General features: G+C 43.4%; 1 protein-coding gene across 1 annotated transcript; it reads left to right on the top strand.

The window, feature by feature from the left end:
* The first annotated feature begins 46,225 nt into the window (after nucleotides 1-46,225).
* LOC122946721 (myosin-4-like) lies at nucleotides 46,226-58,052 on the top strand. The gene is made up of 40 exons (XM_044306507.1): nucleotides 46,226-46,253; nucleotides 47,549-47,761; nucleotides 47,853-47,996; nucleotides 48,309-48,465; nucleotides 48,551-48,578; nucleotides 48,677-48,791; nucleotides 48,946-49,038; nucleotides 49,119-49,182; nucleotides 49,268-49,366; nucleotides 49,477-49,580; nucleotides 49,671-49,809; nucleotides 49,903-50,021; nucleotides 50,108-50,257; nucleotides 50,346-50,516; nucleotides 50,607-50,913; nucleotides 51,008-51,081; nucleotides 51,206-51,293; nucleotides 51,397-51,514; nucleotides 51,711-51,834; nucleotides 51,921-52,057; nucleotides 52,151-52,406; nucleotides 52,495-52,737; nucleotides 52,822-52,998; nucleotides 53,077-53,222; nucleotides 53,317-53,407; nucleotides 53,488-53,877; nucleotides 53,962-54,088; nucleotides 54,331-54,449; nucleotides 54,544-54,740; nucleotides 54,832-55,015; nucleotides 55,105-55,270; nucleotides 55,438-55,562; nucleotides 55,655-55,963; nucleotides 56,555-56,758; nucleotides 56,842-56,967; nucleotides 57,052-57,222; nucleotides 57,312-57,416; nucleotides 57,542-57,637; nucleotides 57,735-57,869; nucleotides 57,951-58,052. Exons 2-40 carry the CDS (start codon nucleotides 47,561-47,563, stop codon nucleotides 57,966-57,968), a joined length of 5,817 nt encoding a protein of 1,938 aa, XP_044162442.1. The 5' UTR covers nucleotides 46,226-46,253; nucleotides 47,549-47,560; the 3' UTR covers nucleotides 57,969-58,052.
* Nucleotides 58,053-72,089: the final 14,037 nt, after the last annotated feature.

Below are 72,089 nucleotides of genomic sequence, written 5' to 3'. Positions count from 1 at the left end.
GCCAGAGCCTGCTGTAGTTCTCGAGATGACACTTTAGGGTTTTTGGAGACCTCTTTTAGCATCTTGCGGTCTGCTCTTGGGGTGAACTTGCTGGGGCGACCAGTCCTGGGCATGTTGGCAGTTGTTTTGAAAGCCCTCCACTTGTAGACTATCTTCCGGACAGTGGAATGGCTGATTTCAAAATCTTTTGAGATCTTTTTAAATCCCTTCCCAGACTCATAGGCTGCTACAATCTTTTTTCTGAAGTCCTCTGACAGCTCTTTTGCTCTCACCATGGTGCTCACTCTCACTTCAACAGTCAGGAGCACACCAAACTAAATGTCTGAGGTTTAAATAGGGCAAGCCTCATTCAACATGCAGAGTAACGATCTACTAATTATGTGCACCTGGTGTGATATACCTGTGTGAGATCTGAGCCAATTTAAGAGGGAATACATGTGAGGGTGTCCTATCTTTTTCCTCAGTTAGAATAGGCATTTTTGTAGAATGACATTTACAGAAGATCTTGAAAAGACTTTTCTTCAGTTTTCTTTGTTTAGTTGGATTACTTTAATCTCTCTGTATTGTTGAAACGGAGATGAAATAACCTTTTATTAAAAATGTTACAAAAAACCACATGCTTTCAAAGGGTGTCCTAATTTTTTCACATGACTGTATCTGGATAGAAGAAAATTAGTACCTGGAATTTTTATTTCCTTGAGTCCGAAGGCAGCACAGAATGGGTTAAATGTTGGCCTCATCAGTCTGTAGGACCGCCCACCTAGATTAAACAATTAACAACTAGCTGATTAACATGGCTATAAATAGGTACTGAATGCAATTGCTCCTTGTATTAAAAAAATAGATTCACACAGTTGCAGCAAATAATGAAAAGTTTTATTAGGGAGGGTAAGCCTGTGCTGCCTTCGGACTCAAGGAAAGAAGGATTCCAGGTACTAATTTTCTTCTTTCCCTTATCGTCCTCGGCAGCACAGAATGGGATTTTTATAGATTCCAAAGGGGGGGTGATTTAGACCAGTACCGAATTCAGAACGCCTGTGCCAAAGGCTGAGCCCCTGGAGTCGATGTCCAGACGATAATGTTTTGCAAAGGTCAAAGGAGTTGACTATGACGCTGTGTTGCAGATTTCTTGTATGGATACTTGAGCGTATTCTGCCCAGGAGGCTGCTGCAGATCTCGTGGAATGAGCCTTGATGGACAGGGGTGGAGTTTCTCCTTCTAGCAAGTAGGTTTCCATGATTGTAGTTTTTATCCATCGGGCAAGTGAATCCTTGGATGGTGTTTGACCCTTTCTTGGTCCAGAATATGTCAGGAAAAGATTCTCGGCTACTCGGAATTCCTCTGTTCTTTGCAAATAGGTTTCTACCGCTCTTTTCACATCAAGTGTATGAAACTGGTCTTCCTCTTCATTCGTCGGATTCGGAAAGAACACCGGAAGAAAAGTTTCCTTATTGATGTTTGTAGTGGAAGGGACCTTTGGCAGAAAGGGTGGCATGGTCCTAATCAGTATTCCATCGGGAAGCATCTGTAAATATGGATATCTGGATGAGAGGGCCTGCAGCTCTCCTAACCTTTTTGCTGAGGTTATTGCCACCAGGAATAAGACTTTGCAGGAAAGGAACCTGATGTCCACTTGCTCCAATGGTTCAAAGGGCGGCTTGGTAAGCCCTTTCAGCACTAAGGATATATCACGATCGGCGTGACTATCACATACGTGACACAGAGGGAGGGAAAGAGGAAGGCCCTGCCCAAGTGAGAGGGAAGGTGGTGACCCCTGACTCACCTTGCGGCTGGCACCTGGCTGCCCTGACGTCCCTAGACGGGTTCCTCACCCGTACGCCGATCACGTGCCTAAAACCCTGGCTTTCCCTAAGATGAGCCCTAGATAGTGAACAGGGCGGTGGGAACACTAGTCCGCACCACTAGCTCTAAAGGAAAACACCAAGGGGAGGACAGACAATACAGACTAAACATATAATCCCAGGTGGGCGACAACAGGAGACAACAAAAAGCCCAACAGGGATCCGGAGGGTAGCACTCTGGAACAACAACCAGGATTCACAGCTCCAGTGGGTCAGTATAGATGTCCAGGCAGGAAGCTCTATAACTGGCAACTAGAGAAGTGTGAGAGGAGAATATAAGGAGGTTGGGAGTGGCTGACAAGAAACAGCTGAGGAGGAGAAGCTACGGATCCCTGAGTGAGACAAAAAGGATTGCAAGGCAAACACAGAAAACAATCACTAAGAAACAACGTGATCTTTAGACATAGAGCGCGCAGCCACCCGCTGCGACTTCCTGACCCCGGGTATAACGGAGTCAGACGTGGCTCTTGACACCCTCGTGACAGTACCCCCCCTTTCACGAGGGGCCTCCGGACACTCAGGACCAGGTCTCTCAGGATGAGAGGCATGGAAAGCCTGAATTAACCTGTTGGCGTTTACCTCTGACGCTGGAACCCACATTCTTTCCTCCTAACCCCTCCAATGCACCAGATACTGAAGAGAGCGGCGGACCCGACGAGAATCAACAATTCTGGATATTTGAAACTCCAGATTACCATCCACAATAACAGGAGGAGGTGGCAGCGGTGATGGTTCTAGAGGTGGAACATACTTCTTGAGTAACGACTTATGGAAGACGTTATGGATCTTAAAAGTCTGAGGTAGCTCTAGGCGAAAAGCCACAGGGTTAATGACGGCTACTATTTTATAAGGACCAATGAACCTAGGACCCAGTTTCCAAGAGGGAACCTTCAACTTAATATTCCTAGTAGACAACCACACATAGTCATTCACTCCTAGGTCCAGACCTGGCGACCGTTTCTTATCGGCCATGCATTTATATTTACCACTCATATTTTTCAAGTTAGCTTGCACCTTCTGCCATACCGATGAAAGAGATGAAGAAAACCGTTCCTCTTCGGGAACCCCAGAAACCTCTTTGAAAGTACAAAATTGGGGATGAAAACCGTATGCACCAAGAAATGGTGACTTGCCAGTGGATTCCTGACAGCGATTATTTATGGCAAACTCGGCTAACGGTAAATATGATGACCACACCTCTTGGTTTTCAGACACAAAACACCTTAAATATGTTTCTAGGTTTTGGTTGGTACGCTCAGTCTGTCCATTCGACTGAGGATGGAAAGCTGAGGAAAAGGACAAGTTTACCCCCAAACGGGAACAAAAAGCTTTCCAAAACTTAGAAATAAACTGGGTTCCCCGATCCGAAACCACATCGGAAGGGACCCCGTGAAGCTTCACGATTTCACTGATAAACACCTGAGCAAGAGTCTTAGCATTAGGAAGTGCGGGTAGCGCAATAAAGTGTACCATCTTGCTAAACCTGTCTACTACTACCAAGATAACTGTTTTACCCGCAGACAAAGGTAAGTCAGTGATGAAATCCATTGATAGATGTGTCCATGGCCTATTGGGGATGAAAAGTGGCAATAAAGACCCTGCTGGATGTGTATGAGAGACTTTCGCGCGTGCACAAGTAGAACAAGTAGACACAAAATCCATTACATCCTGACGCAACCTTGGCCACCAAAAACGACGAGACAATAGCTCCAAGGTTGCTTTACTACCCGGGTGCCCAGCAAGTGCCAAATTATGATGTTCCTTTAATAGTTCAAGACGCAGGTTTAACGGTACAAACAATTTCTCTGAGGGGCAAGAGGCCGGGGCGTCCCCCTGGGCCTCTAACACCTTTCCCTCTAGAACAGAGTGTACAGCAGAGACAACCACTCCTCTTTGTAAAATAGGTACCGGATCACTAACATTACCCCCTCTAGGGAAACTACGAGATAATGCGTCTGCCTTGGTATTTTTTGCCCCAGGACGATAGGTGATTACAAATTTAAATCTGGTAAAGAATAGCGACCACCTAGCTTGTCTAGGGGTGAGACGCTTAGCCGATTCTAGGTACAGAAGGTTTTTGTGATCCGTAATCACCGTGACGGGGTGGATTGCTCCCTAAGATCAAGTTTGGAGAACCACCTAGCACCCGCAATCTGATTAAAAAGGTCAGGAATGAGAGGAAGAGGGTATGGGTCTCGGATGGTTATCCGGTTTAGCTCACGGAAATCTAGGCAAGGACGCAGGCCCCCATCTTTCTTTTTAACAAAGAAAAACCCTGCAGCGACGGGTGAAGAAGAGGGTCTGATGTGTCCCTTAGCCAGACTCTCGGAGATATAATCTTTCATGGCTTGTCTCTCGGGACCCGAAAGATTATACAACCTGGACTTGGGTAATTTTGCACCGGGAATCAGGTTAACCGGGCAATCATAAGGACGATGAGGTGGTAGCTTCTGACAACCCTTTTCAGAAAAAACGTCCTCAAAGTCCGAAATAAATGTAGGTAGGGAAGCTATGGAGGCGATTAAGCAATTGTTATTTAAGCAATTCTTTCTGCAATGCTCACTCCACTCCAATATCTCCCTGGCCTGCCAATCCACCACTGGATTGTGCGCTACCAACCAGGGAAGACCCAATACCACAGGAGAGGGAAGGCCCTCCAGAACGTAACATGAAAGACACTCATTATGGTGGTCCCCTACCCGAAGGTGTAAGTTATGGACAATGTGAGTGAGGTTTCTCTGAGACAGAGGAGCAGAATCAATAGCGAATATGGGAATAGGTCTCTGCAGCGTACAGAGAGACAAACCCATAGTGCGGGCAAAATGGGCATCTATCAAATTTACCCCTGCTCCACTGTCTAGAAAAAAAGAAATAGACTCCGTCTTAACACCAAAAACAATAACCGCTGGCAACACAAATTGAGATGTTCGTATGGAGGAAACGTATACCCCCCGGCTGACATCCTCCGCACAGCCTGGGGTTAGTAGTTTTCCGACGGTCTTTTGTTTTTGAGAAAGGAGGGACAGACATTAATGAAATGACCCCTCCCCCCACAGAAAAAACAAGCCCCCCACCTACGGCGAACCTCAGGAGGACGGACCTGACGAGAAGTTCCTCCTAGCTGCATAGGCTCATCTAAGTCAGTACAGACTAACTGCTGCTTGGGAGAGGTTACCGATTACTCAGGAATTTTCGATCTCTCCCTAAGACGTCTATCTATTCTGATTGAGAGGGACATAACAGCATCAAGGGAAAGGGGGCTCTCATACAGCGCCAGCGCATCCTTAACCCTTTCAGATAACCCAGAGCAGAACTGACTCCTGAGAGCCGGGTCGTTCCACTGAGTATCCGTAGCCCACCTACGGAACTCTGAGCAATATTCCTCTGCTGGCCGATCTCCCTGTAGGAGTCTCCGTAACTTCGACTCAGCCAGGTCGACTCGGTCAGGGTCATCATATATGAGACCCAAAGCCCCAAAAATCTCTCCACTGACCGGAGAGCCTGGGAACCAGGGGGTAACGAGAACGCCCAGGATTGCGGGTCCCCCTGAAGCAGGGAAATAACAATCCCCACCCGCTGTTCTTCATTACCTGAGGAGTAAGGGCGCAGCTTAAAATATAATTTGCAGGCCTCACGGAACGTCACAAATTTGTCCCTTCCCCCAGAAAATCTGTCAGGAAGAACAACCTTGGGTTCTGTAACAACCTGGTTACCCATAGCAACCGCTGGGCTTGCGGTCTGCTGCATTTGCTGCTGTTGTTGGAGGACAGACGCCTTCAATCCTGCCACCTCCAAAGACAGGCCTTGAAGCTGTTTTGCCAAAGCAGCAATAGGATCCATATTGGATTCTAAGTAGAGAAAATTATTATTTTTAATTTTTTTTTTCTCAAAAAATAAGGGCCAGTTATAATATCACGATCGGCGTGACTATCACATACGTGACACAGAGGGAGGGAAAGAGGAAGGCCCTGCCCAAGTGAGAGGGAAGGTGGTGACCCCTGACTCACCTTGCGGCTGGCACCTGGCTGCCCTGACGTCCCTAGATGGGTTCCTCACCCGTACGCCGATCACGTGCCTAAAACCCTGGCTTTCCCTAAGATGAGCCCTAGATAGTGAACAGGGCGGTGGGAACACTAGTCCGCACCACTAGCTCTAAAGGAAAACACCAAGGGGAGGACAGACAATACAGACTAAACATATAATCCCAGGTGGGCGACAACAGGAGACAACAAAAAGCCCAACAGGGATCCGGAGGGTAGCACTCTGGAACAACAACCAGGATTCACAGCTCCAGTGGGTCAGTATAGATGTCCAGGCAGGAAGCTCTATAACTGGCAACTAGAGAAGTGTGAGAGGAGAATATAAGGAGGTTGGGAGTGGCAGACAAGAAACAGCTGAGGAGGAGAAGCTACGGATCCCTGAGTGAGACAAAAAGGATTGCAAGGCAAACACAGAAAACAATCACTAAGAAACAACGTGATCTTTAGACATAGAGCGCGCAGCCACCCGCTGCGACTTCCTGACCCCGGGTATAACGGAGTCAGACGTGGCTCTTGACACCCTCGTGACAGGATAAATCCCACACTGGAAATGGTTCGTGTACCACAGGTCTTAGGGCTGTTTCACACGAACGGATGCCGTGCGTGGCATCCGCTCTCTGACTGACAGCCAAGACCCGATGTGGACTGCAGAAGCACAGAGAATTAACATGATTGATAATGCTCCGTGCCTCTCTGTGACCTCTTTACTACGAAATCACAGTGACAACTTTATCTCACTGTGATTTCATAGTAAAGAGATCACAGAGAGGCACGGAGCATTATGAATCATGTTAATGCTCCGTGCTTCTGCTGTCCGCATCGGGTCTTGGCTGTCAGTCACGGAGCGGATGCCACGCACGGCATCTCCTCGTGCGAAACAGCCCTTAATCTTCATTAGGCTTTGAAGAACCTAGATATCAGGGGATGAGAGATGAATTTGTTCTCTGTCATGATATTGATGGCAGTCATCTGGAATTTCAAGGTATTTGGATTCAAGCCCTTGTCAAATCCTTCCTGAAGGAACTGAAGAATTAAAGATATATTGACTTTATAATTATTTTCAGACAACCACGCTCTAAATTTCTTTAAAATTTTGGCATATCTCAAATTGGTCGAATGCTTACGGGAATTCAGTAGCGTATCAATAACTGCATCTGGAAAACCCCTTGCTTCTAATCTGGTTCTCTCAACATCCAGGTCGTGAGATGAAGCCTGTCCAGATTCTGATGGTATAGTCCCCGTTGGAGGAACAAATCGGGGGCTTTCGGAAGTTTTCCAAAAATTCCCTCTGGATAGCTGAAGAAGAAGAGGAAACCATGACCTTGTCATGGTCTTACCTTCTTACTGTTCTCCTTCGTTTGACATGTGCTGGCGGCCATCTTGGTTTCTGGGTTTCTTGTAGCCTCCCACCCTGCGGCTTCTCCTTCCCACTGGGAGGAGCTGGATGCCTAGCTCATATATATAGGAGGTCTGTGGCTTCAGTTCCTTGCTTGGTCCTCCTGTGTTCACATGCTTCTAAGACTGCTGCTGCTTCTGGTTCCTGATCCTGGCCTCGTCTGACTACCCCGTTGGTTCCTGATCCTGGCTTCGTCTGACTACCCCGTTGGTTCCTGATCCTGGCTTCGTCTGACTACCCTGCTGGTTCCTGATCCAGGCTTCGTCTGACCACCCTTCTGGTTCCTGACCTCTGTCTACGCAAGACCCTGCTTCGGTTTAGCCATCCGTTTGGACTTTCGCTTACAGCTTGATTTTCAATAAAGCCTTCTTATTCCCACTTATCTCTTGTTGTACGTCTGGTTCATGGTTCCATGACATTAGGACCAACCCATGAATTTTGACGGTACAGGGCCATCCTCGCTACCTACGCTGGTTGCCAGACTTGATCAGCAGGATCACCTGTTGGGTCGGTTCGCTGTGGCGTTGCAAACCCTGCTTGAACGCACGGCTCATTTCGCTTCCGTTGCCGACAGGGCTGTGGAGTCGGAGTCGGAGTCGAGGAGTCGGAGTCAATTTTGGGTACCTGGAGTCGGAGTCGGCAAAAAATGAACCGACTCCGACTCCTACTAAATTTAAATTGGAATAAAAAAATAAAAAAGCAAGTTTAAATGTCCGAATTCATAAACAGTTATAATTAATGACTTCTCTACTGTAAGAATAAAGGTCAATGCATGCAGTGCCTCACGTAACCGCAAAACAAACGCGTTCAGTGATGTGAAGAAGCATGCTTTTCATATGCTTCACTATATGGTACGCAATGCACAATTAGGAGTGGCAATACATATACTTTGCATTGTGTTGTGTTCTGATGTTACAGGGAACACAATGCCCATGGTTTACCTAGCCTCTCACTGATAAGGGATTAAGTAAATATGTGTTTTGCAGGACTAGAGACACTTGTATAAGTGAAGGGAATGGAGGGTCAATAGTTCAAGACTGAAGCTGTAAACCATGGATGTCAAACTCATGGCCCTCCAGATGTTGCAAAACTACAACTCCTATCATTCCCTGATAGCTGTAGTATGCCCAGGCATGATGGGAGTTGTAGTTTTGCAACAGCTGGAGGGCCACGAGTTTGACATCCCTGCTGTAAACCATTGGAAAAACTGCTGTCATTCAGCTAAGGCTATAAAACGTGTAAACTCAGAATGTTATCTTAAACTTTAAACATGACTATGGGATTCTTCTAGGGAAATCATGTTTTAAAATAAATGTCCCTTCTTGGATCCTCCCACTGCCCTGTCTTCAGCAGAAGATCAGCACACAAAGGAGAAGGCAGCAGCTTCTGCCCAACTACCTCTCTGTGATAGAAGAGCTTAGAAGAACTTCTTTCTTTCCATCAAGGAATGTATAAAATACATTTGCATATTAAATACAGAGGAGTCGGGGAGTCGGAGTCGGAGTCGGAAGTACAAAAAACTGAGGAGTCGGAGCATTTATCTACCGACTCCACAGCCCTGGTTGCCGATGGGTCGGTTGTCGCTCCTGGGCCCGCTCCTACTGCCGCTCCGGTTGTTGCGCCAGAGTCTACCCCGACACCTGTTGCTGCGCCTGCGGTGTCTCGGGGTATGACCGGTTCTGCCCCCCTTCCACAGCGCTTTGGGGGAGAGCCAACTCAGTGCCGAGGTTTCCTTAACCAGGTGGGCATTTATTTCGAGTTGCTGCCACATGCCTTTCCTACTGAGAGATCAAAGGTGGGCTTCTTGATCTCGCTGCTCTCGGACAAGGCCTTGGCCTGGGCCAGCCCTTTATGGGAGAACAATCCGGTGGTTGCCGAGTTTTCCGGTTTTGTTGCTTCTCTTCGGAGGGTATTCGATGTGCCGGCTCGTGCTGCCTCTGCTGCGAAGCTCCTTATGTCCATCAGACAGGGTTCACGATCCGTAGCTGAATACGCCATTGAGTTTCGTACCCTGGCAGCAGAGGTGGGCTGGAATAATGAGGCTCTGGTCGCTGCTTTCTCTCATGGTCTCTCGGATGCCTTGAAGGATGAGGTTGCAGCTAAGGACCTACCAGTGGAGCTCGAGTCTCTTATTTCTTTCCTGATTTTGATTGACACCAGACTCAGGGAGAGACCTTCCTTTAAGGAGAGCCTGCGGAGGTCTTCTAACAGATTGGCGCCTACGTTTGCTGTCCCACCCGTGCCTCCCTCTCCTCCCACGCCTCCTGGGGATGACTTGTCTGGGGGTGAACCCATGCAGCTGGGGTTTGCTCGCCTGTCCGAGGGGGAGAGGGTACTCCGGAGACGCGAGGGCCGATGCATGTACTGTGGTCTCGGTGGGCATTTTCGGTTGGCATGTCCGAACCGTCCGGGAAACGCTCGCACCTGAGATCCTGTCGGGGGCAGATCTTGGGTGGAGTCTCCTCGTCCCCGGTTTCCCGTGTTGACAAACCACTGATCACTGTTGTCCTCTCCTGGGTCGGGGGCTCGGTGACGACCCAGGCGTTGGTGGACTCTGGTGCTGGTGGTTTGTTCATTGATAGTGTGTTCGCTGCCGCCAATTCCATTCCTATGCAGCCTCGAGGTTCCCCACTGGCTCTTGAGGCGATAGACGGCAGACCCCTTCTGCCGCCACACGTGACTCATGAGACCCTTCCAGTGGGGATAGCCATTGGTGCCGTTCACAGAGAGTCGGTCTGTCTCCAGGTGATTTCGTCTCCACACTACTCGGTGGTCTTGGGGTACCCCTGGCTCCAGAAGCATAATCCGACTTTCGATTGGAGATCGGCCGAGATCCTCTCGTGGTCACCGCAGTGTGGGGCTAGTTGCATCCATGGGCCTGTCAAGTTGCTGTGTACTTCCTCGGACTCTCTGTTGCCTCCTGAATATGAAGAGTACCGGGATGTATTCGATAAGGTGCGCGCGGTTGCCCTACCTCCGCACCGTCCATACGATTGTGCCATAGAGTTACAATCTGGTGCCGTTCCTCCTCGTGGCAAAGTCTATCCACTGTCGGTAGCGGAGAATGAGGCCATGGAGGAGTACGTGAGGGAGGCGCTTTCACGCGGACACATTCGCAAATCCTCGTCCCCGGCAGGGGCTGGATTTTTCTTTGTGAAAAAGAAGGGCGGTGAGTTGAGGCCTTGCATCGATTACAGGGGTCTCAATCGCATCACGATCAAGAACGCTTACCCGATACCCTTGATTTCCGAGCTGTTCGATCGCCTCAAAGGGGCCACGGTCTTTACCAAACTCGACCTGAGGGCGGCATATAACCTGGTAAGGATCAAGGCGGGCGATGAGTGGAAGACCGCGTTTAACACCAGGACCGGTCATTATGAATCCTTGGTTATGCCCTTTGGGTTGTGCAATGCGCCCGCAGTCTTCCAGGAATTCATCAACGATGTTTTCCGTGACCTGTTGCAGCAGTGTGTGGTGGTCTATTTGGATGACATCTTGGTATATTCTGAATCCATGGAGGCCCACATTATGGATGTCAGACGAGTGTTGCAACGGTTACGAGAGAACAGGCTGTTCGGTAAGCTTGAGAAATGCGAATTTCACCGATCCCAGGTAACCTTCTTAGGTTACATCATTTCCGCTGAGGGGTTCTCCATGGATCCTGAGAAGGTTTCGGCTGTCTTACAGTGGCCCCAGCCCAGTGGTCTCCGTGCCCTGCAGCGCTTTTTGGGCTTCGCCAATTATTATCGGAAGTTCATCAGGGACTTTTCTATGCTAGCCAAGCCTCTCACGGATCTGACCAGGAGGGGCAGTAATTTCCAGGTCTGGCCGCTCGAGGCCATCCGAGCTTTTGAGGCTCTAAAGTCCGCCTTTGTGTCGGCTCCGATTCTGTCGCATCCCAACCCTGGGTTGCCCTTTGTCCTCGAGGTGGACGCGTCTGAGACCGGAGTAGGCGCCCTTCTGTCTCAGCGTAGAACACCAGAGGGTCCTCTGCTTCCTTGTGGGTTTTACTCCCGGAAACTGTCTTCCGCGGAGTGCAACTATCAGATTGGTGACAGGGAGTTATTGGCCATCGTGCAGGCCCTTAAAGAATGGAGGCACTTGCTCGAGGGTTCGGTGGTTCCGGTTCTCATCCTGACGGACCACAAGAATCTGACCTACCTTTCTGAGGCCAAGAGATTGACACCACGTCAGGCCAGATGGGCTCTGTTCTTGTCACGTTTTAATTACGTGGTCTCCTACCTACCCGGTTCCAAGAACATCAGAGCGGATGCCTTATCACGGCAGTACTCCGAGCTGTCCGGGGAGGAGTCGATTCCGACTTCGGTCATACCTCCGAATCAGATCCTGGCCGCCATTCGCACCAGCCTGACCTCTCCCCTGGGTGAGCAGATTTTGGCGGCTCAATCTGGTGCTCCCTCTGGGAGACCCAACGGCAGGTGTTTTGTGCCTGAGGAGTTGCGCACTCGGTTGTTGCGAACCTACCATAACTCCAAGGCCGCGGGGCATCCTGGAAAGAATCAGCTGTCCTGGGCTGTTTCACGTCTGTTCTGGTGGCCTTCTCTACGTTCCGACATCGCCGCATATGTAGCGGCATGCTCCGTTTGTGCCCAGAGTAAGTCCCCTCGGCACCTTCCGTTGGGCCTTTTGCAACCCATAGCCACCGGGGAGCGCCCATGGTCACACCTGGGGATGGATTTCATTGTGGACCTCCCTGCATCCCGAGGCCATACGGTCATTCTCATGATTGTGGATCGGTTTTCCAAAATGTGCCACTGTGTTCCTCTCAAGAAGTTACCCTCTGCACAAGAGTTGGCCACGATTTTCGCCAGGGAGGTTTTCCGGTTGCATGGTTTGCCCAAGGAGATTGTGTCGGATCGGGGGAGTCAGTTTGTGTCCAGGTTCTGGCGCGCCTTTTGCTCCCAGTTGGGGATTCATCTCTCTTTCTCCTCGGCCTACCACCCTCAGTCCAATGGGGCCGCAGAACGATCCAATCAGGCCTTGGAGCAATTCCTTCGTTGCTATGTCTCCGATCACCAAGACAATTGGGTTGACCTCCTGCCTTGGGCTGAGTTTGCCAGGAACACGGCGGTGAACTCTTCCTCTGGGACGTCTCCCTTCATGGCCAATTATGGGTTCCAACCTGCCGTGTTACCGGAGGTATTCTCTCCCCAGGATATTCCGGCTGTGGAGGGTCACCTTTCCGTCCTACGTGCTTCTTGGGTACAGATCCAGAGGTCCCTTGAGGTCTCTGCGCAGCGCCAGAGACTCCAGGCTGATCGCAGACGAGCGCCCGCTCCTTCCTACCAGGTCGGAGACCGTGTATGGTTGTCCACCCGCAACCTCAACCTTCGAGTGCCCACTCCCAAGCTGGCGCCTCGCTTTGTTGGTCCCTTCCGAGTGCTTCGCAGGGTAAACCCGGTAGCCTATGCCCTTGCGCTTCCTCCTGGCATGCGGATCTCCAACGTGTTTCATGTCTCCCTGTTGAAGCCATTGGTGTGTAATCGTTTCACTTCCTCGGTTCCTCGGCCCCGTCCGGTCCAAGTGGGCAATCGTGAGGAATATGAGGTGAGCAATATCCTGGACTCACGCCTGGTCCGCGGTCGGTTGCAGTTTTTGGTCCATTGGCGTGGTTATGGTCCAGAGGAGCGTTCCTGGGTTCCCTCCGCAGATGTCCATGCTCCTGCTTTGCTCCGAGCCTTCCACGCACGCTTCCCTCAGAAACCGTTCCTTACTCCGCGGAGGAGGGGCCCTTGAGGGGGAGGTACTGTCATGGTCTTACCTTCTTACTGTTCTCCTTCGTTTGACATGTGCTGGCGGCCATCTTGGTTTCTGGGTTTCTTGTAGCCTCCCACCCTGCGGCTTCTCCTTCCCACTGGGAGGAGCTGGATGCCTAGCTCATATATATAGGAGGTCTGTGGCTTCAGTTCCTTGCTTGGTCCTCCTGTGTTCACATGCTTCTAAGACTGCTGCTGCTTCTGGTTCCTGATCCTGGCCTCGTCTGACTACCCCGTTGGTTCCTGATCCTGGCTTCGTCTGACTACCCCGTTGGTTCCTGATCCTGGCTTCGTCTGACTACCCTGCTGGTTCCTGATCCAGGCTTCGTCTGACCACCCTTCTGGTTCCTGACCTCTGTCTACGCAAGACCCTGCTTCGGTTTAGCCATCCGTTTGGACTTTCGCTTACAGCTTGATTTTCAATAAAGCCTTCTTATTCCCACTTATCTCTTGTTGTACGTCTGGTTCATGGTTCCATGACAGACCTCCAGGGCCAGAAGGGTGCGATCAGTATTGCTCTCGGCTTCTCTACTACAATCTTTTGTAGGACCTTCAGGATGAAAGGAACTGGTGGAAATATGTACACAAACTGATGACTCCAAGACATCGAAAACGCATCCACCACTGTCGGACGGTCGCACCTGTTCAGGGAACAGAACTTCTGCAGCTTCCTGTTTTGTCTGGATGCCATCAAATCCCAGGTTGGAGAGCCCCATTTGGTTATTACTTGATTGAAGTAGAGTGGATTCAGTTCCCATTCTGCTGGATTCATCGTTGTCCGACTCAGAAGATCCGCTTGTGTATTGCAACAGCCTCTTATATGAATCGCTCTTAACTCCAGAAGATGTGATTCGGCCCAGATTAATATCTGCTTGCATAATTTTATCAAGGATAGGCTCCGCATTCCTCCTTGTTTGTTTAGATAAAACACAGTGGTGATATTGTCTGACCGGATCAATACAGATCTCCCCTCCAGGAGAGGTTGAATATGGCACAGCGACTTTAGTACTGTATTCATTTTCTTGAAGTTTGAAGACTGCTGCAGATCCTGGTGCGACCACTTTCCTTGGATCCATTTGTTCTGCACATAGGCCCCCCAGCCTTTGGCTGACGCATCGGTTGTGATCATTATCGGGGGAACATATTGAAATGACCTTCCTTTGGTCAAAATTTTGGTTTGTAACCACCAATTCAGACTGAGGATTACTGCCGGTTTCAAGCTGAATCTTCCCTCCAGGTTGTGATGATTGGCACGCTTTGCTTGGATCATACTTAACTGGAGATCTCGCATGCAGTTTTTCGCCCATGGCACTGCATCTATAGTAGAAGTCAGATGGCCCACGGTTTTCATTACTCTGCGGACAGATGGCTTGTGTATGGACATTAAAGTCCTTACTTCCTGTCTCAGAGTCTGAATCTTCTCCGGTGGAAGAAAAATTTTCATGCAACGGGTAACATAGTACATAAGGCCGAAAAAAGACATTTGTCCATCCAGTTCGGCCTGTCATCCTGCAAGTTGATCCAGAGGAAGGCAAAAAAAAAAACTGTGAGGTCGAAGCCAATTTTCCTCACTTTAGGGGAAAAAAATTCCTTCCCGACTCCAATCAGGCAATCAGAATAACTCCCTGGATCAACGACCCCTCTTTAGTAGCTATATCCTGTAATATTATTACACTCCAGAAATAGATCTAGGCCCCTCTTGAATTCCTTTATTGTACTCACCATCACCACCTGCTCAGGCAGAGAGTTCCATAGTCTCACTGCTCTTACCGTAAAGAATCCTCTTCTATGTTTGTGTACAAACCTTTCCTCTAGACGCAGAGGATGTCCCCTCGTCACAGTCACAGTCCTGGGGATAAACAGATGATGGGATAGATCTCTGTACTGACTGCTGATATATTTATACATAGTAATTAGATCTCCCCTCAGTCGTCTTTTTTCTAAAGTGAATAACCCTAATTTTGATAATCTTTCAGGGTACTGTAGTTGCCCCATTCCAGTTATTACTTTAGTTGCCCTTCTCTGGACCCTCTCCAGCTCTGCTATGTCTGCCTTGTTCACTGGAGCCCAGAACTGTACACAGTACTCCATGTCTGGTCTGACTAATGATTTGTAAAGTGGTAGGACTATGTTCTCATCACGGGCATCTATGCCCCCTTTGATGCAACCCATTATCTTATTGGCCTTGGCAGCAGCAACCTGACACTTGTTTTTGCAGCTTAGTTTGCTGTTTATTAAAATTCCTAGATCCTTTTCCATGTAAGTGTTACCGAGTGTTTTACCATTTAGTATGTACGGGTGACTTGCATTATTCCTTCCCATGTGCATAACTTTACATTTGTCAGTGTTAAACCTCATCTGCCACTTATCTGCCCAAGCCTGCAATCTATCCAGATCCCTCTGTAGTAGTATACTGTCCTCTTCAGTGTTAATTACTTTACACAGTTTAGTGTCATCTGCGAAAACTAATATTTTACTATGCAAGCCTTCTACAAGATCATTAATAAATATATTGAAGAGAATAGGGCCCAATACTGACCCCTGAGGTACTCCACTAGTGACAGTGACCCAATCTGAGTATGTATCGTTAATGACCACCCTCTGTTTTCTATCATTGAGCCAGTTACTTACCCACTTACAGATGTTTTCTCCCAGTCCGAGCATTCTCATTTTATATACTAACCTTTTATGTGGTACAGTGTCAAACGCTTTGGAGAAGTCCGGATACACGACATCCATTGATTCGCCGCTGTCAAGTCTAGAACTTACCTCCTCATAGAAACTGATTAAATTAGTTTGACATGACCGATCCCTCACAAAGCCATGCTGATATGGCTTTATTTGCTTATTTCCGTTAAGATGCTCTAACATAGCATCCCTCAGAAAACCTTCAAACAGTTTACCCACAACAGATGTTAAACTTACCGGCCTATAGTTTCCAGGCTCTGTTTTTGGACCCTTTTTGAATATTGGCACCACATTTGCCATGCGCCAATCCTGTGGGACATTCCCTGTCAGTATAGAATCTGCAAATATCAGAAATAAGGGCCTGGCTATGACATTACTTAATTACCTTAGGACACGGGGGTGTATGCCATCCGGTCCTGGCGATTTGTCTATTTTAAATTTTTTAAGTCGCTGTTGTACTTCTTCCTGGGTCAGACAGGACACTTTTAATGGGGAATTTATTTCAACATTCAGCATTTCATCTGACAGTTTATTTTCCTCAGTGAATACATTGGAGAAAAAAATATTTAACAGCTTTGCTTTCTCCTCGTCGCTCTCTGCGACTCCCCCCTCATTACTCTTTAAAGGGTCGACACCTTCAGATTTATACTTTTTAACATTTATATAATTGAAGAACATTTTAGGGTTAGTTTTACTCTCTTTGGCAATTAATCTCTCGATCTCTAGTTTGGCCGCTTTTATTTGTTTTTTACATGTTCTATTTTTTTCCTTATAGTTTTTCAGTGCTTCCGTGCTACCCTCCTGTTTTAGTGTTTTATATGCTTTCTTTTTGTCATTTATTGCTTTCTTTATAGTTCTGTTTATCCACATTGGTTTCTTTTTGTTCCTTAACCTTTTATTCCCATACGGTATGTACCTCTCACAATGGGATTTTAGGATGCTTTTAAAGATATCCCATTCTGTGGCTGTATTTTTATTTGTGAGGACTTTATCCCATTTAGTTAGGCCTATGGCCTCTCTTAGTTGGCTAAATTGAGCTTTTTTGAAGTTTGGTATTTTTGTTCCTCCCTGTAGAAACGCTCTTTTGAATGATAATGGGAAGGTTATTACTTTATGGTCACTATTTCCCAGGTGTCCCCCAACCTGCACGTCTGTTGTTCTGTCAGGTCTATTGGTTAATACTAAGTCCAGTATGGCCGTCCATCTAGTCGGGTCCTGAACCATTTGGGAGAGGTAATTGTCTTTGGTTATTGCCAAGAACCTGTTTCCTTTATGAGATATACAAGTTTCAGTTTCCCAGTCTATATCTGGGTGTCTATTAATAACCCCAGGAACTTCTTTGACGTCGTCGGAGAGAGCTGGGATTTTCCCCAATTCACCAGGAAACCGAGGGACTGGAGAAGAGCTATGACTGTGTGGAGATGAGCTTCCAACTGTTTCTGCGAGGCTGCCACAATTAGCCAGTCATCCAAATACGGATATACTTGAATGGGTTGTAGACGTAGATTCACTGCTGCCACCACAGAAATCTTGGTAAATATCCGGGGTGCGGATGTTAGCCCGAAAGGCAATGCTTTGAATTGTAGGTGCATAATCCTTCCTGCTTTGCTGACTGCCACCCTCAGGAACTGTCTTGAGGTAGCTTTTATGGGCACATACAGGTAGGCATCTTCTAAATCCACGGAGGCCATAACCTGGTTTTGTTGGAGTGCAGATGTGACGGATCTTATGGACTCCATCTTGAAATGGATCTTCTTTAGATAGTGGTTTAGGTATCTGAGGTCTATAATAAGGCGCCACCTTCCGTCTGCTTTTGGGACCGGAAACAATTGGGAGTAGACTCCTTGTTTCTCCTGACCTCTTGGTACTAGTTCCAAGGCTCCTTTTTTCAGGAACTGTTCCACAAGATGACTGATTCGAGGATTTTTTTTTTTTTATAAAGAAATCTGTCTCTTGGGTAATTTTGGAACTCTAGAGAATATCTGTCTCTTATTACGTCCAGGGTCCACTTGTCCGTGGTGATTTTTTCCCAGTTCGCATAGAAGTGAGACAGATGTCCTCCGACTGACTGACTTCTGGCGTCAGAAACCTGATTTGGGGTTCTTATTGATGTCTCCTTTCCCCCTTGTTCTTTCAGATGAACCAGGACAGACTTTTCTATCTGTTCTGCCTCTGCCAGATCATCCGCGAAAATTTCCTCTATGATAGGATTGTCTTCTAAAGGGGCGAAAATTTTTAGCACGATCCTTAGTCTTGAACTGAGGAAAATTCAAGGCTTTTTCTTCCGAATTTGTTTCCAACAGCTTGTCTAGTTGTGAACCGAACAGCTTCCCTGGTTCAAAGGGTAAAGAGCAGAGATTACTCTTTGATGTGGCATCTCCTGCCTATAATTTTAGCCACAAGGTTCTTCATATAGAATTTGAGAGCGCCATGTCTTTAGCCAGGAGTCTCAGCGAGTCCACCGGGAAGTCACACAAAAACTTAGCTGCCAACTTGAGGGATGGTAGCTGCTGAAGTAAGTCCTCTCTGGAGACTCCTTCTTCCTAGGCGGCTAGGTAAGTATGAAGTCTTTTTATAGCAGATTATCAGCTTTTTTATCCATCGGATCTTTCAGCAGCGTGGAGTCATCCACAGGAAAAAAGGACCTCTTAGCTAACCTAGTTACAGCAGGATCAACCCTAGCAGGGGATTCCCAGCTTGAAGACTCGGTGGGATCAATTCTATAGACGGAACGGAATCTGGAACCCAGGTCCATTTTCTTCAGAGGATATTTGCATTCTTTTTGGAATATGGATTCCAGGACTGGGTGGCTTAGGAGTACACAGGCTCTTTTCTTTGGAAAATAAAAAAGACTCTCTTTGTCTTGCTCGGCAACCGGGTCTTTTTTTAGTTTCCATCACACCTTTGACGTCCTTGATTAGGCGGTTAGCATCTCTTTTATCAAAAAGTAAATTCTCTTCTATATTAGAAACTTCCCAATCAGACTCTGATGACAGTTCTCCTTCAGATCGTAGTGAGTCGTCAGAAGTGGACAAGGGAGAGACGGATCCCGCCTTCTTTTTGACGTTTTCTCTTTTCTTTTTGTCTGTTTCATAATAGACTTAAAAAGTCGCATTAACCTCTTAGTTTCTGCGTCAGATACATCTTCAGGCTGAGTACAGGAGACACAGACATTAGATTGCGAGTCGTCTGGCAAAGGCTGAATACAGGAAATGCAGAGGGATTGTTTCCTTTTTTTTCTTTTTAGATCCTGCAGAAGACCTCTGAGAATGGATAGAACCCGCAGCATTACAGATCTCACACTGGTCATCTGGATGATTATCGGACAGGGGCTGTTCACAGGATAGGCAGAATTAAAAAACCTGGATTTGCCGGAGTGGCAAGGAGAAGGATCCGGCTTGTGGGCGCATGAAGATGACGTCAGACGCTCCGGCGTCTGCCTTCTACTTGTGTGTCACCTTCGGAATCCGGCCCCCATGCCTGCCCGCACACCGAGGATGCAGGATAGTGTCAGCGCCAAGGACACACCACATGGCACCGCTGAACACTTGGCCTTGAGCCTGGGAAACCCCACGGCATATGTGGCCATCCACTTGATAAGGTGGGCAACTTCCTCAGAATGAGGACAAATAAAAAATACAAGGAGCAGTTCCATTCAGTACCTATTTATAGCCATGTAAATCAGCTAGTTGTTAATTGTTTAATCTAGGTGGGCGGTCCTACAGACTGATGAGGCCAACATTTAACCCATTCTGTGCTGCCGAGGACGATAAGGGAAGTAACTACTGTGAGGGGGCACATATCTGGGTATAACTACTGTGTGGTGGCATAAAGGGGGCATAATTACTATGTGGGGGAATTTAGGGGACTGGGTGGGATTGGGTTAGTTTTGTTTTGGGCATATTACTTTAAAGGAGCAAAATTCTGGATATATTACTGTGAAGGAGGCACAATGCTGGACAAATTACTGTGAGAGGGAACAATCCTGGGCATATTACTGTGAGGGGGCACAATGCTGGGCATATTACTGTGAGAGGGCACAATCCTGGGCATATTACTGTGAGGGGGCACAATGCTGGGCATATTACTATGAGGGGGAACAATGCTGGGCATATTACTGTCAGGGAGCACAATCCTGATAATATTAATGTGAGGGACACATAACAGGGCATATTACTGTCAGGGGGCACAATCCTGGGCATATTACTGCCAGGGGGCACAACTGGGCATATTACTGTGGGTGGGCACAATGCTGGGCATATTACTGTGAGGGGCACAATCCTGGGCATATTACTGTGAGGGGGTACATATCAGGGCATAGTACTGTGAGGGGGCACATATCTGGGCATAACTGCTATAAAGAGGCACATATCTTAACATAACGACTGTAAGGGGCCACAACTGGGCATATTACTGTAAGGGGGCACAATCCTGGGAATATTACTGTAAAGGAGCACAATTCTGGATATATTACTGTGAAGAGGGCACAATGCTGGGCATATTACGGTGAGGGGGCACAATGCTGGGCATATTACTGTGAGGGGGCAAAATGCTGGGCATATTACTGTGAGGGGGCAAAATGCTGGAATATTACTGTCAGGGGGCACAATCCTGGGCATATTATTGTGATGGGACACAACTGGGCATAGTACTGTGAGGGGGCACATATCTGGGCATAACTGCTATAAAGAGGCACATATCTTAACATAACTACTGTAAGGGGCCACAACTGGGCATATTACCGTGAGGGGGCACAATCCTGGGAATATTACTGTAAAGGAGCACAATTCTGGATATATTACTGTGAAGGGGGCACAATGCTGGGCATATTACTGTGAGGGGCACAATGCTGGGCATAATACTGTGAGGGCATACTCCTGGTCATATTACTGTGAGGGGGCACAATCCTGGGCATATTAATGTGAGGGGCACATATCAGGGTACATTACTGTCAGGGGGCACATATCTGGGCATATTACCGTCAGGAGGCGCAATCCTGGGCATATTACTGTCAGGGGCACAACTGGGCATATTGTGAGGGGGCACATATCAGGGAATATTATTGTGAGGGGGCACATATCTGGGCATAACTACTGTGAAGAGGCACATATCTTGGAATAACTACTGTGAGGGGGCACAACTGGGCATATTACTGTGAGGGGGCACAACTGGGCATATTACTGTGAGGGGGCACAATCCTGGGCATATTACTGTAAAGAAGCACAATTCTGGATATATTACTGTGAAGGGGGCACAATGCTGGGCATATTACTGTGAGGGGCACGATGCTGGGCATATTACTGTGAGGGGCACAATGCTGGGAATATTACAGTCAGGGGGCACAATCCTGGGCATATTACTGAGAGGGGGCACAATCCTGGGCATATTACTGTGAGGGGGCACATATCTGGACATAACTATTGTGAGGAGGCACATATCTGGGTATAACTACTGTGTGGTGGCATAAATGGGGAATAAGTACTATGTGGGGGCATTTAGGGGACTGTGCGGGATTGGGTTAGTTATGTTTTGGGTGGAGTTAGAGGCGTGGCCTAGTGCAGAAAAGATTTGCCGAGGCGTGCATAATGTCCCTCTTCCTTCTTTTCACTAGTTGGGAGGTATGGTGTTGACCCAGCCTTCTGTCAGTTTGGACCCAACTACAACATGGGACCACTTTTAGTTTTTTAAAGGGTCGCTTTAGATTACCAGTCCTTCATTGTCTGCATTTTTTGGTTTGGACTTACCAATGAGTTTTTTGCCAGTTCCGTCAGCCAGGCATATGAACACTTGACACTACAGAAATAAATATAATACATTGATGTTGATGGAGGGACACACGTGTTGCCTTTGCCTTGACTTTGTAAATCATTGTTTACTTTTGCTTCTTTTAAATTAAGTTAAATTAAGTTTATTACATTACGGACTTGAGTGGCTCCTTTCGCATAGAAGAAAAAGTTGCAGTCGCTGACATTCAGAGGTCAAGTATCACCAGGAAGCTGTGCCCTCTGAGTCCATAATTAGATGTTTTCCCAGGACACTGAGGACCCTGCTCCCCTGTCTAATGTCAGCTGTTCGGTGGGTGACAAATAAGTGAACTACAGTGGAATGAAGCAGCAGGAGGCTCTACAAAAATGGACCTTTCAAGATGTGAGAAACTTGAAGGAACAATGTCAAAATTACCTATGTAAAGTATACAATATGAGATTGGACTGATATCAGCAGTAGTGTAGAGCAGTGTTCCTCACCTCCAATCCTCAGGGACTACCCGCCGGTCACGTTTCAGGATTTCCTTAGCATTGAGCAGGTGATATAATCAGTGTCAATGCATGAGGACTTACCTCAGGTATTCATTCTGTGGGATATTCTAAAATCATGACTGGCAGATGGGCCCTGAAGAATGGAGTTGAGGAACACTGGTGTAGACCATCCCTACAGAACCTGTACATATCAGCCCCATGAGTTTTTCTCTTCTGTGAAGTCTTTCATGTCCTATTCAGCTGTTTTCGGATATCTTGGTGTCCTGTAAGATGTGTTGGATCTCAACTAACATTGGATGCTGTGCCAGGGGTTGTCACTAAGCTTTCTGCATATGCTGACCAATATTATTCCAGAAGTGTATCATTAGGACTGCAGGCACTTTTCATCGCCCCTTTGTTCTAGGGTTAAGCTAGACCCTCACCAATTAGACACAGGCTCCACAGATATCTCAAAGCTGACAAACGAGCGGAGGGCAACCAGCCTAAGAATTGGGTAGGAAAGGAAGGCTTCCAGCCTGTACAAAGATGGAGGAGCGCGGTGGCATTAAAGGGGTTTTCTGAGAGTTTAATATTGATGACCAAATATCTGATTGGTCAGGGTCCAACTCCTGGCACCCCTGCTGATCAGCTGTATGAAGAAGCTGCAGCGCTCCCGCCTGTTCCTAGGCCACTGATGTTACGTTTATCGGTCACATTGCCATATCCATAGAGCAATGCGTCTCCATGGTACCAGACAACACACAACCACTTTGTTCTTCTATTTTTCTTTCTGCCTCTTTCCTTATGTCCGTAGAGCAGTGAGAGGACAAAGGTAGTGAAGTAACTAGAGATGAGTGAATCGAAGCTGCCGAAAATTCAATTCTGAACGAATAAAAATTTTCTCACGCTTCGTGGTACCGAATCACAATTTTTCCTAACATGGCGGCTACAATGGCGACTACACGTGTGAGGACATGGGGCAAGGAACTCTGGATAGGCGGGATAACCCATAATGCCATGCATGCAGCCAATCAGCAGCCAGCCCGGTGATGTCACAGCCCTATAAATACGGCGGCCATCTTAAATTCTGCCATTCACCATCGTACTTTGTTCAGGGACAGACGTTTATGCAGGTGCTAGGGAGAATGAAAGAAAACCTCATTGTTAAAAAAAAGAAAAGCCTTTTTTTTAAGTGCACGATAAGGATAGGGAGGAATCATTTCACAGCATCTTAGTGCAGGGACAGACAATGCAGGGGCTAGAGAGAGTCATACAGAAAACATCATTTGGAAAAAAATACGATTTACAAGTGCAGAGAAAATTATTTGGGGATCCAAATAGCCATTATACAGCTCTGTCATTCCAGCAATTTGTTTTAGTGGTGCAAGTGTTATGCTGAAAAGCCTTTAGTGGCTTATATCTGTGGAAAAAGAGAAATATATATTCTGTTCACTTTTGCAGCTATATATGGTGAAAGCGTTTAGTGCCCTAATATAGTACAATACGAGAAAAATAGACGCTGTTCACATTTGGTGCTATTTGCGCTAAAAGCGTTTCTTGTCATACTTCTAGAGAAAAATACACACCGTTCACATTTGGTGTTATTTGCGGTAAAACCATTTATTGTCACAATCCTAGAGAAAATTAGAAAAATAGACGCTGTTCACATTTGGTGTTAATTGCGGTAAAAACAATTATTGTCAGTTCAGTACAATACGAGAAAAATAGACGCTGTTCACATTTGGTGTTATTTGCGGTAAAACCATTTATTGTCACATTTCTAGAGAAAAAGAGAAAAATAGACGCTGTTCACATTTGGTGTTATTTGCGCTATAAGCATTTCTTGTCATATCTCTAGAAAAAAAATACACGCCGTTCCCATTTAGTGTTATTTGCGCTAAAACATTTATTGTCAGTTCAGTACGAGAAAAATAGACGCTGTTCACATTTGGTGTTATTTGCGCTAAAGCGTTTCTTGTCATACTTCTAGAGAAAAAGAGAATAATAGACGCTATTCACATTTGGTTTTATTTGCGCTAAAAACATTTATTGTCAGTTCAGTACAATACGAGAAAAATAGACGATGTTCACATTTGGTGCTATTTGCGCTAAAAGCATTTCTTGTCATATTTCTAGAGAAAAATACACACAGTTCACATTTGGTGTTATTTGAGCAGAAATAATGTAGTGGCCTATTTCAGTACAATACGAGAAATATATACTCTGTTCACGTTTGCTGGTATTTGCACAAAAATAATTTAGTGGCCTATTTCAGTACAAAAATAAAAATATATTCGTCGCTTTTAGGGGTGTTTTAATTTCCGTTTAATTTATTTAGTTCAGCTACAAGTATGTGAGGCAGAGAAGTGCCAGGCCATGCACAGGGGAGTGGCAGAGACCTGAATGTTTCTGGCACAGGCACTGGTCGCAGCAGAGTAAGGGGGCGTGACAGCAGGAGTCGCAGCGAGAGGCCTGAGCTCCCGGTGTCATCTAGCGGTTGTGTCTTGACCATCAACCCAGCCGTTCTTGATTGGTTAACTCGGTCATAAACGTCATCCCAAGTGACATCAGACACCGCCAGCCAAGAGTTTCGGTGGATTCGTCAGACACAACCCTTAGTTGGCATGGCCCGGGAGCAGGCACTGTGCCCTCATCTGTCCTCAACCTGCTTCTGTCCTTTTCAGTTCCCTCACCGTGAGAAGTATTATATCCTGTAGACTCGGCTCCACTTTTCAGCGAGGAAGAGCTACTAGAGGACAGTCAGCAGCTACTTCCCAGCCAAGTGTGTACAAGCCCTCACACTGCAGATTTATCATGGAGACACCGGATTTTACAATATTACATTATTATTTTGTGCTTTAGAAATACTGATGGATTATTAAGCAAATGCTGACCGAGTGAAGGCGGATGCTCCACAGACTGGATCCGTTTTTTGGGGGTTATTGTTCTGACGGATCAGAGGAAGGGGAAAATAATCAGTGACATCAACACAAACTTACTGCTGACACCCTCTCCACTCTGTCGGGGATCTCTACTTGTATAAGCGTTTAATAGAACAGGTTCTGTAGACATCTATGTGGAATCAGCCGACGACAGTGTAAAAGGAGTGCGCTTCTTCTTGATGTTAACATCGACCTGTAAGGCTGAGTTCATACTTGAGTTATTTGGTCAATTTTGGCCCCGTGGCTGCCCTAATAAGTGAAGTGTGCAGTGATTCTAATAGTGACGCCTGTCATCTACAGTACAGACCAAAAGTTTGGACACACCTTCTCATTCAAAGAGCTTTCTTTATTTTCATGACTATGAAAATTGTAGATTCACACTGAAGGCATCAAAACTATGAATTAACACATGTGGAATTATATACATAACAAAAAAGTGTGAAACAACTGAAAATATGTCATATTCTAGGTTCTTCAAAGTAGCCACCTTTTGCTTTAATTACTGCTTTGCACACTCTTGGCATTCTCTTGATGAGCTTCAAGAGGTAGTCACCTGAAATGGTTTTCACTTCACAGGTGTGCCCTGTCAGGTTTAATAAGTGGGATTTCTTGCCTTATAAATGGGGTTGGGACCATCAGTTGCGTTGTGGAGAAGTCAGGTGGATACACAGCTGATAGTCCTACTGAATAGACTGTTAGAATTTGTATTATGGCAAGAAAAAAGCAGCTAAGTAAAGAAAAACGAGTGGCCATCATTACTTTAAGAAATGAAGGTCAGTCAGTCCGAAAAATTGGGAAAACTTTGAAAGTGTCCCCAAGTGCAGTCACAAAAACCATCAAGCGCTACAAAGAAACTGGCTCACATGCGGACCGCCCCAGGAAAGGAAGACCAAGAGTCACCTCTGCTGCGGAGGATAAGTTCATCCGAGTCACCAGCCTCAGAAATCGCAGGTTAACAGCAGCTCAGATTAGAGACCAGGTCAATGCCACACAGAGTTCTAGCAGCAGACACATCTCTAGAACAACTGTTAAGAGGAGACTGTGTGAATCAGGCCTTCATGGTAGAATATCTGCTAGGAAACCACTGCTAAGGACAGGCAACAAGCAGAAGAGACTTGTTTGGGCTAAAGAACACAAGGAATGGACATTAGACCAGTGGAAATCTGTGCTTTGGTCTGATGAGTCCAAATTTGAGATCTTTGGTTCCAACCACCGTGTCTTTGTGCGACGCAGAAAAGGTGAACGGATGGACTCTACATGCCTGGTTCCCACCGTGAAGCATGGAGGAGGAGGTGTGATGGTGTGGGGGTGCTTTGCTGGTGACACTGTTGGGGATTTATTCAAAATTGAAGGCATACTGAACCAGCATGGCTACCACAGCATCTTGCAGCGGCATGCTATTCCATCCGGTTTGCGTTTAGTTGGACCATCATTTATTTTTCAACAGGACAATGACCCCAAACACACCTCCAGGCTGTGTAAGGGCTATTTGACCATGAAGGAGAGTGATGGGGTGCTGCGCCAGATGACCTGGCCTCCACAGTCACCGGACCTGAACCCAATCGAGATGGTTTGGGGTGAGCTGGACCGCAGAGTGAAGGCAAAAGGGCCAACAAGTGCTAAGCATCTCTGGGAACTCCTTCAAGACTGTTGGAAGACCATTTCAGGTGACTACCTCTTGAAGCTCATCAAGAGAATGCCAAGAGTGTGCAAAGCAGTAATCAAAGCAAAAGGTGGCTACTTTGAATAACCTAGAATATGAGATATTTTCAGTTGTTTCACACTTTTTTGTTATGTACTGTATATAATTCCACATGTGTTAATTCATAGTTTTGATGCCTTCAGTGTGAATCTACAATTTTCATAGTCATGAAAATAAAGAAAACTCTTTGAATGAGAAGGTGTGTCCAAACTTTTGGTCTGTACTGTATATGTCATACTGACTCACAGTATTGTTTCACTACCACAGCAGACTCCCTATGCGTGTTACTGCAAGGCGCAGTGTTCTACACCACTATAAAAGGCTCTCTGCAGCCAGGAAATAGCCGTTTTTTAAAGCCATTCGTCGTAAATTATTTCTGATTGAAGCTAATTTTGTCTGGAAAATTCAGCGAACCGGCCGAATCGATTTTTTCTTCTCTAGAAGAAACTCAAGACTACAGGATCAGAGGACGCACAGGGTGTGATATGTTATATAACTTCAATACTGTGCCTGGTCCTCAGCAACATCTTTCTCACACAGCCTTCTATCAACTTTCCTCTTGATAAGGAGCAGATCTTTGTTAGAATTTTTACTTTTATAAAATCTGAGAAGAAATGTGCCCCGTTATATAGTGACCCTTTGTCTATAAATATACATGCATGCCATATTGAGGCTGTAAATTGATTTCACTTTTTGAATTTGATAACTGAAGAATTCACATGGAGTCCGAACAAATTAAGCTGGCATGTGGGTATGTCAATAATGACTCTTCCTAAGTCACTGAGAGACCAGTACAGCTGCATAAACAAGAGGACAACCTGTCAATTCTGACTTCATCCGAGCTGAGGTTCACAATGACAAAATGAAACGTTTCAGTCCTGTTAACCTGCTTATCTCTTGGTTAAAGAGGCTATCTCACTTCAGCAAATGGTATTTATCATGTAGACAAAGTGAATACAAGGCACGTTGCCTGTGCTTTCTTTATGGTACTCAGTTATCTCCAGAAGTCCCATCGAGAGTGCATGATTGACCACTGCCAGGACCACCATTCTCGTGATCAGTTGAGGTTCTGGCAGTCAGGTCCCCACTGATCAGATACCTTTTTTAGGAGATAAGTTTGTATCTTAGGTCCCTTTGAAAAGTATGGCCAGTTTTAATGGGTGCAATGGTCAACATGGAGAAAAAGGTATGCAAGGCTGCGTCAGCGAAAATTATCTTTCAACACCCAATTCATTGTTCAACCATCAGCCTACTTCTATCTAATGTCTATGGCCACCTTTAAACTTAAAGGGGTATTTACATCTGAAACACTGGGGGCATATCGCTAGAATATGCCCCCATTGTCTGATAGGTGCAGGTCCTACCTCTGGGACCCGCACCTACACCAATAACGGAGCGGCAAAGGTGGTGGGCGGAGGACACCAACAAGCGCTCTCCCCATAGCATATGAATGGGAGCGCCGGCGCTCGGCTATTTTCAGCGGCCTCATAGAAATGAATGGAGAGCAGCTGCACATGCTCAGCGCACCCTCCACAACTTTCGGGCCTCCGTTTTCAGTGTAGGTGCGGATCCCAGAGGTGAGACCCGCACCTATCAGACAATAGGGGCAAATCCTAGCGATACACCCTCATTGTCTGAGATGGGAAAACCCCTTTAAAGGGACTCATCACCTCTCAGGGCATGTGGAGTCAATAGTGGGGGAATCCACCGATCTGGATACACAGTGGAGGAGCTTACATGCTGCCTGGTTGTCATTTGTCATAGCTAGCAACATCATTGGCTATAACTGAGAAGTGAACAGTAGGGCATCTCCAAAATGGCACCATTCAGATAAGTGCAAGTAAATCCAATTCACAGTTTTTGCCTAGACTTACACTTTGAAGGATAGCCCTTGTTTAAAAGCAGATTCACTAGTAAGTCCAACTGTTGAGACCCCTGGTGAACAGCTGTTATCAACCAGGGGAAGATGGTCCCACCAAAAACTGGAAATGATTTACTGTATGACATTAAAGGGGTTAGGCTGCTTTCACACTAGCGTTTTTCTTTTCCGGCATAGAGTTCCATCACAGGGGCTCTATACCGGAAAAGAACTGATCAGGCATATCCCCATGCATTCTGAATGGAGAGTAATCCGTTCAGGATGCATCAGGATGTCTTCAGTTCAGTCTTTTTGATTGATCAGGCAAAAGATAAAACCGTAGCATGCTACGGTTTTATCTCCGGCGAAAAAAAAACTGAAGACTTGCCTGAATGCCGGGTCCGGCATTTTTTCCTATAGGAATGTATTAGTGCCGGATCCGTCCTTCCGGTCTGCGCATGCACAGATAAAAAAAAGGCGAAAAAAGTAAATGCCGGATCCGTTTTGCCGGATAACACCTGAAAGACGGATCCGGCATTTCAATGCATTTTTTTGACTGATCAGGCATTTTTAAGACTAATCATGATCCTGATCAGTCTTACAAATGCCATCAGTTGGCATACGTTTTGGCGGATCCGGCAGGCAGTTCCGGCGACGGAACTGCTTGCCGGATCTCTCTGCCGCAAGTGTTAAAGTAGCCTTAACCCATTAGTAATGTAAAAAATTAAAATAAGACATCTTTCAGATATAGTACATGACAGTCTCGTTCTAACAAACTTAGAACCAACTCTGTACCTCACATGAATTCAGCCATCTGCCCAGTGATTGCTGCAAATTCTCTGCTATATTTATTTCAAGCTGGTGGCTCAGGGGTCCTGAGCCTTCTCAGGGGGCTGTGCTGTCTGCAGCTGAAGGATGGAACTGAGCATGTGTGTCCACCTGAGTAAACAGGACAGAGAATTTAGAAAAAAGGGCAAACAGCAGGTGGCTGTTTAATTGCAAAAGTATTCCGATCCAGGTGATGGTTTGAAAAAATTTGGATATTTTTTATGGGACATTCTCTTTAATTTAAATTACAATAGTTCTCCTTCTCTGAATAATAGGGGGAAGGGGGCAGAGTCTCAAGCGGTCGTCATTTACTCATTTTATACCTTAGCCTGGCAAAACGTAAAAAAAGCTGAAATTGCAAACATAGAACACATGTCTGTAGATTTAAACTGGTATGTTACTGCACACAGCAGAATTTCTAGAGGAAATTTGACCCTTTCATCAACCTCTGGTAAGTGACAGATAATATATAGCGGAGAGCAGAGACAAGAATGTCAGAAATCTCTTGTATGTAGCAAACAGAAGCCACACAGTCCAAGCAACATCTCATAAAAATAGACTGATGTAAATGGACTCCTACATGATGCAAACAGTGAGCAGCAGCAGTCCACGGTAGTGTAGGGCGCAGTTGTTATATGTCCAACACTAGAGGTTAATTAGTTAATAATAATGATATAATATAATTATATTTAAAGGGGTTGTCAGCTTTAGATAATCCTTATTTGTTGGAATGTTCCCACGACACTATGATGACAGGGAGTCCTGCTACTGGGACACAAAACAAAAGGAACCTGGGAGCAAGTGTTCAATTTTCTGCAGCGCCTCCGCAGGGAAAATGAAGCATTACACAACCCCTGATTAAACGATATAGACTGCCAGTTTTAAACACATCTGTCAGCTGAATGTGCTGTCCTGTGGAAGCACAGCCTATTACATACACATTTCAGTTTCCATATTAGCCAAAATGGAACAAAAATATTTTTAATTAACAGAATCACTTAAAAACATGGCACCCTGGGTCCTCCATAGCATGAGATGCTCTATGTACTCTCTCTGTGTTCTGGCTTTAGAAGGGATTATCCGGAAAAAAAATATTGATGACCTGTACACAGGACAGGTCATCAATACCAGATCTGGGGGGGTCCGACAACCAGAACCCCCGACAATCAGCCGCAGCCTCTTCCTAGGCCATGTGACATCACCGTACAATAGTCACGTGGCCTAGTTGCATTTAAAGTCATTGGGGCTGTAATACTAAACACAGCCACTATACAATGTATGGCGCTGTGCCTGGAAAGCTGCCGACAGCCTGCAGCGCTCACTAGAGCAAAATGACCCTCTGAAACTGCTGACTGGCGGGGACTGCAACTGCTGACTGGCGGGGGATCCAAGTCCCGACATCACTGCCGATGTGATAATGATGACCTATCCAGAGGACAGGTCATCTTTATCTTTTCCAGGATAACTCCTCATGCCCCGTTCTTTTTTCCCTTGAGATCTGACTTAGGCCTCATGCACACGACCGTTCCGTTTTTTTTGTGGTCCGCAACCCGCGGATCCGCAAAAAAGGGAAGCCGCCCGAGTGCCTTCCGCAATTTGCAGAACGGAACGGGCGGCCCATTGTAGACATGCCTATTCTTGTCCGCAAAACGGACAAGAATAGGACATGCTATATTTTTTTTGCGGGGCCACGGAACGGAGCAACGGATGCGGACAGCACACGGAGTGCTGTACGCATCTTTTGCGGCCCCGTTGAAGTGAATGGGTCCGCACCCGAGCTGCAAAAATGGTGGCTCGGATGCGGACCAAAACAACGGCCGTGTGCATGAGGCCATAATGGGATAGTCACAAGACCAGCATACACATTTGATCGTTGGCTTATCCCATCAAAATTGCTGGCTTCAATTAGATTTTATCAAATCTGCATGACCAGTTTGAGAATTAACACAGATTTTGAAAATGGGAGTCATAAACCTAATAAACCATCAGGGGGCATTTGGGTGATGATTCCAGGAGCCCTAAAGTTCTAATGATTTCAATTTTGTAAAAAGTAAAAAAAAAAAAATATATACAGTACAGACCAAAAGTTTGGACACACCTTCTCATTCAAAGAGTTTTCTTTATTTTCATGACTATGAAAATTGTAGATTCACACTGAAGGCATCAAAACTATGAATTAACACATGTGGAATTATATACATAACAAAAAAGTGTGAAACAACTGAAAATATGTCATATTCTAGGTTCTTCAAAGTAGCCACCTTTTACTTTGATTACTGCTTTGCACACTTGATGAGCTTCAAGAGGTAGTCACCTGAAATGGTCTTCCAACAGTCTTGAAGGAGTTCCCAGAGATGCTTAGCACTTGTTGGCCCTTTTGCCTTCACTCTGCGGTCCAGCTCACCCCAAACCATCTCGATTGGGTTCAGGTCCGGTGAATGTGGAGGCCAGGTCATCTGGCGCAGCACCCCATCACTCTCCTTCATGGTCAAATAGCCCTTACACAGCCTGGAGGTGTGTTTGGGGTCATTGTCCTATATATACAGTCATGTGAAAAAATTAGGACACCCTTTGAAAGCATGTGGTTTTTTGTAACATTTTTAATAAAAGGTTATTTCATCTCCGTTTCAACAATACAGAGAGATTAAAGTAATCCGACTAAACAAAGAAAACTGAAGAAAAGTCTTTTCAAGATCTTCTGTAAATGTCATTCTACAAAAATGCCTATTCTAACTGAGGAAAAAGATAGGACACCCTTGCCCCTAATAGCGAGTGTTACCTCCTTTGGCTGAAATAACTGCAGTGAGACGGTTCTTGTAGCCATCTACCAGTCTTCGACATCGGTCTGAGGAAATTTTACCCCACTCCTCAATGCAGAACTTTTTCAGCTGTGAGATGTTTGAGGGGTTTCTTGCACGTACAGCCCTTTTCAAGTCACCCCACAGCATCTCAATGGGATTCAAATCTGGACTTTGACTTGGCCATTCCAGGACTCTCCATTTCTTCTTTTTCAGCCAATCTTTGGTTGATTTACTAGTATGTTTTGGGTCATTGTCATGTTGCATGGTCCAGTTCCGCTTCAGCTTTAATTTTCTAACTGATGGTCTCACATGTTCTTCAAGCACCTTCTGATACACAGTAGAATTCATCGTGGATTCTATGATGGTGAGCTGACCAGGTCCTGCTGCAGCAAAGCAGCCCCAAACCATGACACTTCCACCTCCATGCTTCACAGTTGGTATGAGGTTCTTTTCTTGGAATGCTGTGTTTGGTTTACGCCAAACATGTCCTCTGCTGTTGTGTCCAAATAATTCAATTTTGGACTCATCTGTCCAAAGAACATTATTCCAGAAGTCCTGGTCTTTGTCAACTTTATCTTTGGCAAATGTCAGTCTGGCCTCGATGTTTCTCTTGGAAAGCAAAGGTTTCCTCCTTGCACACCTCCCATGCAAGTTAAACTTGTACAGTCTCTTTCTGATTGTAGAGGCATGTACTTCTACATCAACAGTAGCCAGAGCCTGCTGTAGTTCTCGAGATGACACTTTAGGGTTTTTGGAGACCTCTTTTAGCATCTTGCGGTCTGCTCTTGGGGTGAACTTGCTGGGGCGACCAGTCCTGGGCATGTTGGCAGTTGTTTTGAAAGCCCTCCACTTGTAGACTATCTTCCGGACAGTGGAATGGCTGATTTCAAAATCTTTTGAGATCTTTTTAAATCCCTTCCCAGACTCATAGGCTGCTACAATCTTTTTTCTGAAGTCCTCTGACAGCTCTTTTGCTCTCACCATGGTGCTCACTCTCACTTCAACAGTCAGGAGCACACCAAACTAAATGTCTGAGGTTTAAATAGGGCAAGCCTCATTCAACATGCAGAGTAACGATCTACTAATTATGTGCACCTGGTGTGATATACCTGTGTGAGATCTGAGCCAATTTAAGAGGGAATACATGTGAGGGTGTCCTATCTTTTTCCTCAGTTAGAATAGGCATTTTTGTAGAATGACATTTACAGAAGATCTTGAAAAGACTTTTCTTCAGTTTTCTTTGTTTAGTTGGATTACTTTAATCTCTCTGTATTGTTGAAACGGAGATGAAATAACCTTTTATTAAAAATGTTACAAAAAACCACATGCTTTCAAAGGGTGTCCTAATTTTTTCACATGACTGTATACAGTATTTGTACCGTGTTAGGGTACTTTCACACTAGCGTTATTCTTTTCTGGTATTGAGATCCGTCACAGGGGCTCAATACCGGAAAAAACGCTTCAGTTATATCCTAACACTTGCCGGAATGCCGGATTCTGCATTAATTCCCATAGAAATATATTAATGCCAGATCCGGTACCAAGTGTTCCAGAAAACCGGATCTGGTTTCCCGGTCTGCGCATGTGCAGACCTTTAAAAGTGAGGGGGAAAGAAATACTGGATTCGTTTTTCCGGATGACACTGGAGAGACGGATCCGGAATTTTAATGCATTTGTCAGACGGATCCACATCCGGATCCGTCTACAAATGATATCCGTTTGCATACGGATTTCCGGATCCGGCAGGCAGTTCCGGCGATGGAACTGCCTGCCGGATCCTCACAACGCAAGTGTGAAAGTACCTTTAGCCAGAAAATATAAGATGAAAAAAGATTGAGGTTCATCAGTAATGGCTAACTGAAAAGATAATGACAAAATTGCAAGCTATCAAGGCTACTTGGGCCTCTTCATCAGGCATCTGATGACATCCAATGAAGAGGCCCAAGTCACCTACATCTTTGTTTGCCTGCAGCAGATCGTGCTGTCTAATCACGAGATGGCATTAGTGATCGCTCCTCCCCATACTACGGAGGAGATCGATGCATGCAATTGCAGTGCTCTCCTTCACTGATGAGCAGGCGATTGTCGGGAAGAAATCGTCTGCTTAGGGGCCTTAGAGCAATATGTAAGTAAATTAACACTCCCTAACAGGACCTGTTCAATATTTGTATAGACACTTGCATGACAGAGACACAGTCGGTACCATGTTTCCCGCACCTCCCTGATAGATTAAACTTCAAAGATTAGCTGGAGTTGCTGCACATACAGTATTTATATAGAGTGGAAGGCTGTGAAACCTCAAGCACATTGGGCCAGCTTAGCAGGGTGCTGGCAGTTATCTCACAGATCAGATTTTGTCACTTAATATATTACAGCACATAAAAAAAATTAAAATAATATATATATATATATATATATATATATACATACATATACACTATATATATATATATGTATATATATATATCTATAAATATAATATGAAAATATATATAGAAAAAAGTGTGTATATAAATATATATATATATATATATATATATATACAGTCCTGATCAAGTTTAAGACCACTTGAAAAATGGCAAAAAAAATCCTATTTAGCATGGCTGGATCTTAACAAGGTTCCAAGTAGAGCTTCAACATGCAACAAGAAGAAATGGGAGTGAGACAAAACATTTTTTGAGCATTCAATTTAATGAAAACATCGAATAAACTGAAACAGGCTGTTTTTCAGCTGATCAAAAGTTTAGGACCACACCTCCAAAAAAAAACTAAACCCCCCTCCAAAACAGAAATCCAACTTCCAAACATGAACTCGGTAATCAGTAGCTCCGCCGTTATTGTTTATCACTTCCAAAATTTGTTTCGGCATGCTTGATGCAAGCGTTTCCATGAGGTGAGTGGGAACATTTCTCCAAGTGGTGAAGACGGCCGCACGAAGGCCATCTACTGTCTGGAACTGTTGTCCATTTTTGTAAACTTCCCTTGCCATCCATCCCCAAAGGTTCTCAAGTGGATTTAGATCAGGGGAACACGCAGCATGGGCCAAAAGAGTGATGTTATTCTCCTGGAAGAAGTCCCTTGTCCTGCGGGCATTGTGTACTGTAGCGTTGTCCTGTTGAAAAACCCAGTTGTTACCACACAGACGAGGGCCCTCAGTCATGAGGAATGCTCTCTGCAACATCTGAACATAGCCAGCGGCCGTTTGACGCCCCTGCACTTCCTGAATCTCCATTGTTCCACTGAAGGAAACAGCACCCCAGACCATTATGGCGCCCCCTCCACTGTGGCGCGTAGAAAACATCTCAGGTGGGATCTGCTTGTCATGCCAGTAACGTTGAAAACCATCAGGACCATCAAGGTTACATTTTTTCTCATCAGAGAATAGAACTTTCTTCCCCCTTTGAATGTTTCATGTTTGGTGCTCTCTTGCAAAGTCCAAACGAGCAGTTCTGTGGCGTTCAAGGAGACGAGGTCTTTGAAGACGTTTTTTGTTTTTGAAGGCCTTCAGTCTCAGATGCCGTCTGATGGTTATGGGGCTGCAGTCAGCACCAGTAAGGGCCTTAATTTGGGTCGAGGATCGTCCAGTGTCTTGACTGACAGTGCTGATGAAATTTTTTGGGGTCTTCCACTTGACTTTTTTGTTCCATAAGCCTCAGGATCATTTAAGAAATTCCAAATGACTGTCTTACTGCGTCCCACCTCAGCAGCGATGGCGCGCTGTGAGAGACCCTGCTTATGCAGTTCAACAACCCGACCACGTTCAAAAAGGGAGAGTTTTTTTGCCTTTGCCATCACAACGTGTGACTACCTGACAGAAAATGACAATGAATCCACATCTTTGCACAGATTTTGCCTTTTAAAGGCATGTGGTCCTAAAATTTTGATCAGCTGAAAAACAGCCTGTTTCAGTTTAATCGTTATTTTCAATTATTGAATGCTCAAAAAATGTTTTGTCTCACTCTTATTTCTTCTTGTTGCATGTTGAAGCTCTACTTGGAACCTTGTTAAGATCCAACAAAGTAAAATATGATTTTTTGCCATTTTTCAAGTGGTCTTAAACTTTTGATCAGGACTGTATATATATATATATAAAGGAAACTTTATGGCAGCACCACTTCACGATAGTAGTCACGGGTGCTATGTCCCAGGGTGTAACTTCTTACCCAGAAATGTAGAAGGAAACGGACAGCACTTCCAAATAGAAAACCGTAATTTATTCAGCCACAGTGGCACAGTGAGGCAACGTTTCGGCTCGAACACAGAGTCTTTCTCAAGCATAAACCATAAGTGTAATACAAGGTATAAATAGACAAACATCATTAGGGGGTGGAGCAATCAATCAACATAATCATTATAGTATAAATGCATAAAAGAGTGAATACAATGTGATATACAATGTGTAGTGGTAATTATAAGACACATGATTACATGTAAATTCCAAAAGTTGATAATAATAGGGTGCAAACAATGAAAAAAATCCATAAATGACATCAATATAAGTCAGCTGCTGTGTATTATAACAATTAAATTAGAATAAAAACAGGAGGAGCAAAGGATAAGATCAGTAACATACCACATAGAACCATCGTACATCCACATGCGGTCAATGGCCAAACTTGGCGTCTGACAACTAACGATGCGCATGCGCCAGGTTGCGTTTCAACAGTATGATGTCATGCCGTGCCCGAAGTGGACGTCTCGCACATCTCCTCCCCATTCGGACGCGGCCAGACCGGAAGCTGCTGCCAGTGTTCCAACGCGCATGCCCACATCAAGACATGTCGGGGAGCGCCATATTGGAGATTGGCAAAATCAACCCAAGTTGTAATATTATTGTAATAACAGCTAGCAGGAAGCAAAAATAGGAAGTGGACACTCCTGATCAAGGGGTACACCATCCTAATGATGGGCATGTAATATGAGCCCAATCGGCACTGCCGTGCCAAGCGCCCCTTCAAGCACCGCCCCATACACGCCTCCTGACATAGCCAAAATAGGGTTCTCCTGACAACTATGGGATACATTATACAGCATATACAAATATATATCAAGGCTCAACCTGGGCAATAGCACAAGTAAAGAAATAACCATAACATAATTATACTAGACAGGCATGGGATTCTCTTGTAGAATTTTGGATGAAAAATGTGGAGCAATATGGAGCCCAGCACAGTTACTAAAGAGGTCAGCGTTTCACGTGTGCCTCTGTGAATGACCGCGGCACCCGCTCCACTCATCCAGCTCAGACTTGATAAAGGGGACTTTAGCACCCCGAAACGCGTTGTCCTACGAATAAATTGAACACTGCCGTAACCGAAAACTTTGTTTTAGTGCGCCCTTTGTGGTCCGTACGCTCTACGTAAAGTTCAGCGTTTCTTGTTTTCATAAGCTTAGATTGGGCAGAGATTTCAATGAATACAATGACATGTTGTGCTAAATCTTTCTCTACAAAAACTATAGATCAATCTGCTCAGCTCTTCCTTTTCTATAACACCCGGCCTGCAGATTGCACTGTTTATGGTAGCAGGTTCCCTTTAGGACGTTCAAGAAAATCACGCATAGTAGGTGAGCCAGGTTGTTTCCAGTGATCAGCTCGTCTGACTGATGCTAAGAAGGGGGGAGTTGTTATGTCGGCGCTTCTTGCCCGCCTCAGTGCTGCAATGCGGGGCACACAGGCGCGTAGCTAAAGGGTCATGGGCCCTGGTGCAAGAGTTTAGCTTGGGTCCCCCCATCCTTCACTCAGCGCTGGTGCACGTAGCTTTTCTGCTGCCCAAGGCAAATATTGAAATACCTCCCCTCCGTCCTACTGTTAAAGTGGTTGTTCTCTTTTTACTACTGATGGCCTATCCTCAAGACAGGTCATCAATATCAGATCAGGCGGGGTCCTCCGGCACCCCCGACGATCAGCTATTTGAAGAGAGGGCAGCACTCATATGAGAGCTGCTTTCTCTGTTCTGTTCACCTGCTCGCCGTAGCATTTGCAGTGATGAGCAGGTAAACAGAGCAGAGAAGGCAGCGCTCATACAAAAAAACGGACAATCCCTTTAAAGACATACTTGGAAAACATTACATACAGCGCTACAGAGCATAAAGGGTAATACAGCGCCACATATTTACCTCTTACATCCAGTGACTTCTCTTATGTAGATATTCTCTTTCCTCTTCTTCTCCTGTCAGACCAGACCGCCATGGTGACTTCTTTCAGCCGCGGCTCGTCTCTGCAGAGTTTAACAAACAGACATCTTACTTTCTTACTTTTTCATCCTCCTCCTCAACACCCCATCCTGCACCCCCAATACTGTGCCCACTGTGCTCCCCGATACTTTCCTGCAGAAAAAGTCCTCCTGAAAATACTTCTACCACACAGATAGTGCGTCAGTACATAAACCCCCCTTTATATTGTGCGCTAGTACAAAAAAAATCCCTCCTTCCTTTCAGATTAGACCCACATATAAAACCCTAAATGAGATCCCCCATCTCAGACCAAAACCCCATTAGACCTCTAGACCCCCAATCAGACTCCCATTAGACCTCCAGACCCCCATAAGACCTCTAGACCCCCAATCAGATCCCCATTAGACTTCCAGACCCCAGTCAGACCTCTCCAGAGCCCCCCAGTCAGACCACTCCAGACCCCCCAGTCAGACCTCTCCAGACCCCCCAGTCAGACCTCTGCATCTTATAAAGGGAAAAGTACAGTACCACTGGTGAAGGGGGCCCTCTGGGGCTGCGACTCCTATAGTTACGCCAGTGGGGGCACACATGGTCGCTGCACTTCCTACCGTTCTGCTGCTCTTTGGGATCCAGCAGCCATATCCTGCTGGCCCTCTGCTGCTCACCTGCAGTGGGTCTAGCTGCTGGAATCCAGTGCATCCTCCAGCGCTGCAGGGTGTGGCCTGGTTTACTCTCCATGCTTCTCTGGCTGTGCCCATAGGTTGCACACAAGCTCCCTGGCTCTTAAAGGGTCAGCATGCCCAACTAAATCTTCCCCAACCTATGGCTTGCTGTCTCAGGGTATTTAATGCAGCTTCCCCTATAGGAGGGTGCCGCAGCAATAAATGTATCTAGCTTGCTACTCCCTGCATAAGGTGTGCTGTTCAATTTGTCTGCTTGTGTACTGGCCTCTGCCTGATTACTGTTTTGACCCTTTGCTGCCTGCCCTGATCCTGGATTTGTTTTACAGATTCACATGAACTCCGCCTGCCCTGACCTCTGCCTGTTACTATGAGTATTGCCTGATCCCTTGGTGCTTTGCACAGGTCTTCTGGCCCCTGTGGGCCACCTGTCAACCCCCAGGGACTACTCCAAGAGTGTCACAGCCTCGATGTTGTCCGCCATGACACATTGCCGTGCATGCTGGTTGTCAGGGGCAACGCCTTGTTGTCGCAGCATGTATGTGCTTTGCTCCCCTTCTCTTGGTTCCTCCCCTGTCTGGTGCTGGAGGGGTTTTCCTGGCTGGGTGTGACCACTTGTTTCTTATCACCTGTGGCTTCCAGGATGGAGTCAGTTGTACTCCAGCCTTTGTTGGTGCTGGAGTTTGCTCCTGTCCTGGGTGTTTTATCTGCCCAGCCCTTGAGGGACACCTAGTGGGACATCGATGTCTTCCTGATGTCATCCCGTTGTCTCCCTTCCTCTCACTACCCTTGTATATGTTTGGTGATGTTTATGTATGGGTGGTTGTTGTCTTGTCTAACAACAAGTTACATGTCTGGTCTGTTAGTGTCTGTAGTCCAGCATGTTTTCTAGACATGTCCCTTGTGTTGTGTACCTCCAGAAGGGGATCTCAGGGTTCCCTGGAGGGGGAACCACAAGTCAGTGTGCAGCATCCTGTCCGCATGGGGGTCCAGTTGCCATTGTTGTTGCGGCAGGTAAGTGTGTGTTGTCTTCTGGCTCTTGCCTGCCGATTTAGTAGCCGTGCACTGTCTGTCCCTTCTCTGCCAGCTAGGCCAGTGAGACTCCTGTTCACCTGTGTCTGGGATGAACAGGTTTTCTAAGGCCCTTTCCCTATTTGAGGGATTATCAGGGCGACTCAGGGTCCTAGGTTTCCTGGGTATGAGACGTCCTACCTTCCAGGTCCGCTCATATGATGAGGAGTAAGGGCGAAGATTAGGGATGCAATAGGAGGTGACCAGCTCCCTTTTCCCAGTGTCCTGGCTCAGTTGCTACCCCGCTTACTCCAGATTGTACGGTGGAGGGTTTCCCCTACTCCCCATCGTGACAAACAGTTAGTGGTCTGGTGGCTCTTCTGCAGTGCAGTCCGGATCCCTGTACAGAGGTTAAAGGGTGAAAACCAGGGGACTGCCAGGATAATGCTCTTACGATTAGCCCCAAGTAAAACTGGTTGGTTAACGCAGTGGTTCCATTAGTTAAGGAAAAAACACCACCATGGTGGGACAGATATACTAAGATTTAGTATTACAAATGGCAATTTTGGAAAAACCTCATTGGCGCAAAATGTGCCAAATTTCACACATTACATTTATTAAGACACAGTCTCCAGGCGGTCTGTGCACCACAAATTCAAATATATGCCAGCGATGAGCTGGTGTAGATTTGATCTATTATTTATGGCAGTAATGTAAATGATAGTAAGTCTGAGAGCCGAGACCCCTACCACTAAGCCTCATTCACTTTTCACGCCACTTCTGAAAAGCAGCGTGAGAAGCGAAACATAGAAAATTGTGGCATAAATATTGTGTGCGCCATAATTTGCTACTTTTTTAAACCACAACAGTGGCATAAAACATTTGATAAATGTCCCTTTGTGGGTTCGTACAAATGCTGCCGCTGCCACCAATGGGAGCGAAGAGGAGGGGAGGGCGCACTGCGCCACCAATGATTACTGATGTTTAATACATTACAAATACAGGCGGCAGAAACACATTGTCGGCACCTGACCTCTGACAGGGTGCTGCGTCCACGGGAATTAACCCCATCAGGTGCCGCACCTGAGGGGTTAACTGCCGCTAATCGCAGCGCCCTGTCAGAGGAAGGGTGCCGGCAATGTGTTTCTGGCGCCGGTTGTATTTGTATTAAACGTTAATCATCATTGGTGGCGCAGTGCGCCCCCCCCAGTATTAAAAACATTGGTGGCGCAGTGCGCCCTCTCCTTTCCCCCTCACCAGTATTAAAATCATTGGTGGCTCAGTGAACCCCCCCGCCCCCCCAGTATTAAAATAATTGGTGGCAGTGGCCACAGAGTCCCCTCACCTCCCCTCTTCATTGGTGGTGTAGTGGCAGCTTCTGATCGGAGCCCCAGCAGTGTAATCCTGGGGCTCCGATCGGTTACCATGGCAGCCAGGACGCTACTGAAGCCCTGGCTGCCATAGTTAGCTTCCTGCTGTTGTGTGCACTATGCACAGGACAGCAGGGAGAGTGTGAAGTCCTATTCACCCTAATAGAGCTCTATTAGGGTGAATAGGACAAAGGATGAAAAGATCCCAGGTTCTATCCCCTAAGGGGGGAAATATTTATTAAATAAAAAGTTACAAAAAATATTTTTTTTTAAACACACCAAAATATTAAGTATAAATCACCCCCTTTCCGAATTTTACATATAAAATATATTAACAATAAATAAACATATTATTACATATCGCCACGTCCGAAAAGTCCAAACTAATAAAATATTTAAAAAATCGCTTATGCAGTGAACGCCGTAAAAGAAAAAAGAAAAACAGTGCGATTCACCTTTTTTGTTGTCACCTTGTCCCCCGAAAAAATAGGATAGGACTGTTTGATTATGGGCCAGACGTTCCATAAAATGCGGAATGCACGCGGCTTTTTTTGTGTTTTCTTTTTTTTGCGTGGTATCGAATGATATTGAGTATCGCAATACTTTTTTATGGTATTGAAACCGAATTAAAATTTTGGTATCGAAACAGCCCTAGTCTGCAATTGTATCATTTTCAAACGAAGTCCATGTGGACTGCTCATGATTGGGCCATTTCATTAATCAATTATCATATGTGTATGAATAGCCTAAAAAATTAAAAAATGTACAATGGAAAATTGCCAGCTTGGGGGTTGTCCCAATATACACACACTTGTGTCTGAACCATGTGGTCACTCCTGTTTTAGAAGGCAAGCCACTTGATGAATGTCCACTTGATGCAGCTAGAGTATCCCTGACTCAGAGGTTCGTTTGTCAGACCGGGTGACACACAGATGATGAGTAAAACAGAAGGTCTTTTCCATTAACCCTTGAGCTCTGGCTTTAAAATAGTTAAAGTTTCACGCACAGTGACTGCACTGAGTGTACACTGTGTATTAATAAAGCCATCTATTACAAAAATGTCTCAGTGATGTCCATGATCTGTCACTGAGATACTTAAATGATATTTAATATCTCCTTGTGATGAGGTACTAAGCCTCAATCTGAAAGTGAGAAATCTCCAGTTGAAGACATCTCATTGCTACTTAATTATACTTGCAGAGAGGGATCTAATCCTGGGAAAATAATATGTACTACTTAGGTGGGATTCATGTGGTTGTAAACATGAAGTTCGAAACAGTCATATCTATACATTAGCAAGAAATTCACGCACACCCATTGATCTATTAATTACTATGGGACTTGAGCTGACACCAAAGTGCATATGGTTCCATCATCATTGTAGAACGTAGGTGGACCTACTGGAAAAAAATTATGGAATTCATATTGGACTAAAAGGTTACTCCCATCATGTGTGGGGTCGAGTATGTGGGAGAAATGATACGTGAATTCTGGAAAAGCATAGGGAACATCTGAATGGTAACAAGAACAAGAAAGACACGCTGCTTGCAGAACATGTGAACACTAAACATGGGGATAAAACCAATTGTCTTAAGTTCATGGGAATTGAAATGGTCCTGTATCCCATCAGGCGAGGGGATTGGGACAAAAACAAAATACTTCAGCGTGAATGCTGGTGGATTTTTCACCTTAAAACTAACTACCTACAAAGATTAAAAAAAGTTCAACTATACTTGTTTCATCTAAGCTGAATTCACCCCACACAATCTCTCTTTGGGATGTCTATTATCATCAAATTTGGGGTCAAAAAAACTTTTTAGGTCAAAGCATTATTGAACACAAATAAACTACTGAACAAAATTTCATCTCGTCAGACATGTCAACCTGTCAGAAATAACCACCCCTTTAAGCCCGAAGGGTAATTATCACTACCCAGTTGGCACAGAATATGAGTTGCCCGATACACAACACGAACACGATCTGGGCAATCTAGTGAGCACAAGGGGTGGAGGGTGATGTCCGTGTCACTAACCCTGTCATGCACACTATTTCGCCAGAGAGAGCAGAATGATGTGGCTGCCGATGCGAGGATATACCATAAGTCATCGGAGGTGGACGGGGTCACTATATCCCGGACCCCTCTCTGGCACACTGCTACACAGGCATTTCCTACCACTGATAGATGATACGTGACATCAGTGGAAAGCGGGACCAATAGTTCAGACCAGGCAAAGTGAAAATACATAGGGACAGGTATCGTGTCCTGCTGGCATTCATAAGGGAGATCCACCTCATTAAACAATCTCTCCCTCTGGACATAGCAATACCCTACATTGCAACTTATGGAGAGACCGCTCCATTTATTTTAGAGCACCTTATTGATTTTTGCTGCTATACTATAATATTGAATACATGTACATTATTATTTTACTAGGACAGAATAAAGTTAAGATTTAATAATCACCTTTTTAGTTGCTGGCCCTTAAAGGAGTAGTCCGGGTTAAGAGCTGAACCCAGACATATCCCCATTTTCACCCAGGTAGCCCCCTGTTATAAGCATCGGAGCACTGCCCTAGCATGTAAAAAAGCTCGGGCTAAAGCCCGCCCATTAGTGCTGGTGACTTCACCGTCAACACTGCTAGGCAGAAGCCTCCACCTAGCAGTTTAAAAAAAATAAACAGCCCTTGCCCTGCGCGATACAGCTTTAAGACTGTTCACAGATTGAATATACCGACGGACACCAACAATTTGGTGGGGTTACTGTAATTTTGACAGCAAAAGTATAATACTTCTATTCTTATGTCATAAATACTAGAACCCCTGAGGAAACCTAAAAACATTAGCGTAAACAGAGCCTAAAGTTGGGCACGCACATTAAATAGCTGTCCGGTGAATGTTTGTTCGGCCGACAGCTATCTCTCCCGCTTCCCCATACACATACAGTTCGGCGAACGTCTGTGTTTGCTTTGGGGTGAGTGGAGAAAGCCGTTGCTGGACAGTTCTAGCGGTGGATTATCTCCTGGGAGAACAAAGGATTGGGTGAATATTTTCATTTTCAGAAGATGTCAGGGGAGAGTCTGGAGCTCTTAACACACATTAGTGAGTTTGCCAAACTTGCCGTTCTTGGCGGGTTCTGCTGACAAAAATATACGGCCAGCTTAATTAATTTGCAGAACAGAAAGACAATTTGTGAAAAAAACAAATGTGTACCTGCCCTGGTCTCTCTTCTGGGCAGGGTCTTGAATCCCCTTCAGAAAAATGCAAGGAAGTGACTGCCTGGAATACCTGACTGGCACTTGATTGGCACCCTTTTAATCCAGGCAGTCTTTTTCTTTGTTTTTGCTGATGCTCATAAGGACAGAGCAACATAGTCTATGCCAGTGGTGTTTTTAGCGCCTGCATTGCATGCCCTGATCATTGGGTATAAAAAATCATGACCTCTGTTAATAGGGGCAACATGGTGGCTAGCACTGTTTTCTTGAGATGCTAAGGTCCACTTTTAGAATACAACCAAGGGCCACATCTAAATGGAGTTTAATTTTAATAGGTTATTTGGAATTAGTGTGCCCCATACGGCACTGCAGAATAAGTTGACACTATATAAATAAAATAATAATTCCCGTATGCAGATAAAATTAATTCAGTCAACACAACACAAGTAGCCTGACAGGGCGGCAGTTAAGAATAGTAGGAGTTCATAGCTTCCAATTTACTAGATGGGATAAACGTAGAGATTTCTAGGGCATACTAATGTATTTGTTACTAAGCCCTAACATTAGCAGCATGTCATAAAGTTTTAAGACAAAAAATAAAATGATCTCATATGAGACTATGTAAAAGAAAAAAGATTTAAAAAAATTCTAACTGCCAAAAATGTACATTTTTAGTTTAAATAAAAGACATCTGAATAGTTGGTATGCCAAAACAACCTATATAATAAAGATAACAATGACAGTAAGGCAAAAATATAAAATAATTTCTCCTAAAAATCGAAAATTTAATTAGGGATTTAGGACCTTCAATTTGTTGTGTTCTTTGTTTCAGAAGATGAAATGATATGGGTTGTAATAAAGTAATAAAGGAAAAAGCAAGATGAATTCCAGAAACTTATCCCAAAAGGTCACTGAGACATTCACTGAGACATTCCTATAAAAAGATTGTGGGAAGTATACCAAATCAGATATGGTCTGATATACCAAATCAGTAAAAATCTGAATTGGAGGTGTTTGTATCACACAATATTGTACATCCGATTAGACCTAAAGTATATATGCAAATCAAAGTATTTACTGTATATCAGATACGTAGTAGTTGTATGAGTCGAGATAGTTATCTAATCTAGAAGAAGGCAGCTGCAGGGTATCCAGACCTCCTACATTATGTGGGTTATTTTTACTTATGCACAGACAATTTGGGCTTGTTGCACACTTAAGGAAATCTGAAGACACTTCCTTGTAGGGAGCTGAGTAGGCAGGTGGACTGCTCTATATAAGCAGGCTTAAAGGTCCTCACTTGTCACATTTGTGTTGGTGGTGAGTACCGTGCACATCATTTGTTTTCTATGGGATCCTAGAGACCAGTAAACCAGTCAATGAAAATATTGCTAGTGGAGGTGAAAAGATTTCATACTACCTGATGTTTCTTTGTCTATGACCTTCCAAAACCTCAATTATAATTGAAATTTGCCTAGCAGCAAATTATGGGATGGAGTTATAGATATAGGCTCATACACCAGATTGTCTAAATATTACTCTAGTCCAAATGATACATAATGATATAGATGATTCTTATAAATACATTTTTACGTTTTTTTTTATTTTAAAAGGTTTGCTTTTTTCTTGCAGAGGGTCATCACCAGTCTTTCTTCCACCCTCTACGACAGTACAAGGTAAGTCTTTATGTGTTTCTGTTGTCTTCTCAAGTCAGTTAGGCAGCTTGGTCCTAGCTACAAGACAAGTCTATGTCCTATACAGTGCTTGTCACAGTTTGTTCGCATTGGTGCTGGAGGGTCGGTTAGAAATGTCATCACGACTGACAGACACTTTAGTGGAATACCACAGACCCCATCATGTCCATGGGGTCTGTCAGACACCATTAGTTTCCATCCTATGTGTTATAAATGAAAACCACAATGCAGATGTAAACTCTTTCATGTGGCCATTTTAGGTGTAGACTAGATTTATGCAATTAAGCAAATTGACCACTACAGTCAAAGATCTGATCATTACAAAAATTCAAGCTTCTATACTGCAGGTACATATAATTAGGGGAACTTAAAGGGGACCTGTCACCTAAAAAACACCTCCCAAACCACCAGCATTACCTTAAAGTAGCCAGCAGTATGTTCCTAAAGATCCTTTTCTTCATCCGGCCAGATGCACCAAAATCTTGAAAAACTAACTTTAATCCTCTGGCCGGAGGAAGAAAAGGATCTTTAGGAACATACTGCTGGCTACTTCAAGGTAATGCTGGTGGTTTGGGAGGTGTTCTCCCTTTAAAATAAATCAATCATTTTTGGCACATCTTGTTAATGTCAGATTCACACTCATTTTTGTGCACTTCTAAAAGGAAAGTGAAGTTTTGCCTCTTTTTCTTTCTCTTCAGACACATCCAAACATATTGTGAAGATGTCTATGTGTAGATTTTGAGATATCTGCCTTTGGCTTCCATCACACCATAATGTATACTTTAACATATATGCAGATTTATAGTTTTCTCATGTCTTAAAACATGTAGCAATTATACAGTTTATTATAAAAGCGTATCTAAACCAACCTAATTTAGCATAGGTCTTCTCTAAGAATAGTGCACTTATATATGACTAGGTTTTTGTTTGTTTTTTGCAGCATGTGCACCAAATATAGTGCCCAAACATTGGTGTGAGTAGAGCCTTTTGGAGACAAAAATAGGGCTGTATATGGGGAGATTTACAGAGGCTAAGAAAAATATCTGAGGGTGGGCAGAGGTCTTACCAACCATTAGTGTTGGTGGCACATCTGTTTTTGACCTCACTAATATTAAATAAGCATATTGGCATAGTCTATTGTTTTCCAATCATTTTAATATTAGGAAAAATTTATTATGAATTTTGAATTAACTAGCATACATCTTTGTGAATTTTGGCTATATATTATAACTGTTGGAAGTTCTGTTTTCTGTAAGTAAAACAAGTGTCTCTTTCAGAAACCAGCAACCATGGGTGACGGTGAAATGGCCTGCTTCGGCGAGGCCGCCCAGTACCTCCGTAAGCCAGAAAAAGAAAGACTGGAGGCCCAGAACAAACCCTTTGATGCCAAAAACACCTGCTTTGTAGATGATGCAAAGGAACTCTATGTAAAAGGTTTAATCACTGCTCGGGAAAATGGAAAAGTCACCGTGAAGACTGACGATGGGAGGGTAATTATTACAATATATGTGACCCTTATTAATCATATGTCATATTAAACATTTATCTAGAGCATCACTAAACATACTGTCTTCTTTTCAGACTGTAACAGTAAAAGATGGCCAAGTTTACCCTCAAAATCCTCCCAAGTTTGACAAAATTGAAGACATGGCCATGTTGACTCACCTGAATGAGGCTTCTGTGCTTTATAACCTCAAAGAGCGTTATGCAGCCTGGATGATCTACGTAAGTTCAAATTACCATACAGTTTTGAAAGCCTGACAATCCAGTGAGCATTATCTGTCTGGTAGACACTCTAAACTAGATTTTAAAAAAATATATGAATATATAGGACTGTATTATATAACATCATAATTTTGATAAGGGTAAATGGATAAAAGATTCCCGGAGGAACCTAAGAGAGCACAAATGACAGCGGAGACAAACACTAACTTTCTGAAGGACTGGTTGACCAGAGTGATAACCTTCGGTTATTAAAAAATAAAGTCAACTATTCAGTTACACAATGTAGTACGATGCTGTATTAATGTATTACAGACCTACTCTGGGCTTTTCTGCGCTACTGTCAACCCTTACAAGTGGCTACCAGTATACAATGAAGAGGTGGTATCTGGCTACAGAGGCAAGAAGCGTATGGAAACCCCACCACACATCTTCTCCATCTCTGATAATGCCTATCAGTTCATGTTAACAGGTATCCAATTATTTAAAAAGTATAAAAACATTATTCCACAGGATATTTGGTAATATATATAACTTGTTCATCTTCATTTTGGCAGATCGTGAAAATCAGTCTGTCCTGATTACGTAAGTAATGTCAACTACATGTTTTCTAGATATGCAACATTTTTCAGTTCTGTCTATTTAACATTTTATAATTCATTATATCTCCCCTTTATCTCCAGTGGAGAATCTGGTGCTGGAAAGACTGTAAACACCAAGCGTGTCATCCAGTACTTTGCATCAATTGCAGCTGTTGGAGACTCTGGAAAGAAGAAGGAACCTACCAACCAATTGAAGGTAAATAGTACATTAAAGCATCTACTCTTGGTCCTTATGCCGAAAAAAACTAATCAGAACAGTAACGCTCACAATGAGTTATGTGACATTCACTATCCACAATGTTGAAAAAAAGATAAAGAAACTAAATTAAAGTATTTTTACACCCCTTAAGGGAACTCTGGAGGATCAAATTATCCAAGCTAACCCTCTGCTGGAAGCCTTCGGTAATGCCAAGACCGTGAGAAATGATAACTCCTCTCGTTTTGTAAGTATTAATGTGCAATTCCACACAACTGATAAATTAGTATAAAAACAAATTCATTATATGACCTATCTCTCGTTTAGGGTAAATTTATCAGAATCCATTTTGGAACCACTGGAAAATTGTCTTCTGCTGATATTGAAACATGTAAGAACTGAATCCCTTACTGTATATCTCTGTTATCGTGTCTTATGACATGTGATTCAGTGTCCCTTTCTATATACAACTACAGATCTGCTGGAAAAGTCAAGAGTAACATTCCAGCTTTCAGCTGAGAGATGCTACCACATCTTCTACCAGATCTTGACAAACAAGAAACCAGAGCTTGTCGGTAAGTTTAGACTTTTGAAAAAGAATAAAAGTGATCGCAGAACAATGTGTAGACCCCAGATTTATGTAATGCACAGATCACTAACTGGGTTATATTCTCACTGTACTTAGAGATGACTCTTCTTACCACCAACCCATATGATTATCATTGGATCAGCCAGGGTGAAATCGCTGTGAAGAGTATTGATGATGAGGAGGAGTTGATAGCCACAGATGTAAGTGTGTGGGACTTTAAGAATATGTTATTGCTTTTCATCTGGTAAAGTTAGTAACAGACGTTCTTGTACTGTATTCTTTTCTAACAGACCGCTATTGACATCCTGGGATTCACTCAAGAAGAGAAGAATGGCATCTACAAAATGACTGGTGCTATCATGCACAGTGGTAACATGAAATTCAAGCAGAAGCAGAGGGAGGAACAGGCTGAGCCAGATTGCAGTGAAGGTTAGCACATGTTTTCACTATGCAATAAGGCAACAGTGAATTGTTCTCTTTTATCATCCACTTATCACACGGTGTGATATCTTGTACATGCAGTTGCTGACAAAGTTGGATACTTGATGGGCTTGAACTCTGCTGACTTGTTAAAGGGTTTGTGCTACCCAAGAGTAAAAGTCGGTAATGAATTTGTCACCAAGGGACAGACCGTGCAACAGGTATATTCAGAAGAAACAATGTAAGAAAGAATTGGACCAGTTTAATAAACCACTTGTTGTCAACACTGTTGTACTCTCCACTTCAGGTATACAACTCTGTCGGTGCCCTCAGCAAGTCCGTCTATGAGAAACTGTTCTTGTGGATGGTCACTCGTATCAATCAACAGCTGGACACCAAGCAGCCCAGACAATTCTTCATTGGTGTGCTGGATATTGCTGGTTTTGAGATCTTTGATGTAAGTTTTTAACCTTTTCTAGACTTATGATTCCCCTGAGCAATCCATATTGTATTTTCTCATGTCATTTTTTTAAAATCAATTCCAGTTCAACACCTTGGAGCAGCTTTGCATCAACTTCACTAATGAGAAGCTGCAGCAGTTCTTCAACCACCACATGTTCGTCCTGGAACAGGAGGAATACAAGAAGGAAGGCATTGACTGGGAGTTCATTGACTTTGGTATGGACTTGGCTGCCTGCATTGAGCTCATTGAGAAGGTAAGCAGAAATTAATAGAGTTTAATTGGTCTTTATTAGACATTTACATGTTATCCAAGAGCTTAACAACTATGTTGTATTTGCTTTCAGCCCATGGGCATTTTCTCCATCCTTGAAGAGGAGTGCATGTTCCCCAAGGCCACTGACACATCCTTCAAGAATAAGCTTTATGAACAGCATCTTGGCAAGTGCAAGAACTTTGAGAAACCCAAGCCTGGCAAAGGAAAGGCTGAAGCTCATTTCTCTCTGGTGCATTATGCTGGTACTGTGGATTACAACATTAGTGGCTGGCTTGATAAGAATAAGGATCCACTGAACGAATCAGTCCTTCAACTGTACCAGAAGTCTTCTGTCAAACTGCTGTCTTTCTTGTATTCCAGCTACAATAACCCTGATGGTAAGTTTCTTATTCTTACCCATTACTATGCCCTTCATCTTACCTGAGATGAAAAAGATGATCCTTCATAATTTGATTTACTTTAATTTTGCAGATGCAGGCAGTGGTAGCAAAGGTGGCAAGAAGAAGAAGGGATCCTCCTTCCAGACTGTGTCTGCTCTCTTCAGGGTTTGTATAACTCATTATTGCTCCAATATTGAATCTATATGTAATTTCAAGAGTCTATGATTTTCTATAATATAGGATGCTGATCAGACTTTTACATTTAATTGCATATTTTCTATTCCTTCAGGAAAACTTGAACAAGCTGATGACCAACTTGAGAAGCACCCATCCTCACTTTGTGCGTTGCCTGATCCCTAACGAGACCAAGACTCCAGGTATTTATTTATACATTTCTATTCAGTAGTTTAAATAAAGAATGTTAAAATTTACAGTCACTGTCCTATCACTGGTACAATCAAATGGATTCTATACTTTCAGGTATCATGGATAACCACTTGCTCATCCACCAGCTGAGATGTAACGGTGTATTGGAAGGTATCAGAATTTGCAGAAAGGGATTCCCAAGCAGAATCCTTTATGCTGACTTTAAACAACGGTAATTTTTATATTCTTAAGCCAAAATGGCTTTATCCACATAATTCAACAATTTAGTTTACCTTACATTTTAGTTCTGTCGTAAAAAATGGCTAGACAAAAAAATTACATATATGTATTATAATATTTCACTTATCAATTGAAACTACTGAAACAATTAAGATTAACCTGTTTTTTCCTCTTCTTTTATTTGTTAGTTACAAGGTACTGAATGCCAGTGCAATTCCTGACGGGCAGTTTATTGACAGCAAGAAGGCAGCTGAGAAACTCTTGGGCTCAATTGATGTTGATCACACTCAATACAAATTTGGACACACTAAGGTATAAAGTTAAAAGCTATTAGACATCTTACGAAATATGGCCTCTGTATGTCTTTTAACTTATGTCTTTATTTTTTATGCCTGAAGGTGTTCTTCAAAGCTGGTCTCCTGGGTACCCTGGAAGAGATGAGAGATGAAAAGTTGGCACAACTGATTACTCGCACTCAAGCTCTTTGCAGAGGTTTCCTGATGAGAGTTGAGTTTAAGAAGATGATGGACAGGAGGTATTTTTTCAATCATGCTGTAATTTTTCCCAATTAGAAATGTAATATTTGTATGCTAGTAAAACCAAATACTAAATTTATTTCTTCAAACAGGGAGGCCTTATTTACAATTCAGTACAATGTCAGATCCTTCATGAATGTCAAACACTGGCCATGGATGAAGCTCTACTTCAAGATTAAGCCTCTTCTGAAGAGTGCTGAGACAGAAAAGGAGATGGCAAACATGAAGGAAGAGTTTGAGAAGACAAAAGAAGCTCTGGCAAAGGCAGAAGCCAGAAGAAAGGAGCTAGAAGAAAAACTGGTTGTCCTTGTCCAAGAAAAGAATGACTTGGTTCTCCAAGTCCAATCGGTAAATATATTTGCATATATTTAAATAGCCTTATTTGTTGGCTGCAATTTACACACAGAAAAATATGATTTTTTTTTTATTTCTGTAGGAGTCAGAGACTCTTGTTGATGCTGAGGAAAGATGTGAAGGCCTCATCAAGAATAAGATCCAGTTGGAGTCAAAGATTAAGGAGCTCAATGAAAGACTTGAAGATGAAGAAGAAAGCAATGCTGAGCTGACTGCCAAAAAGAGGAAACTGGAGGATGAGTGCTCTGAGCTGAAGAAGGACATTGATGACTTGGAACTTACTCTGGCTAAAGTTGAAAAGGAAAAACATGCCACAGAAAACAAGGTAGAGTCAACAATGAGAACACACCTGCGTTCTAATATACCCCATAATATGTCTTCATGCTCATGAATATTTATTAAATTACAGGTTAAAAATCTTACTGAAGAATTGGCAGCTCTTGATGAAAATATCTCCAAAGTCACCAAGGAGAAGAAGGCTCTCCAAGAAGCTCACCAACAAACTCTTGATGACCTTCAGGCTGAGGAGGACAAAGTCAGTTATTTGACTAAAGCCAAGACAAAGCTGGAACAGCAAGTAGATGATGTAAGTAATTGTACAATTTCACAAGTTGGATAAATCTGTCTTCATGAGATTGAAGTGATATATTTTCTATTCATGTAGCTGGAAGGTTCTCTTGAACAAGAGAAGAAACTTCGTCTTGACCTTGAAAGAGCTAAGAGAAAGCTTGAAGGTGACTTCAAACTGTCTCAGGAAACAGTTATGGATCTTGAAAATGACAAACAACAAACTGAGGAAAAACTTAAAAAGTATGTTTTAATAATAATGATATACAGTACTTATAAACATAAATCTTCATATATCAACCTGATATTTATAATGCACATTGTTTCCACTTCATAGGAAAGACTTTGAAGTTAGCCAGCTGCAAGGAAAGATAGAGGATGAGCAATCCCTGTCATCACAACTGCAGAAGAAGATCAAGGAACTGCAGGTAAAGCCCTGGGAGACAAGATCATGTCAAAATCTCATCAAAGATTATATTGCATGTAATTATCAACTGCTACTTTCTAGGCTCGTATTGAAGAACTTGAAGAAGAAATTGAAGCTGAACGTGCAGCTCGTGCCAGAGTTGAAAAGCAGAGATCTGATCTTTCTAGAGAACTTGAAGAGATCAGTGAAAGACTTGAAGAAGCTGGAGGTGCAACATCTGTCCAGATTGAGTTGAATAAGAAGCGTGAAGCTGAGTTCCAGAAACTGAGACGTGATCTGGAAGAAGCCACCCTTCAACACGAAGCTACAGCTGCTGCCCTGCGCAAGAAGCATGCAGACAGTGTTGCTGAACTTGGTGAACAGATTGACAACCTGCAGCGTGTGAAGCAGAAACTAGAGAAAGAAAAGAGTGAACTGAAGATGGAAGTTGATGATCTTGCCAGCAACCTGGAAAGCGTCTCTAAATCAAAGGTAATGCCACACCCTAGATGCTATATATGATTGTCCTTATGTTGTGAAAAAACCCACAAATTAATATTGTTTTTTTTTTTGCAGGCCAACCTTGAGAAGATCAACCGTGTAGTTGAGGACCAACTCAGTGAAGTGAAGACTAAGGATGATGAGCATCAACGTATGATTAATGACCTCACAGCTCAAAGAGCGCGTTTCCAGACAGAGAATGGTAAGCGAATACAGTAGCATTATAAAAATCTAATTTGATAAACACTCCATTCACATTTTCATGGAGTTACTTAAAGATGATATAATGTCTAACAGAATAATAAATATAATGTACTGAATATAACTATAATTTACTAATTAAATAATAAAACCCAGACTACACATTCCATTCTCGACTGGTCCTGGTGTTGACGACATGGATAAAAAATAATACTAGTCATTTTTTTACTTTTGTTATTTTAGGTGAGCTGTCTCGCCAACTGGAGGAGAAGGAAGCTCTGATTTCTCAGCTCACCAGAGGAAAGCAGGGATTCACCCAGCAGGTAGAGGAACTGAAGAGACAACTTGAGGAGGAAACAAAGGTATAATGATAGAGTAATTTATTGATAAAGTTTACCAGTAAAAGTCTGTAATTATTTTGATATTATAACAAGTAAAATGTCTGTGTACATATAGGCTAAGAACGCCCTTGCCCATGCTCTTCAATCTGCCCGCCACGATAATGACTTGCTCCGTGAGCAATATGAAGAGGAACAAGAAGCCAAGGCTGAATTCCAGCGTTCTTTGTCCAAAGCTAATGGTGAAGTTGCCCAGTGGAGGACCAAATATGAAACTGATGCCATTCAACGTACAGAAGAGCTGGAAGAGGCCAAGTAAGTTTAAAAAGCTATAGATGACATTCAGGGTAAATTTGTAGGGGAAAAAAAACGATTTCTATGATATATTTGTTCAATGCACATACAGGAAGAAGCTGGCTCAGCGTCTACAGGATGCTGAGGAGCAGGTAGAGGCTGTGAACTCCAAATGTGCCTCCTTGGAAAAGACAAAGCAGAGGCTGCAGTCCGAAGTGGAGGACCTTATGATTGATGTGGAGAGAGCAAATAGTGCAGCAGCTGCTCTTGACAAGAAGCAGAGGAACTTTGATAAGGTAGATTTACCAGTTCACCACTGCTACTACTACAACGTAGCTGATGCATAGGCAGATAGATTGGATTTTATGGAATATTATTTTTAAAGGTCCTGGTTGAGTGGAAACAAAAGTATGAAGAGGGACAGGCTGAGCTTGATGCTGCTCAGAAAGAAGCCCGCAGCTTGAGCACGGAAATCTTTAAGATGAAGAATGCTTATGAGGAGGCACTGGAACAAGTTGAGACCTTGAGACGTGAAAACAAGAACTTGCAACGTACGTTTATTTCTTTATCCATTTTCCCTTTTTCTTTCTAAGCAGTTGACCTAGAATCAGATATTATTTGACAAAAAGACATAGGTATAGTTAATCAAACCTTGTACTTTAGGTTTGGTTCTGCAAATTCATATTTTGTAATGTTCAAATGTCTTTTTTTTCTATAGAGGAGATCTCTGATCTGACTGAACAGATTGGTGAGACTGGCAAATCTATTAATGAGTTAGAAAAAGCCAAGAAACAGATTGAGCAGGAAAAGAGCGATCTGCAGGCTGCTCTGGAGGAAGCTGAGGTACATTATTACACCTCAGAATGTGACTTTTAAAGGTATATTGTGTGCACATATGTCAATAGTATTGGCATTTTCTTAATTAACTTTTACAGGGATCTCTGGAACATGAAGAAGCCAAGATACTGCGTGTCCAACTGGAGCTCAACCAGGTTAAATCGGAAGTGGACCGGAAGATTGCTGAGAAAGATGAGGAAATTGATCAGCTGAAGAGAAACAGCCAGAGGGTTATGGACACCATGCAGAGCACATTGGACTCTGAAATCAGAAGCAGAAATGATGCTCTGAGACTGAAGAAGAAGATGGAGGGAGACTTGAATGAACTTGAGATCCAACTCAGCCATGCCAACCGCCAGGCTGCAGAGGCACAGAAACAACTCAGAAACGTGCAAGCACAACTGAAGGTATGGCAAGCATCATCCCAAATACCTGATTTCTACTTAATTAAATGTTGCTTACAATACCAAAAACTATTACGTGTAATCACTTACCGTAAAAAAAAAAAAAATACAAATTAGCCTTGTCTATATTTCCGTGTCAGTTTCTGTGTTTTATCTGCAAATATGTTTGCGAAGGATCTGTGTTTGGTCTGTCTGTTATTACCCTCTGTGTATCATCCTTAATCCACGGATGCTGCATAGCTGAAAATTAATCTCCAAAACATCTCCTATCAGTCTTCAGCGAAAGACTAATGCAACACCAACTCATCCGTACTGTGTCCATGATGTTCATGGACCCAAAGACTTCGGAGGGCGTGTTTGGCCCTAATCAAGGGTCAAAGTGGTGCATGTCTCTGTGATTTTTTTTTTACTGAACCATGGTCAGTAAACAAAATACTGATGTGTGAACAGACACATTTAAATCAATGGGTATGTGTGCTGTCTGCGGAAAGGCGGACAGCACACGTCAGTGAAAAATGGAAATGTGTATACGTAAATTTCTTTGTCTGCACATTAGTTACATAACTCAATAAAAGTCTTGTACTTTTCAAACAGGATGCTCAGTTGCACCTGGATGATGCCCTGAGAGGAGAGGAGGATCTGAAGGAACAGGTTGCCGTCATTGAACGTAGAAACAATCTGCAACAGGCTGAAATTGAGGAGTACAGGGCTGCTCTGGAACAGACTGAGAGATCTCGCAAGATAGCCGAACAGGAACTTCTGGATGCCAGTGAACGTCTTCAACTGTTCCACTCACAGGTGAGTTCTTCTGCTAAGTTGCAAGAATATAAAATCATTCATACAGACCATATGCAATATTAAAATTATATTTTCTATATTAGAACACCAGCCTTATCAACAGCAAGAAGAAACTTGAAGGGGACATTGCTCAGCTGCAGAATGAAGCTGAGGAAGCTGTTCAGGAATCAAGAAATGCTGAAGAGAAAGCCAAGAAGGCCATCACTGATGTAAGTCTTTCCCCTAATGCTACTAGTCGATATTACCATTTAATTCCCAAAATTGATTGACACATCTTTTTCATTTTTTTTTAGGCTGCTCTGATGGCAGAAGAGTTAAAGAAAGAGCAGGACACTAGTGCTCACCTGGAAAGAATGAAGAAGAACCTTGAACAGACAGTGAAGGACCTGCAACATCGTCTGGATGAAGCTGAACAACTGGCACTAAAGGGAGGCAAGAAGCAGCTCCAGAAACTGGAAGCCAGGGTAAGAAAGTCTTCTAGAGTCTTGAAAAAAAATACTAAAAGGACTACGATTGGCAAAATTTATATGTTTTGTACTATTGTCATCCATAGGTCCGTGAGCTGGAAAATGAGCTGGACAATGAACAGAAACGTGGAGTTGAAGCAGTGAAAGGTGTTCGTAAATATGAGAGGAGACTGAAGGAACTAACCTACCAGGTATAACAAAAAACTCCACAAGAAATGAAGAAACCTTTACATCATGTATAATATCAATGACCAATGGTTTTCCCAAATTTATATATCTATAAATTATTTTGCTAACAAAAGTGGTTTTTTTGCAGACTGAAGAAGACAGGAAGAACACCCTAAGACTTCAAGATCTGGTTGATAAACTGCAGCTGAAGGTTAAGGCCTACAAGAGACAGGCTGAGGAATCTGTAAGTACAATCTTGTAGAAATGAAGGTACTTATGTTGTTCAGTACAAATTAGAAAAAAGGACCTAATCTCTGATTATTGTGCACTGCCGCTTCCAGGAGGAACAAGCCAACAGCCACTTGAGCCGCTTCAGGAAGGTTCAGCATGAGCTTGAAGAAGCTGAGGAGAGAGCAGACATTGCTGAATCTCAAGTGAACAAGCTGAGGGCCAAGAGCCGCGACATTGGTGGAAAGGTATCAGTCAGAACATCCGTCGCTTTATGTGATCTGTATTTGCAAAAGTCTAATATGTTTTTCTCTTTTTTTTACCTGCAGAAGGAAAGTGAAGAGTAAAGAGTGTAAATGACTGAAGATTGAGAAAATCTCAACTTTTCAGTGTTTATTTATGTTCTCCCCTATCTCTTTATACTGTTCTATTTACCCCCCTAATAAATTTCATATGCAAACCTTCTAAAATTGTGTTATCATGCATTGCTATAGCTCGTGATTTACAATTTGAACCCAATGCAAAACTAGAATCTTGCTTGTACTGGATAATTATATTTCCAGCACTGATACTGTGTATATCTATTATGAGTGCACACAAACGTTAAAAAGAGAACAGTTAGCAGTTTATTAGCACACAAATCTTGATAAGAATATAAAAGTGATCTTAGGTGATAATACTGTCAGGAGACAACTATTTCTCCCGACCCTTCCATACACATGGATGATGCATGTGTTCTCAACGGGAAGAAGAATAAGTCCCTGCCAAACATCTGGCAGCAGTTTATCTCCCGTGGGAGTTGGGCATGACCATACACATTAGATGGTAGGTTTTTCCTGTCAAAATCAGCAGGTTTGGCCAATCCTAAGCTAACATCTATGGGTCCAGTAACATACTGGGTTATTACCTGTAAGTGTTAAAAGACTTTACATTACTGAAAGTAAACCAGTCAAGTTGAACATGCCATTCTTATCTGTAGGCATCATATATGTTACAAAGGAGGAGGAGCTGAGCAGATTTAATTTATGGTTCAATTTGTTTTTATGGAAAACCATAGTAAGCATAGACATAATGAATCAAGGAATAATTACCTTTTTTCAAGTACCATAGTTCTGTACAAATATAAATCCAACAATCATCAAATCAAAGATGAATGGAGGGGGGGGGGGAGACAAGACAGGAGGACAAGGGAAAGGAGGGGGAAGGAAGGAAGGAGGGAGTGTACTAGTAATCCAGACAAGATTTTACAGCAGTAAATCTAATATGAGTAGGTTAAGTAAAAGTGCCTGAGGTCAACCAACCTGAGAAATTTGCCGACGCCCGGAACTGGTACCAGGCTTCCCATTGTCTAGAATGTGCCACGCCAGATCCCTGTTCTTCAGCACCCAACTCCTACAGTCGCGCAAGACAATCTAGAGCTCCTACCCATGTAACTCTAAGAAGGCTTTCTGTTGAGCGCCATGCCCGAGGTATGATTTGGCACATTGCTATGATAAAGAATCTAAGAATGTCTTTCTTAACCAAATTAATTCTACCCGGGTAAACTAAAAGGAGAGCTATCTGGGGAGATGGAGGTGTATGGGTCTTGTAAAGACGATCATGGAGTGTGAAAAGAGCAGATTTAATTTAAATGTCCAATGGTCCTACTGAACGAATAACAGCCTTCCATGTGTGAGCATACATACACAATACCTTTCAATCACACAGAAAGACCACCGGTCGGACTCACAAGTCCAGAGCAACCTCAATATACTCCAAGTTATACAGAATCAGTTTATACAAAGATATATATCAATCTTTTCAGTTTCCTGCTCTATAATATGATGCTTACAGATTATTATTTTTTTTCAAGAAAACCTGTCATCATGAAAATGTAAAATAATCTGCAGGTAGAATGTTATAGAGCAGGAGGAGCTGAGCAGATTGATATATAGTTTTATGGGAAAAGATTCAGTATAAAATGTAATTCAATTACTTACATTTCTGCTCATTCTAGGCTTTCAAGTCAAGTTGGTGTACTATCAGTGATTGACAGCTATATCTATATACCCAGCCATACAGGAGAGGTTGCCATTCACTGATAGGACCGCTCCTCCAGAAAGAGCAGAAATATAAATGAACAAATTATAAGTTATACTCTATATTTCCCATAAAAATATATATAAATCTACTCAGTTCCTCCTACTGTATAATATTCTGCCCCTCGGCCCAGGCACCATGTTCAACATGACAAGTTCCCTTTAACATGATAAGTTTCTTTTTAACTCATGTGATATGAGGAAAGTCATGCAATATATTGCAAATTATGCAGAAATGGTTAATGGAAGAATATATTTTATGAAGACCAGTATTAATTCAACTTAGCAGAGCTGCTCAGCAACTTCAATCCTAAAGATGGTCATACACAAGATAATGGTTGGCTGGTCAACAGCTATCTCTTCCGATTCTCTAATATTATGCATGTTTGGCCGAGAATGCACATGTAGTGAGTGTGAAAAGTGGAGAAAGCTGCTGTCAGACTCTTCTGGCAACAGCTTATCATCCCCACAAACAAAAGAATTAGGAAACTGAATCCAACTTGTCTGACTTCCAACATCAACTTTTCAGGGAAGAATTGGGAGGCCACCATATACATTAGATGGCTGGCGAAACCCAATACAGAATCTACATACAGATGTGGAAAGAACATGGATAATACCACGTGCTTTCTACATTCATATGTCCATTCCACAAAAGACAGAGCTCGTCCTATCTTTGGCTACAAAATGCAGACACACTGAAGTAAATGGGTCTTCAAAAAAAAAATGGATCTCACACGGACTTTATCTATATTTTGTGGAACTGCATTTTGTGGACACTGAAATACATATGGTGGTGTGCATGAGGCCTAAGCTATATGGCCAGCTCACATTATGTTTTACAATGTTATGTACCATTACAGCTATTACACCGCTAACAAAATTACATTACCTTTAAAATAAAATTTTGCTGGGTTCACTCTACTTCACTCGATAGAACACCCATTTGTGCTCCAGATCTGGTCTTCTCACTGGAATTGGTGGCACGCAGTTATGAAAGTTGTGGAGCTACATACTTATGCAGTCACTCTCCTTCCCTTTTTCCTTTCTTACTTTCTCTTCTCTATTTCTGTCAGTCTTGTCTATGTTACACCATTAGTCACAGCCCGGTGTCTTGTTAGTTAATAAGTGAAAAACGCTGCTAGTCTGAAGTATGAACAACCTCATGTATCATGAGAACAAATAATAGAAATATGGCAACAGATCTAAAATACACTAAGATTTGTATAGATTTGATATTATATAGTTGTTGTTTTTTTTCATTTCTGAGTATGTAATCATCATCAACCACATAAAATATTGATCAGCTAGTATAAAAGTGAAACAGAGGAAGCACTTCATGGAGAAAGAACTTGGTGGAGTACTAGAAATTAAATATTCCTCTTTCAACTCTGGCAGCAATATATGTAAATATATATACATATATATATATATATATATATATATATATATATATATATATCTATATAGTCAGGTCCATAAATATTGGGACATAGACACAATTCTAACATTTTTGGCTCTATACACCACCACAATGGATTTGAAATGTAACGAACAAGATGTGCTTTAACTGCAGACTGTCAGCTTTAATTTGAGGGTATTTACATCCAAATCAGGTGAACGGTGCAGGAATTACAACAGTTTGCATATGTGCCTCCCACTTGTTAAGGGACCAAAAGTAATTGGACAATTGTCTTCTCAGCTGTTCCATGGCCAGGTGTGTGTTATTCCCTCATTATCCTAATTACAATGAGCAGATAAAAGGTCCAGAGTTAATTTCAAGTGTGCTATTTGCATTTGGAATCTGTTGCTGTCAACTCTCAAGATGAGATCCAAAGAGCTGTCACAGCCTGAAAAAACACCACAAACCCATCAGAGGCGTGGCCAAAACAACTGTATGGAACATTCTTAAAAAGAAGGAACGCACCGGTGAGCTCAGCAACACCAAAAGACCCGGAAGACCACGGAAAACAACTGTAGTGGATGACCAAAGAATTCTTTCCCTGGTAAAGAAAACACCCTTCACAACAGTTGGCCTGATCAAGAACACTCTCCAGGAGGTAGGTGTATGTGTGTCAAAGTCAACAATCAAGAGAAGACTTCACCAGAGTGAATACACGAGGTTCACCACAAGATGTAAAACATTGGTGAGCCTCAAAAACAGAAAGGCCAAATTAGAGTTTGTCAAACAACATCTAAAAAAGCCTTCACAGTTCTGGAACAACATCCTATGGACAGATGAGACCAAGATCAACTTGTACCAGAGTGATGGGAAGAGAAGAGTATGGAGAAGGAAAGGAACTGTTCGTGATCCTAAGCATACCACCTCATCAGTGAAGCATGGTGGTGGTAGTGACATGGCATGGGCATGTATGGCTGCCAATGGAACTGGTTTTCTTGTATTTATTGATAATGTGACTGCTAACAAAAGCAGCAGGATGAATTCTGAAGTGTTTCAGGCAATATTATCTGCTCATCTTCAGCCAAATGCTTCAGAACTCATTGGACGGCGCTTCACAGTGCAGATGGACAATGACCCAAAGCATACTGCAAAAGCAACCAAAGAGTTTTTTTAAGGGAAAGAAGTGGAATGTTATGCAATGGCCAAGTCAATCGCCGGACCTGAATTCGATTGAGCTGCATTTCACTTGCTGAAGACAAAACTGACTGAAGGGAAAATGCCCCAAGAACAAGCAGGAACTGAAGACAGTTGCAGTAGAGGCCTGGCAGAGCATCACCAGGGATGAAACCCAGCGTCTGATGATGTCTATGCGTTCCAGACTTCAGGCTGTAATTGACTGCAAAGGATTTGCAACCAAGTATTAAAAAATGAAAGTTTGATTTATGATTATTATTCTGTCCCATTACTTTTGATTCCTTAACAAGTGGGAGGCACATATGCAAACTGTTGTAATTCCTAAACCGTTCACCTGATTTAGATGTAAATACCCTCAAATTAAAGCTTACAGTTTGCAGTTAAAGCATATCTAGTTCGTTTAATTTCAAATCCATTATGGTGATGTATAGAGCCAAAAATTTTAGAATTGTGTTGATGTCCCAATATTTATGGACCTGACTGTATATACGTGTAATTATTTAATTATTTGGAGGCTTCTAAACCAACTCACACTAAACTCTATTCCTACATTTATTCAGAGGAGCAAAACCACAGTCTCCCACCCTTGATGGTAAATTTGGCCCTGGTCCCTTTACATCCTAAAAAGGTGGAGGAATTTTCTAGAAATCTGACTCCTAGTGATAACTTTTGTAAATGTAACTGATACAGCAGCTGATTGGATAGCATTACTGTCCTACAACATGGGGTGATGGAAATAAACCCAACCACTACAACATCTACATGGAGTTTACATTTTCTCAATGGGCACAACCATATTCCAAAAGCTATGTGTAATTTTGACTTCCATAAAACTGGCCCTGAAACAATGAACATTAGATTGGGAGACAACTACAAAAATCTAAGTTTAGGTCTACTAAAATCACAATCAGTGGTCGTGAATGTGGTCATGCTGAAGTGCAGAAGGTTTGGATTCCAGCGGACTGTTATGTCACGAAACTTGCAGGTCGCAACATGACCATGTTCACTGTCATTAGTGGAACTGTAGTAGCTTGAAATTGATATTTTATGTCATATCCCCACAAATTGCCATGTAGTCCTAGCCTTAAGCAACCCACAGACAAGGGCCTTAAATGTTCATGTAGTCCACTAGAACTCACCATTTTCTTTTCTTCTTCTTGGCCCCTCATACCCGTCCTGTTTTTAGCAGTCTCTATACATTAAAATAAATAATCAGGTTTCTAAAGAAGACTCCTCGACTAAAGTAGGTCAGACTCTACCATCATCTACTTCAGCATCCAATAAACTTCTAATAGGTTTAACCTTGGTGCCCACCAACACCCTTTTCACAGCCTGTGTTCTATTCAGTCTTCTTAACTCTTTCCAAACACAGCCATTTTTCACCTTCCTGACCAAATCTAATTTTCCAAATCTGACAAATGTCACTTTATGTAGTAATAACTTTGGAATGCTTTTACTTATCCAAGCCATTCTGAGTTTTGGTGAAATATTGTACTTCATGTCAGTGGTAAATTTGAGTTGATTTGTTTTACATTTATAAAAATAAATTCCAAATTTGGCGAAATTAGCTATCTTCTTTTTATTTTTTTAAAGAATTGTTTATTGTTGTTATGCCACAATCATTTATCATATATAAACAATAATAAAAAAATGACATTGAATACAATTGCATACTTTTCCCTTGTTAATAGCAACAATTGAAATATGGCAAACAATTTTTCCCTTTTTCAACTGGAAAATTTGTCGTAAACATCCCAGAAGAGTATCTGTACTAGGGACCGCTGCAGATAACCAACTTGCCAACAGACATCTCTTAGCTTCCAGCACCACTTTATGCTCTATCATGGTCAATTTCTTTTCATCTCTACCCCTCCTATCAACGGACTCCTCAACCCTGTCTGCCTGAAGTAACACTAGCCTGTGTTAGTGCCGACTTTCTATCACTAATCCGTTTCAGGAGTTCAGATACCTGGTGCCAAAAGTCTCCAAGTTTGGGGCATTGCCAAAGACCATGAAACAGGTCAGTCTTTGGGGTGTTACATTTGGGACATGCTATGATTCTGTCAGGCCTAGCTGTCGAAGTTGGTAGATCAAATCCATATATTGAATGATGAAGAATTTAAAATTGGGTTTCCCTCATTTTTTCATTTAAGACTGCCCTATATACACCCAGTTGGTCCCCCCATTTTTTAAATAAACTTGCAGAAATTTGGTCCTCCCAAGCGCTCCTGAGCGAGTTGTATAACCAAGAGATGGAGATTTTATTATTCCTCTTTATAAGGGCATCAAATTTATTTTGTTGCCATTCTCTAGATAAATCCTTTACTATACTCTTACCATAGCTCCTCACCTACATATAAGGGAACAAGTTCGATCCCTGGAGGTTCCATCTCTCCTCCAGTTCGCTCATGAAACAAATCTCCTATCTTCTTAACTCCCTTAACCGCCCTTGATTGAAAGTGTTTATCACCAGTCCCAGGGGAGAAATTGGGATTGCCCTGTAAAGGAAGGTGTTTAGAGAACTGGTAGGAGAGACCGTACAATTTCCTAATGTTTTTCCAGGCAATAATTGTGTCGCGCAAGATTAATGATCTCCTTGCAATACAAGGGAGTTTCGATATCCCAGTGTGCAAGAGGGCCATCAAGTCCAATGGAGCTGCAAGCTGCCTTTCAATATCCAGATTGGAGTAGTAAGACTTTGCATTAGCCCAGTCTAATATGTGCCTACTGAAGCATGCTAGGTTGTAACCCCATAGATCTGGGAAATTAAGTCCGCCCTGCCCCTTATGTAACTTTAGTTTCTTTAAAGAGATTCTAGCCCCCCCCCCCAAAGAAAACAGATAAAAAAATATCTAATTCCGTCACATCAGCATGACGTAAAAGCAACGGAATAGTTTGGAGAGGGTACATCAGCTTCGCCACCCCCATCATTTTGATCAGATGACAACGCCACCTCTCTAAATCACCTTTTTTTTTTTTAACTCGTTTTATTGAAGTTTAACAACAGACATGGTACATCACAGCCTGAAACAGTGACAACCCACGCAGGAGAGTCACTTGTTACCCAGCATATCATCAAATCACAGTGTATTAGGCAGGTATCCATAGTATTGCACAATTGAGCATAGAGACACTCTATATCAACATTACAGTGATCATACACCCAGCGCAATGGCTAAATCACCTTTTATCTTTGCTATCAGTGGAGGGTAATTTAGCTGGCAAATAGAGTGTGGAGATCTTCCAATTTTGATCCCTAGATATGTGATTTGCGACGAAGCCTTGGTAATGCCCAGTCCCAGGAATCTAATATAAGATCCGTCGTCACCCTGTGTTAATGGTAGCAATTCGCATTTGGATACATTGATCGAATACCCAGAATATTTTCCGAAGTCCTTCAGCAGGTCCATCACTTTTCCCAAATGCTCTTTCGGTTTAGAAAATAATAAAATTACATCATCCGCAAATAATGCAGCCTTCACCTGGGTTTCCCCAACTCTAATCCCCTCGAAAACATTAGAACTACACAGTTCCCTAGCTAGTGGTTCTAGTGCTAAATTAAACAGAAAGGGTGATAAGGGGCAGCCCTGTCTCATCCCCTTCTGAATATTGAAGGGTGTAGCTAAAAAACCTTGGGTGTACACTCTTGCATTCCGGTTTTGGTACATTTGGGATAGGTATGTCCTGAGGGCCCAGAGAACCCCATCTTGTCCAGTACCGCTCCCAGCCATGCCCAACGAACATTATCAAACGCTTTCTCGGTGTCCAGGGTGAGCATGGCTGGAAGTTCCCCCCTCGTAGGCAAATTATGTATCCTGTCCAAAACTGTTAACACTGTCCTAATATTAGTCACTGCAGACCTACCCTGGACAAATCCCACTTGTTCCTTCCCTATCAATTGGGGCATTATATTGGCTAGACGATCCGCTACGATCTTAGCTAGGAGCTTGGCATCATCATTTATCAGGGATATGGGCCTATAAGACCCAGGAAGCAAGGGATCCTTCCCCGGCTTGGACAATAATTTGATATAGGACATGTTTTCGCTATCTAGTGCCATTTGACCTTGAAATACTCCATTGAACAGTTCAACAACAACTGGTGAAATCTGAGTTATTAGCGCATTATAATATTCCCTGGTAAATCCGTCTGGCCCTGGTGCCTTAGAGTTACCTAAATGTTTAATAGCCCCCTGCAATTCCTGTAAGGAGTTTAAGTTCTGAAGTTGTTCGTCCGTGAGTCTAGGCAGTTTGACCTTATTGAGAAGAGATCCCGACATATCACATTGCTTCTCGTCTTCATATAAAGCTTCGTAGTACATTCCCACCGTAGAGTTAATTTTTGCCGGGTCATGGGTTATAACACCCCTAGGATCCCTCAAGCTCGCTATATGTTGGGGAAATCTCATTCCTTTCGCTAAATTAACCAGTAGCTTCCCCGACTTGTTTCCGTATTTAAACAATTTGGGTTCCATTTCAGTAAGCCGCAGTGCCTCTCTGTCTTTCAAACAATTCTCAAATAGTTGACGCTCTTCAGCCCATCTCTTTTTGTTAATCGCAGACGGGTTCTCAGTATAGGCCAGATAAGCCTCTCTAACTTTTAGACTTGGTTGACTAAAGGAGAGCTGGGCCTTCCTCCTGATACCATTCACATAACCCATTATTTTCCCACGCATTACAGCCTTAGATGCGTTCCAGAACAAGGCTGGTGTACTAGCATGAGCTTCATTATCAGTCTTATATTCCTCCCACCATATCATAAGCTTTTTCTACAAACTCCTCCCTTGAGCACAAGTTGGAGGGGAATCGCCAAATATAATATGGCCCCCTAGGATATCTATCCATTAAAATCAGAGAAACCGGTGCATGGTCAAAGATGACAATGTCCCCAATTTCACCTTGTGCATCAGGAAGTGAGGCAGAAATATATAGTCTATTCTAGACCATGAGGATTGCGGGGTCGAATAAAACATGAAGCTCCGATCATCAGGGTGAAGTTGTCTCCATGGGTCTATCAGTCCCACACCTTTAATCAATGGTAACAGAGCTTTGTCCTGAGGTCCGTCACCCCCCACTCTGTCACCTACCCGTCTCCGATCCTCCACCCCTTTTACCACAGAATTGAAGTCACCTCCAATAATCTTGTTTACACACGTGTCACCTAGCAAAGATTTCTCCAGGTCCCTGAAAAAAAGACCATTGTTTGAGTTAGGACCATATATGTTATAAAGGCTGTACTGCATATCTCGGATCTGCAAAAGAACCCGTGCCCATCTGCCCTGTGTATCTATAGATTGCTGGACAATATTACAATTCAGTTGCCTATCTATCAAAATCAGAACTCCCGCCTTCCTGTTGTTCGCCGGAGACCCTACTACTGAACCCACCCACATCTTCTTCATTCTAGCAAAATCGTTCTCCCCCAGGTGGGTTTCCTGCAGGAGAGCAACATCAGGTTTGAGCTTTTTGAGATGCCTAAGGACCATCCCTCTTTTATGGGGTGATCTCAGGCCCTTGACATTCCATGAAACTATTTTCATACTGTGTTTCTTATCACACACCCACTAGTAACTTGAGAATCTCGGTACAATCAGAGAGGTAAAAATCCTGGTAAGAGAATTTCTTACCACAAGAATAACCCTTCCCGCCCTACCTGCTCAGAATACTTTCCCCTGAAGTTAGAGCAGCAACTAACTTCAATTCTCGCCCACCTTTCTGGGTTGTAACTGTATAACTGAGATACCCAGAACCCCCACCAGGAGATGAAAAACAACCATAACAATTGAACCGCATACGGATAAGTACAGAAACTCCTAACAAAATCATCTAATAGTACCATTAGACCCTCCGTCATCTGAGTGAGTGACCCGAAGTTTGGCTGGGTACAGAAGCTGAAATTTAATTTGCCTCTTATGTAGTATAGAACAAACATGGCGGAACTCCCTCCTTTTCTTCGCCACCGCCGATGAATAATCAGCAAATAGTAAGACGGCATAGCCTAGGAGCTTTAGCGGACCCTTCCTGGTTCTGAATGCTCTAAGGATGCCCTCTTTATTCCCCTAGGCCAGGAATTTCATTATCACATGGCCTGGCCTCTGCGCATCCCGAGGCTCGGGCATGGGTCCAATCGTGTGGGCCCGCTCCACCTTATGGCACCCTTCAAGTCCCAATGCCCGCGGGAGGTCTAGTTCACACAGTCCTTTCAATGCCTGCGGTTTAACAGATTCAGGGAGGCCCAAGAGGCATAGATTATTTCGCCTCGACCGGTTTAACAGATCCTCCACCCGGTCCCACAATATATCATTTTGTATAGCCAGTTCATTTATTTTATGGGTACACTTGGCATTATCTGCCTCCAGAGATAGCGTTCTTTGCTCCAGCTCCACTATTTTCGCATCATGCTGTGCAATGGCCTCTTGTATTTGCTGTAGTGAGGCCGACAGCGTTTTAGCCAGGGTCTCTCTAATATCCGGAGCCAGCTGGGTGGCCACTTCAATGGCAAGAGATTTATAATCGATGCTAGGGGGAGCGGGAGGCACCGAAGGCAGCACCAATGACTCACCCCTTTCCTGCGTCTCCAGCACTGGCTCTGGTGAGGGAAGGCGCGCATCCGCCATCTTTCCCTGCGCTACTCCTGTGAGGCTCTGACTACCGCTACGTAGGAGATATTGATCCATGAATTGTATATCGCGGTAGGTCTGGGGTTCCGGTCACTCAGTAGCTATCCCCACCGTTCACTGTAGGGGAAATAACGACTGTATGTAAGCGGGCGAGAGTCGGAGCTCCTTCACTCCGCTGCTCGCATCCCAGCGCCGGAACCGGAAGTCGCGCTATTTTCTTTTTAATTATATCTTCATTTATGAGTTTTAGTCATCAATGCATACAGAGAACAGACCCGCACACCTGCAAATAAGTCAAGAGTAAAGCAGGACCACAAGTATCAGGTATACAGGACTGATGCAAATTGTCTAAACTATACAAAAACATAACTAACTAACTAGTTAAAGGATCTGGCACCAAAGTGACAATGATCCCATGAGAAACAGAAATGCTTTAAAATGTTCAATCTGAAAAAAAAGGACCACAGGAAGTCTTCTACGACATTCATTTTAGAAACTATAGTTAGCTGTGAACCACTAGTAAGATACTGGGTAGCTTAATAAAACTTAACATTTAATAGTCTCAAATAAAATAATAGGCCCTTGAAGTTAAAAAATGTTGCATTGAATACAACTAGGATACTACATGTGTATACTAAACTGCAGTATAATCACAAAGTAGGGAAGGGACCTGATATAGGGATAGTGATAATGATAGAGTGAGAAGAAAAATCCAGACAGAAGGACACAATGCTGGGTCGCTAGCCCTAGGTGTCCCTAAATCTATCTATATCCCCCTCTCACTTTCAAACCCTAGAGCAGTGTTTTCCAACTAGTGTGCCTCCAGCTGTTGCAAAACTACAACTCCCAGCATGCCTGGACAGCCTTTGGCTGTGCGGGTGATGTGATATAATCAACCCAGATCCGTTATTATTCAATGCTCAAAATCCATATAATGTTCACTCCCAAACATTGAATCAGTCATTATGGTGAGATTTGGCCAATAAATGTTTCCAACTATTCAATGAGGTGTGCCCAAGTGCTTTGCAGCAACAATTCAAAGTCACAGAGTCACTATTTACTATACTTATCTGTTCAATGTTAGGTGGACATTGTACACAGAAGGATGATGCGGGTGTCTTCCATGGCGTCCTGCGTGTGGCAGCAGCGGTATGAATACACTGGAGGCTCGTTTAAAAAGCCGCGCTCCTCTGCCTCATCCACGCCCCTTCCCGATCACGTTAAGTCATGTGCTCCTCTCGCGGTCACGTGATCCAACGATTCCAGGAAGCGCTCTAGATGCAAACACACGCTTATTACCTGGCAACCGCTCCAACATACTGACGTCACAGAAGCACTGGGTTAAACTACTGGGCAATGCTAGTCAACCCAATACAGCGCTCCAATAATGCTCATACCCTGGGGATTTGCCAGGTTAGCGATCCTCAGGGAAGTATTACAGAGTTTTTAAGGCCGATTTCTTATAATCTCTGGCATAGCAACAATTATCTACAAAACGTCTTTCTTCCAACAGCTATCATAACCGGAAACCTAAAAATAGGTAATTATCTAGTTCATAGATGACACAACAGTGAGTCGCATCCGAATCAACAAGATGCGAGACACTGGTTGCCTTATGGAGTATTGGGACAGGAGGGGAGGTGGCTAACAATACCTGGTCAAGGATCAATGTAGCAACTGAAGGACAATTGCTCATTGAGCCCCATTGGGTGCACCGTCTTAAGCTGAAAAATCCACCACGTTTCTCTCTGAAGAACCCTCCTGTCCCAATCTCCTCCTCGTCCTGGTTGTGGGGCTACCTCAATCCCTATAAATTTAAGACTGGAGAAGTCACCATTGTGTACACTGTTAATGTGTTTCGCCAGCGGTGTCTCTCTTTTATTTCTTATGTCACCGAGGTGTTCCCCCACCCGTCGCCGCAGTTTACTGGTAGTTTTGCCTATGTATTCCAGGCCACAGTCACAATTTGCCTTGTAGACCACCCCTTTGGTACGGCAGTTTAAAAAGTGTCTAATCTGGTATTCTTTGTTTGTGACATTGCTACTAAAGGAGCGTCCCTGGGTGATATGTGGACAAGCCACACAGCCACTACAGTGATAACATTCCGTGGGGCGACGGAGCCACATTTCCGTTATTGTTCAAATGTGCAGCCACATTTCCGCAGATCCTGCATATGTGATCCGTTGCTAACAGCAATCCCCAGCAAAAATGCATACAATGGAGGATGCCTGCAACGGACCACATGTGCCACAAGAACATCCTACACAGGATAGCTAAATGTGTGGATGTGATTGATTATGGTCCCGTGCCACTAAGAGAGACCTTGACGAGGTGCGCGGGCTCTGGTATGTTCTTGATATAAGAATATATTGGCGAAAGTCTCATTTTTAATATCAGAGTGAGGGTTTAGCCATATATTGTCAATTGCATTTACCATTGTAGTGCACCAAAGGTTTGCAGTGTTTAATTAAAAATTTAGCATAGCCACTGAGATATCCAATAAAATGTATCTGTATAGCGTGAAGGCTACCAGCAGGAAAAGGTACTAGGGCAGTACATTAGTAACTTTCTCTATATGATAAATGTAATTTACGGAAGTGAGACAACACCTTTAAAAGTTATTGTTCATAAACCCTAATAGAAGTCCTATGCTCTGAAACAGAGACTCCCCCTGATGTTATCCATATGCATACAGACAAGGACTGTCCTCTTACGACAATTCCTTTCAGAATCGAAATACCTTCACAGGTTTTTTTTGTGGAATCGCTCTTTGTGTATAATTTATTTCCAATAATTTACACCAACATACTGAGTAGCACCAACGCTTTCCCATCGGGACACATTTTTATGGTTCCAACGTGCACATACACAAATAACACTCTTGAAAAATAGAAAGCACAACTTACAGAACACATGCATCGTTAACTACAATTCAGTGCAGTTGTAATTACTGTGACGATAGACATACTTTCTCCTAAGCCCCTGTGTTACACAATTAAAGTTTGGGATGACATTTATCTATATTTTGCCTGAACCAAGATGTGAAAGATATAGGATATATGCTATAGAAGGCAGCAGTTGCAGAGTATCTTGACCTCCTGTTACATTATGCCAGTTATTTTTACTTCTAATGGATTGACTGTTTGGGCTTGTTGCACACCTAAGGAAATCTGAA

The sequence above is a fragment of the Bufo gargarizans genome, chromosome 9, assembly GCF_014858855.1.
Source record: "Bufo gargarizans isolate SCDJY-AF-19 chromosome 9, ASM1485885v1, whole genome shotgun sequence".
In the NCBI taxonomy this organism is placed as follows: domain Eukaryota; kingdom Metazoa; phylum Chordata; class Amphibia; order Anura; family Bufonidae; genus Bufo; species Bufo gargarizans.
The sequence above is the reverse complement of the archived record's forward strand: the minus strand, read 5'-3'. Positions and strand labels throughout refer to the sequence as shown.

What these genes read in the sequence shown, in the direction of transcription:
- LOC122946721 (XM_044306507.1), top strand. Translation starts at nt 47,561, where the DNA reads ATGGGTGACGGTGAAATGGCCTGCTTCGGCGAGGCCGCCCAGTACCTC. An exon ending in AGGGACAGACCGTGCAACAG is followed by an intron (nt 50,022 to 50,107) that starts GTATATTCAGAA and finishes TCTCCACTTCAG; the next exon opens with GTATACAACTCTGTCGGTGC. An exon ending in CTGGTTTTGAGATCTTTGAT is followed by an intron (nt 50,258 to 50,345) that starts GTAAGTTTTTAA and finishes AATCAATTCCAG; the next exon opens with TTCAACACCTTGGAGCAGCT.